Here is a 72,089-nt window from a genome sequence, read left to right as displayed (position 1 = left end):
TAAGTGAGACTGGGATTGAACTCAGATCTGCCTTTTTCCATTTCCCTGTTAACACTGACTTTCCAAGAGTGGGATTCCCCAAGTTCTGAAACTCAGGGTCAAACGGAGAAAGCTGAAAAAAAAAAAAAAAACCCAAAAAACAATGAACACTGGATGTTATACTATATGGTGGTAAATTGAACTCCAATAAAAAAAACTGCAAAAAAATAAAAACAGAAACAAAAATGAAAAAAACCACGACACAATTCGAAGTACCCCCATAGCCCTAATAAATTAGAATCTTGAGGGTAAATTCTTGAGAATTTGTATTTTTAAGACACATTAGGGTATTCATTTATTTGCTAAATTCTGATGTCAACTGTATTTGAGAAATATGGAGATGAGCAGACCTCCTATGCCCTGAAAGATCTGAACCTGCCTCAGGCAGCAAGTGGGTATCTCCCATTAATTCAGTAGTTCTCAGGGTGACCCCCAATGTGGCAGCATCAGCATCACTTAGGAATGTGTCATAAGATGCCCATGCCCGGGCTCCATCCATAACTACCCAGTGAGAATCTCCATTCGTACCTAGAAATCTCTGTTGTAAGAGTCTTCTAGGTGATGTTGATGTTTGCTAGAATTTCAGAAATGCTGTAAAAATGCATGTATTCCAGAGAGGGACAGACTTCAAAGCTATTATCAGTTGCTGGTTGCTTAGGGAAGTGAGGATTTTGAGGGCACACCCTGCCCCCGGGGGTGGGGAGGCGGCCACAGGGAGGGCAAGAGAGAGGTGTGGGAATCTGTGAGGGTAGGAAGGGAGGCGGGTCAAGCAAGAGCCATCTCGAAGACTTCCCAATTTCGCCTCAGGCCAGCCCTGCCTGTGTTAGTTCTTGCCTTTCTTCTAAGAAGTAAATGTCAAAAGTAGTTTTCTTTGAAGGCGACATAGGTATTTAACACCTCAAACAGCTAGAATCCTACCAGACAGTTTTATGATGTGATAATTTACCTCCTACAAGTAAGTACACTTTGCCAGGTAGAGTTTAACTCTGAATTTGGGTTTCAGAAAGGAATTCTGCTGAGGTTATTTCTCTTGCTTTTTTTTTTTTTTTTTTTTTTTTTTTTTTTAATTAACTTTTATTGGTGTTTAATTTACCAACATACAGAAAAACACCCAGTGCTCATCCCGTCAAGTGTCCACCTCAGTGCCCGTCACCCATTCCCCTCCAACACCCGCCCTCCTCCCCTTCCACCACCCCTAGTTCGTTTCCCCGAGTTAGGAGTCTTTATGTTCTGTCTCCCTTCCTGATATTTCCCAACATTTCTTTTCCCTTCCTTTATATTCCCTTTCACTATTATTCATATTCCCCAAATGAATGAGAACATACACTGTTTGTCCTTCTCCGATTGACTTATTTCACTCAGCATAATACCCTCCAGTTCCATCCACGTTGAAGCAAATGGTGGGTATTTGTCGTTTCTAATTGCTGAGTAATATTCCATTGTATACATAAACCACATCTTCTTTATCCATTCATCTTTCGATGGACACCGAGGCTCCTTCCACAGTTTGGCTATTGTGGCCATTGCTGATAGAAACATCGGGGTGCAGGTGTCCCGACGTTTCATTGCATCTGAATCTTTGGGGTAAATCCCCAACAGTGCAATTGCTGGGTCGTAGGGCAGGTCTATTTTTAACTCTTTGAGGAACCTCCACACAGTTTTCCAGAGTGGCTGCACCAGTTCACATTCCCACCAACAGTGTAAGAGGGTTCCCTTTTCTCCGCATCCTCTCCAACATTTGTTGTTTCCTGCCTTGTTAATTTTCCCCATTCTCACTGGTGTGAGGTGGTATCTCATTGTGGTTTTGATTTGTATTTCCCTGATGGCAAGTGATGCAGAGCATTTTCTCATGTGCATGTTGGCCATGTCCATGTCTTCCTCTGTGAGATTTCTCTTCATGTCTTTTGCCCATTTCATGATTGGATTGTTTGTTTCTTTGGTGTTGAGTTTAATAAGTTCTTTATAGATTTTGGAAACTAGCCCTTTATCTGATATGTCATTTGCAAATATCTTCTCCCATTCTGTAGGTTGTCTTTTAGTTTTGTTGACTGTATCCTTTGCTGTGCAAAAGCTTCTTATCTTGATGAAGTCCCAATAGTTCATTTTTGCTTTTGTTTCTTTTGCCTTCGTGGATGTATCTTGCAAGAAGTTACTGTGGCCAAGTTCAAAAAGGGTGTTGCCTGTGTTCTCCTCTAGGATTTTGATGGAATCTTGTCTCACATTTAGATCTCTCATCCATTTTGAGTTTATCTTTGTGTATGGTGAAAGAGAGTGGTCCAGTTTCATTCTTCTGCATGTGGATGTCCAATTTTCCCAGCACCATTTATTGAAGAGACTGTCTTTTTTCCAATGGATAGTCTTTCCTCCTTTATCGAATATTAGATGGCCGTACATTTCAGGGTCCACTTCTGGGTTCTCTATTCTGTTCCATTGATCTATGTGTCTGTTTTTGTGCCAGTACCACACTGTCTTGATGACCACAGCTTTGTAATACAACCTGAAATCTGGCATTGTGATGCCCCCAGCTAAGGTTTTCTTTTTTAAAATTCCCCTGGCTATTCGGGGTCTTTTCTGATTCCACACAAATCTTAAAATAATTTGTTCTAACTCTCTGAAGAAAGTCCATGGTATTTTGATAGGGATTGCATTAAACGTGTAAATTGCCCTGGGTAACATTGACATTTTTACAATATTAATTCTGCCAATCCATGAGCATGGAATATTTTTCCATCTCTTTGTGTCTTCCTCAATTTCTTTCAGAAGTGTTCTATAGTTTTTAGGGTATAGATCTTTTACCTCTTTGGTTAGGTTTATTCCTAGGTATCTTATGCTTTTGGGTGCAATTGTAAATGGGATTGACTCCTTAATTTCTCTTTCTTCAGTCTCATTGTTAGTGTATAGAAATGCCATTGATTTCTGGGCATTGATTTTGTATCCTGCCACGCTACCAAATTGCTGTATGAGTTCTAGCAATCTGGGGGTGGAGGCTTTTGGGTTTTCTATGTAGAGTATCATGTCATCGGCGAAGAGGGAGAGTTTGACTTCTTCTTTGCCAATTTGAATGCCTTTAATGTCTTTTTGTTGTCTGATTGCTGAGGCGAGGACTTCCAGAACTATGTTGAACAGCAGTGGTGAGAGTGGACATCCCTGTCTTGTTCCTGATCTTAGGGGAAAGGCTCCCAGTGCTTCCCCATTGAGAATGATATTTGCTGTGGGCTTTTCGTAGATGGCTTTTAAGATGTCGAGGAAAGTTCCCTCTATCCCAACACTCTGAAGGGTTTTGATCAGGAATGGATGCTGTATTTTGTCAAATGCTTTCTCTGCATCTAATGAGAGTATCATATGGTTCTTGGTTTTTCTCTTGCTGATATGATGAATCACATTGATGGTTTTACGAGTGTTGAACCAGCCTTGTGTCCCAGGGATAAATCCTACTTGGTCATGGTGAATAATTTTCTTAATGTGTTGTTGGATCCTATTGGCTAGTATCTTGTTGAGAATTTTTGCATCCATGTTCATCAGGGATATTGGTCTGTAATTCTCCTTTTTGGTGGGGTCTTTGTCTGGTTTCGGAATTAAGGTGATGCTGGCCTCATAGAACGAATTTGGAAGTACTCCATCTCTTTCTATCTTTCCAAACAGCTTTAGTAGAATAGGTATGATTTCTTCTTTAAACGTTTGATAGAATTCCCCTGGGAAGCCATCTGGCCCTGGACTCTTGTGTCTTGGGAGGTTTTTGATGACTGCTTCAATTTCCTCCCTGGTTATTGGCCTGTTCAGGTTTTCTATTTCTTCCTGCTCCAGTTTTGGTAGTTTGTGGCTTTCCAGGAATGCGTCCATTTCTTCTAGATTTCCTAATTTATTGGCATACAGCTGTTCATAATATGTTTTTAAAATCGTTTGTATTTCCTTGGTGTTGGTAGTGATGTCCCCTTTCTCATTCATGATTTTATTAATTTGAGTCTTCTCTCTCTTCTTTTTAATAAGGTTGGCTAATGGTTTATCTATCTTATTAATTCTTTCAAAGAACCAACTCCTGGTTCTGTTGATCTGTTCCACAGTTCTTTTGGTCTCGATATCATTGAGTTCTGCTCGAATTTTAATTAACTCTCTTCTTCTGCTGGGGGTGGGGTCTATTTGTTGCTTTTTCTCTAGTTCCTTTATGTGTAAGGTGAGCTTTTGAATTTGAGATCTTTCCAGTTTTTGAATGTATGCTTGTATTGCGATGTATTTCCCCCTCAGGACTGCTTTTGCTGCATCCCAAAGATTTTGAACGGTTGTATCTTCATTTTCATTAGTTTCCATGAATCTTTTTAATTCTTCCTTAATTTCCTGGTTGACCTTTTCATCTTTTAGCAGGATGGTCCTTAACCTCCACGTGTTTGTGGTCCTTCCATATTTCTTGTTGTGATTAAGTTCTAATTTCAAGGCATTATGGTCTGAGAATATACAGGGGACTATCCCGATCTTTTGGTATCGGTTCAGACCCGATTTGTGACCCAGTATGTGGTCTATTCTGGAGAAAGTTCCATGTGCACTTGAGAAGAATGTGTATTCAGTTGAGTTTGGATGTAAAGTTCTGTAGATATCTGTGAAATCCATCTGGTCCAGTGTATCATTTAAAGCTCTCGTTTCTTTGGAGATATTGTGCTTAGAAGACCTATCCAGGGTAGAAAGAGCTAGATTGAAGTCACCAAGTATAAGTGTATTATTATCAAGGTATTTCTTGAGTTTGGTTATTAATTGGTTTAAATATTTGGCAGCTCCCACATTCGGGGCATATATATTGAGGATTGTTAAGTCCTCTTGTTGGATAGATCCTTTGAGTATGAGATAGTGTCCCTCTTCATCTCTCACTATAGTCTTCGGGGTAAATTTTAATTTATCTGATATAAGGATGGCAACCCCTGCTTTCTTTTGAGGACCATTTGAATGGTAAATGGTTCTCCAACCTTTTATTTTCAGGTTGTAGGTGTCCTTCTGTCTAAAATGAGTCTCTTGTAGACAGCAAATAGATGGGTCCTGCTTTTTTATCCAGTCTGAAACCCTGCGCCTTTTGATGGGGTCATTAAGCCCGTTCACATTCAGAGTTACTATTGATAGATATGAGTTTAGTGTCATCATATCTATTCAGTCCTTGTTTTTGTGGATTGTTCCACTGAACTTCTTCTTAAACGGGAATTTTAAGAGTCCCCCTTAAAATTTCTTGCAGAGCTGGTTTGGAGGTTACATATTCTTTCAGTTCCTGCCTGTCTTGGAAGCTCTTTATCTCTCCTTCCATTTTGAATGAAAGCCTTGCGGGGTAAAGTATTCTTGGTTGCATGTTCTTTTCATTTAGGACCCTGAATATATCCTGCCAGCCCTTTCTGGCCTGCCAGGTCTCTGTGGAGAGGTCTGCTGTTACCCTAATATTCCTCCCCATAAAAGTCAGGGACTTTTTTTCTCTTGCTGCTTTAAGGATCTTCTCCTTATCTTTGGAATTTGCAAGCTTCACTATTAAATGTCGAGGTGTTGAACGGTTTTTGTTGATTTTAGGGGGGGATCTCTCTATTTCCTGGATCTGAATGCCTGTTTCCCTTCCCAGATTCGGAAAGTTTTCAGCTAGGATTTGTTCAAATACATATTCTGGCCCTCTGTCCCTTTCCGCGCCCTCGGGAACCCCAATTAAACGTAGGTTTTTCTTCCTCAGGCTATCATTTATTTCCCTTAATCTATCCTCATGGTCTTTTAATTGCCTGTCTCTTTTTTCCTCAGTTTCCCTCTTTGCCATCAACTTGTCTTCTATGTCACTCACTCGTTCTTCCACCTCGTCAAGCCTCGTCGTTAGGACTTCTAGCTTGGATTGCATCTCATTTAATTGATTTTTAATTTCTGCCTGATTAGATCTAAATTCTGCAGTCATGAAGTCTCTTGAGTCCTTTATGGTTTTTTCTAGAGCCACCAGTAGCTGTAAAATAGTGCTTCTGAATTGGCTTTCTGACATTGAATTGTAATCCATATTTTGTAACTCTGTGGGAGAGTGGGCTGTTTCTGATTCTTTTTTTTGAGGGGTTTTCCTTCTAGTCATTTTGCTCAGTGCAGAGTGGCCAAAAACAAGTTGTATTGGGAAAAGGAGAAAAAGAGAGAGAAGGAAAGAAAAGAGAAAAAGAAAAAAGAGAAAGAAGAAAAAAATAGGGGAAAAAGAGAAGAAAAAGAAAGAAAAAGAAAGAAAGGAGAAAAAAGAAAAAAGGGGGGGTGGGGGAAGCAATCAGAAATCAAGAAGAAAGAGAGAAAAAAAAGCACAAAACAAAACAACAAAAAAAAAAAAGAAAAAAAAAACAAAAACAAAAACAAAAAAACAAAAAACAAAAAAAAAACCACGGGGGAGTATCTTCCGATTCTGTGTAGTTTAAGTCCCTTGACTTCCCTTGGAACTGGTCCGTCTCGCTGGTCTTCTGGGGGAGGGGCCTGCTGTGCTGATCTCAGGTGTTGGCACTTGGGGGAGCTGCTCTGCCCCTGCCTGGTGCAGGGCTCGGTGGGGGTTGTTGACCCCGTGAGGCCCCGGGAGGAAGCCACAGTGGCGGGGGCAGCTCTGGGACCCTGGATCCAGCCCCCGCAGTAGCTCCGGGGCTCTCCTTCTGCAGGGCCTGGGGGCTCCGGGGCGGGGCCGCTGATCTGCTCAGTTCCAGGCAGGAGCGTCCTTGCTGTCCTGGGCCCTCCCGGCCTCTGCCTGTCCCGGGGGAGGCCGGATCCTGGGCTGTGTCCCGGCGCCCTGTGCTCCGGGGCCTGCGCTGTTGGACTCGCGCTCCCGGCGGTGCAGCCCCCTCCGCGGAGCCGCCGCCCGAGCCTCTCCGAGCTGTTCCCGGAGCCGCGCAGCCCCCTCCGCGCGGAGCTTCTTCCTCTGCGCGAGCCGCCGCCGCTGAGCTGTTCCCGGAGCCGCGCAGCCCCCTCCGCGGAGCCGCCGCCCGAGCCCCTCCGAGCTGTTCCCGGAGCCGCGCAGCCCCCTCCGCGGAGCTTCTTCCTCCGCCCGAGCCCCTCCGAGCTGTTCCCGGAGCCGCGCAGCCCCCTCCGCGGAGCCGCCGCCCGAGCCCCTCCGAGCTGTTCCCGGAGCCGCGCAGCCCCCTCCGCGCGGAGCTTCTTCCTCCGCCCGAGCCGCCGCCGCTGAGCTGTTCCCGGAGCCGCGCAGCCCCCTCCGCGGAGCCGCCGCCCGAGCCCCTCCGAGCTGTTCCCGAGCCCCGCTGCAGCCCCCAGCAGCCCCCTCCGGGGCCCGCAGCTCGGAGCCGCCGCCCGAGCCCCTCCGAGCTGCTCCGGGTCCCGCCGAGCGCTGCAGCCCTTAGGGAGCTCGGCGCATCTCCCGGGGCGCAGTTCCTCTGTTACTGTCCCAGGGAGCCCGAGGGCGTCCCCGCCTTTCTGGGGATCCTGCTCCAATTCCCCGGGAGCCCCTTTCCGCGGGAAGGTCGGTGCAGCTCCTGCTCCTCCGGGACGGGGCTCTCCTGTCCTGGGGACACTCGCCCCGGCCTCAGCCGGCTCCTCGCGGGGCCCCTCCCCCTTGGAGGCCTTTTGTGTCTTTATTTCTTTTTCCCCGTCTTCCTACCTTGATAGAAGCGCGAACTCTTCTCACTGGAGCGTTCCAGATGGTCTCTCTTTACATCTCAGGCCGAATTCGTAGGTTTTCAGGATGATTGGATGGTTTTCTAGGTAATTTGCTGAGGACAGGTGACCTGGAGACCCTACTCCTCCGCCATCTTGCCCCTCCCCTCTCTTGCTTTTTGAAGGCAAATCTGATGGACTTCTTTTTAATTGGAAAATTAAGTTCCTTTGGGCTCATTGCATCATACTCAAAGGATGGGCCAATTATTGGTCGATAAAACAGTGTGAGCAGGGATTCCTGTGGTTTAAAAACATTAAATGAAGCACCCCCCCCCATCTTACTTTTGCACAGTAGAAACTGAACATGTAATTCTTTCTGCTTTTAAAAATATTTAAGCTACAATATTCCTTCATCTAAATTGATTCAAGTAATTGTCTTTGCGAGTGAATCATGTGTTGGCACATGACCTTGGAGATACAGGGACGAACAAGACAAGGTCTTGATGCCCAAGTAGCTTCTAGGCCAGTGAGAAGCTTTAGTCATAATTAACGTGTGTGTACTACACTCTCCGTCAGAGATCTTCCTGCCCAAGCTACGCCTGGATATTAGTATTTTTCAACGTTTGCTCTTTATTACTGACAGGCCCTTCGGCTGTGGGTGGCTCTCTAGAAGTCTCGGTTCTCTTTCTGTCTCAGTGGTGGTTGCCTCACAAGGCCCCATCCTCGTGGTCGGTGGCCTGCACTCTCGAGCTGTCCTTGTGTCTGGTGGGACCCTCTCTCCTTGCTGAGATGACAGCAGACCCACACCTGTTTATGATACCTTCCACTTGCCATTCAACTCTTCAGAAATATCATTAGCTTCTTTTCCGGGCTGCATAGCTGCCTCTTTCTCTGGTGTTTGGAGTGGGGTTGAGGAATACCAACGATGTGACTTCTCTGGGCTCCTTTGACTGGATGATGATGAGCTGTCGCCGGGAGGTGGTGTCTGTGGTTCTGCTGAGGACCGTACAGAGCGAGCATTCCCCATACTGGGAGTAGCATGTAGAGGTACACTGCATTCCTCTGCTAGCATCTCCCCCTTGCCCTCTATTGAACCTAAAGAGAACCAAGAGGTCAAGGGGGTCTTGAAAGCACCATCCCTGTGATATTGAACAGGGGAAAGTGGAGAATGGATCTGAGAACAGATGGTCCAATGGGGACAAACTCAGCTGTCCTCTGACAGAACTTCTCATCACCTGGGTCAGGATAAGAGGGTTTGAGAGAAGGTCAGGATCACATCCTGTTGGGTGTGGGGTAGAGGACATGGAGAGATGGACCCCACAGAGAGCAGCAGAGAGGTGGAGGTCAGAGCAGTGCGGGAGGCATAGTTCATAAAGAGCTATTTCAGGACCAAGATTCTTGGCATCTCTACTAAGTCCCTCTCTCAACACAATTAAAAAAAGACCCAAACTCTTTCCTCTTGCAGCAGAGCTCAAAAATCTGCCTTCTGGACTCAGAGGAAGTTAGTTGAACGGTGACTCCATGTGGGTATCAGTATGCCTGCCCTGATTGGCCCTTTCGGCGCCCAGAGAAGGAATGCTTAGCTCAAAATAACAGATTGCAAGCATCGTGCAAAAATAAACAGATGTCGGCCAACAGGGTCCTACTAGGCTCCTGCCTCTGCCTTTGGAAAGACCCCTGCACAGAGGTTTCATCAGTCACGGTCATACCAGGACCATCGCAAGCTGAGTATAAGGACTTCAACTTTAGGACACTACTTCTTAAGGACCAGTTTTTCTCCCCCATCAATTTATTGTGAACCCATAATTTGTAAAATACAATATATTTTTTAAAGTTTATTAGAGGGGCACCTGGGTGGCTCAGGGGTTGAGCGTCTGCCTTCCGCTCAGGTCATGATCCCGGGGTCCTGGGATCGAGTCCCACTTTGGGCTGCTCACAGAGAGCCTGCTTCTCCCTCTGCCTGTGTCTCTGCCTCTCTCTCTCTCTCTGTGTCTGTCATGAATAAATAAATAAAATCTTTAAAAAAAGTTTGTTAGAGAAAGACTGACAAAGCAGTGGCTCAAATATTTTTATTAGATTCAGCAGGCATAAAATCAGCTCATTCGAGGGCCCTGGAAGTTTCTAAACTCCTCATTTAGTACTTGTTGGAGACAAGCCAAACATTTTCCCGGCAGCTTCTGGCCCACTGTCCACATTTGCTCTGAATATGCCAATTGAGATGGTCCGTGATTGCAGGAGACAGCCCTGGAGAAAGCTTGTTTTTCCCACCCCTGCCTCCTGACCTGTGAGTTTCTGGAAGATACAGCTAAGGTTTAACAAAAAAGTAGGGTCTGTGAATCAGAAAGAACCAGGAGCAGGATGGCTCGGAGGAGGCCCCTTGGCAATCGCTGAGAAGAGTCCTCCCCATTCTGTTTGGCGGGTGTCTACACCTGACTCAGTGGAAGGGGGGGGGGGCATCTCCATTTTTCCCCCAACTACTTCATTTTATGTTCTTTCAAGGCTGACAACTCAGGAAAGGCAGCAGACTTATCTAAAAATGACAGTTATCTTCAGGGAAAGGAAAGTGGCAAATATTAGACAAAAAAAGTATGAAGTAAATTTTTCACCCTGAAGGGCCAAAGAAATCATTAGAGCTATCTGACAGCCTCAGTCTCCAGGCATGTGACCTGCCTGCTGGCTATCTCATTGCTATTTATATGAGCCAGGAAGTCTGTCTTGTAGCCAGGGTTTAATTCAGGTGGGACCTCTAGGAACTCAGATATGGCCCAGAGTGAAAGAAACCAGCAAACCCTGATATCTATCTTTAAATTCTGGATTCCAAATTATTCACCTTTAGTTTATAATTAGTTACCCTTCTATAATTGTATTTTACTCTTCGCCCAACACACACACACACTCACACCCACACACACTGCACATTTTTTAAATTCTTCCCTCCCCCAAAACATCACGTTGAGCAGATGATAACTTGGGGAGTTCATTACCAGGCCTCGTCCACAAGCTATCACTGTACTTACGGAACGGGTATTGAAATGAAGTCGAATAAAAAGAGCTGCTCTTTGCCTAGGGTAAGATAGTGCAGGGAATGATGGAACGGAAAGTTCAGAATCCTTCCCTTGCTTATTCTTGACAGTGACTGAGATCTACCAAATTTCTTGTTAAAAAAAAAAAGTTGCCACCGTTGCAATGGGATTAGGGTCGTATCACTCAAGTTAAATACCTACCGATGGAATATATAGTCAGATGCAATTACATAGAGGATGGAGCGTTTCTTTCTGGTTGAGAAATAGGTTCTCTCTCATGGCCTTTATTAAAGTTTAAAGGAAGTGTTGACTTGGTGGTAGAGAAAGGGGTGGGGAATGAGCTTTCTGGGAGCTGCCCTTTAGCGGCTGTGTGCCTGCAGCAGCGTCATTAAGCAGGACGGGATGCAGTAAGGTGGGAGAAAAAAATGTTAAAAAAAAAACACACCAGAAGCAGAAACCGCCCCCTCCCTCACCCCCAGATTAGCTCCCCCCACCCCGTTCATCTCCTGAGATCGCTCTGTGGTTTGGACATGTCTGTGGGTATAAGGCGCATTTTGAAGGAGAGTTTGATCATTGTTCTACCGGCAGCTAAAATTCTGAGCCATATGTCAGCGCGTTTATCAAAGAGAAGCCTGACTATAGTCTCTTCGTGTTGTTTCGTGGAGCCATAGATTCTAATCACCAGAACTGAAAAAAATCTGTTCCCACCATCTTTTGACAAGTTTAAGTTTCTCCATTTCAGCCTTTAGCGTGATAGGAAAAAAAAAAAAATTCAAAACCTCTGTACCCATTGAAATTCTTGCTACTGCCAAGCATCTGCTTTCTCTCTGAAGATCACATCATCTTCTTTTTTGACTAGGTTGTGCATTTAAGACCTGAAAACTGTGACCCCTGTTGCCTAGCAACTGAGAAACTCAGGCCTCAGCCCTGGTGGGTAAGATGAAAAAAGGTCAATTAATGTGGCAGGCCTGTCCTTATCAATATGCTACCGTGGCAGCTACTTTTATTTCTTTATAGTAATATATCATAATAAGTTTTGTAGGTCTTTATACTATGGTTCTCCCTTTTGAATAAAAGCATAACTAAGACTTGAGGGGATGTCTGATATAACAGAAAATGTAACCATAAAAAAAAAAAAAAAACCCAGAATAGAAATCATCTGACGCTGAGTACCCTGCCGGGCTGCCTGAGGCAGTTACACATTTCCATTGAGTTATTTTATGATCAGGCCAGTATGTTATTGAAATATTATCTCTTTAGCCTTTCTCATTCTGATAAGAAATGACAGGCTCTCAGAACAGTAATACATACAGAGTACAAAATAGGGAGCTGTGGACAAAATTCAGCTGGGGTAAAGAACATTGGCTTTGGAGAATTGCCATTGAAACTGATCATCTGGGGTTGTTTTTTTTTTTTTTTTTTTTTCCTTCAAATCAGGCACCGAGCACATCCTAATGTCCGCTTGAATTGGGATGAGATTCTTGGAGCCTCTGTCGATGATTAAATTTAGACCAATGACTGAACAGCTTTAAAGAAAAAGTCCATGTTGTTTCTAGCAACCTCATTTAAGATGCAATTTCCTTAGGAAGTGATGAAATGCTGTAACTTTTGAGATGCGCAGGTGACAGTGACAATCAGGCTTTGAAGGAGCATTCATGAAAACAGCGTAAGGAGATGTAATGAAAGATTTAAAATTGCAAGTTAAATTCAGGGAGGGGCGGTAGTCTGATTTTGAAAGCTTTGTTAACCTTATTTATAAAGCTTTCCTAAGAGGAAAGGTGATCTTGTCACTGTTTCCTTATTGATTCTTTATTGTTGTTTAACACGAGTCATTTCGTATGTGCAAGATCGATCTGTGCATACTTGTAGGTACGTAATGGTCTCTCGTCCAGGAGTCGGGAGGCCCGGGCTTTATTCCCCACTCTGCATTGATTAGCCCCCCAATGTGATCTCAAACATTCTGGGAACTCCCAGGGTCTCAGCATCCACCACCTATAAAACAAAGTTGAACGACGTAATTTCCAGAATCCTTTCTTATGAGTCTTCCGTCCTCCACCAGCTACATGTTCCCTCTGTTTTCTCTTTCCTCATCTAGATGATACACATAATCACATTTTTGTCCTGCAAAATATGAGACACTTGTGATTTTGCATAATCGCAACTCTGTATAGCTGAAGACTTCGTGAACTTCTGACAAAGGACATTCAGGAGGACATAAATGCCAGCGTTCCCAATTATTAGCATCATTTCTGGGTGGTAGAAATTGATCTTCTACAAATCCTAAGTTAGCATTTTCCTCTGCTCAGGCCGGTCTCCATGAACTTAGGGGATTCATGCCTGTTTTGCTTTTCTCTTCTTTTCTATCTTTCTTTCTTACATTTTTTTTTTTTTAGAGCATTAATGTAGAAGCAGATGTTGTCTCCCTCCTCACAAATGCTACACAGTGAATCATCTTAGCCTCTCTGTAAAATTTTAACTTAATGGAGTCCTGGCATTTCTGATGAGACGAGGAACTTAATTTTATAGAACAACCTATTGAACAAGCTGTTCTTGGACATTCCCATCTCAACTAAATGTTAAAAGTATTAAAATTCACATTAGCACAAGAGGAAATTTTGCATGGGTAATCCTTTAATACAGTGTTTTATGGCTCTATTAGCTGCACAGCAGCTGGTGACATGATGAATTTAATCCATTAAAAAATTCAGTAAGAGGTTTAAAAGTCAGCTTTTTAAAACATTATCTTGCTGCAAGGAAAGAGAACTTCTCCTCAGGGCCAGAACCGGGGTGGCCTCACACTGTGGCAGGTATGGGAAATGCACCTGCATGACAAACTTTCATCTGCTCGTAGATTTGCACCCCGAGAGGGTTGGAATGATGAGCAGGAACCCAGGATGCGGGAATCTGAAGGGGCTGCCGACCATCTTGGAATTATATCTCCCCCTTCCCCTCCCAAAGCCCTGCTTTTTGGAGGTTTTGCATGAATATTTAATGACGATGTTGCCTTTAAATGGGTTGAGTATGTTTGTGTAGGTGTATGTATTTATGTAAGACCAGAAATTCCCTGGGCCTTTAGTGATATAATGATTTCTCCTCTGAGGACATTACTAAGGAAAGATTTCTGACTTCTGTTTTTTTTTTTAATTAATTTTTATTGGTGTTCAATTTACCAACATACAGAAAAACACCCAGTGCTCATCCCGTCAAGTGTCCGCCTCGATTTCTGACTTTTGATATAAATAAGCTTCTGCAAAGTTATGTATGTATACAAGCTTTGGCAGGAGGGATCTAAAGTCTCACCTTGAGGAAATGTTCCTAATTTCCTGTATCTCTGGGGAGCATCAGGAGGGGTTCTGGGGACAGGGCAGGTGAGCCGCATGTTGGGTGACTGGGTAGGTGAGGGTCCCGTCCAGGAACGGCCTGATGGTGTTGTCATGTCTTAGACACCAGCCTTAACATTGTTATTTTTCTTTCCACATTGCGACTTGTTTTCCCAGGATGAAAAATTAGATCTACACTGTCCAACCCCACCAATAGATTCTGTGAGTTATTAGGTGGGATTAATTGTTCTCAAAGTCAAATGTGTAACAAACATGTATTTCTGAGCAGAGATGGTAAGAGGTCACCTTGGATCAAGTTGCCTTGCATCTGTAAACCTGTTTGTTATTATATTCAAACCCGGTGCATTGAAAAATAGGTAGCTGAACTTAGGAGTGGTTTTTGTCTAAACAACTCCTTTCTATAATTCCCACGTTAATGTAAATTCCCTCATTTTATCTCCTCACTTAGCAGAACTTGATGTAGGAGGGAAATTGCTGTTTCTTGTGCTACAGCTGTTATGGATCATAAGAGCAAAACCGAAATCCACTTCGTCTGCTTTGCAGGAGACCTCTAATGGTCCCTACAGTTTAAACAAACCACCAGGTTGAAAACGGAAATAGCTATTGTAGTCTCGAGGATAAAAATTGGTTTATTTTTCTTCCAACATGAAAGGCTTTATGTTTCTCAAAGTGCACTGGTTACTTGGCTATGAAAAGCCCTTCCTTTTGTTCCATGGAAGGAGACGTGAACATTCTAGCATTATTATTTTCCACACTCCCCACCTCCCCACCCCCAAATGCTACCAAGAGTTTGCCTTTTTATTTTTATTTTTTAAGAGTTTACCTTTTAATGGGAAGTTCAACGTATTTAGGCAACAGTTGAACTTGAGAGCTGATTGCTGTTAGCTTGAGTGAAATCTGTTTTGATACTATCTCATCCTGTGTTTGAGGCTGATTAATCTAGATGCATCCCCCCTCCCCTCTTGCCAATGCTTTTACAAAGATGCCTTTCATGGGTGTGCAGTAATGTGTTTCTTTTTCCAATCTATATGGTTCCTGGTGACTGAGCGTGTTGTGGGAAGGGTTATACAGTCTGAGAGCTCAACTAATGATACTGCCTCTTTTTTTTTTTTTTTAAATAAAACACAAACTCCACTAAAATGATTTCCTTATTGAAAAAAAAAATGCATAACCGAAATCCAGCCAATAGTGTCATCATAAAGCAGCCACATTTCCGTGTATATACTATTTTCATAAGCAAGAGAAATTCTGGTTGACATTTCAGATTTTATAGTCAAGCACAAGCAGAATAATCAGATCTTTTCAACCAGCATAGGTATTATGATAGGATTTGGTATGTCACTACCATTTCCAAAGAATTTTGAAATGAGCAATTTGGGTTTCTTAATGCTTTGGTCGAGTCCAGTGATTCTTGAATGGTCGCTGCAGGATAGTACAGGTTGGGCCACATGGGGTTACTCCTGGTGTAACTGGTTAATCGTAGCTGCTAAGAAAAAGTCCCCAGTCCCCTCTATGTTCTCTCTGCCTCCCAGCTAACCATGCTCCTCCCTGATACATGAAGGAGCCATCGATGGCCTCTGAGGATTGTTTCCTGTGATGTTTATTAGTTCACTGTTAGCTCAAAAGTTCACCCATGCCAAGCTCAACGCTTTACGCACCAATTACTTAAAAAAAATTGCAAATGTTTAGCTGAATGAGCAAATGTTTAGCCATTTAGAAACCTGGTGAAGCCTCATCCACTTGCTGTTACCTATTGATAAGATAAGGCTTGTGGTTCCAAGGTTCCGAGCTGCTATGCCCTTCTGAGCTCTCTGTTCCAGAGATTCCCCACCCTGCTGCCGAGCGCCATCCCCTAGACTCATAAGCCCTCTCTTCTTCCAAGAAGTCCCTTGCTGTCCTCCTCTTGCGAGTGGTGAGGGGAGGACCACCACTGTGCCTCCTGTCTTCTTCCTTGATCAGCCCCACATTCCTCAAGCCTCTGACCTCTTCCTCCTCCCCTGCCTCCTCCCTCCTTTCTTTCCTCTTTCCTTTCCTCTTCCTCCTCTTCCTTCTTCACAATGCACAAAGGAATGACTGCTGCTGGCTAAGGGAAGGAGGAACAGGAAGGGGCTGGAGATCTAAAAAAAGGCTGCCAGAGTTTGCACCACCTTGACTATGTGGTGACAAATGACCACTGGTCCCCTTCCACGCTGGCTGCCATAGAAAACTCCCATTTGCACAAGACCCAGGCTTGTCCTCAGGCTCTCTGGGTGGACAGCAGCGTTACACATAAAAGAGAACAGAATGGTGGCTACTCCTCACTGTGTTCCCTTAATTCATAAGCTGGCTTCTTTCTCTGCTCCCTTTTTGTTGTCATTCACTCATTTATTTTGCACAAATAGCTGTATCATTATTTCCTATCCCATATGGGAACCTCTCAGAACCTGGCTGGCTCCTCATCCAAAGGTGGGATCTATGTTTCTTCTCCTCCAATGAAATCAATACCTGTGTGACAGCCTCAAGGAGTAGAGCACAGTAGGAGTGTGGTTTCTGGGATCGAGAGAGGTGGGAGTTTCCATGTGCTGTGTCTCAGGACACTTGCTCTGAGCCTTCAGTCACCACTGAGAAGTCTGGTTACCCTGAGACTGACCTGTGCAGAGACAACTGGAGAAGAACGAGCAGGAGGATGTGGGAGGGAGAGAGGAAGGAGGGTTGCCCATTGTTCCAGCACCCAGCTGTCTGGAGCTCCCCAGCCCTGGCACTGAACATGCATCAAAGGCTTTCAGCATGCCCTGAGTCAGATCTCAGTTCCTGCTATGGAATGATTGCAACTGATGGAAGACCTCAGATGAGGTCGCTGGGCCCCATTACCCCCAGATCTATAAGCAAAACAAATGATTGCTATTGTTTTAAGCCACTACTTTGGAGTGGTTTTATGCAGCAACAGATGTCTGAGAGAGTCCAAGTAATGAGACAGTAATCACACTGAAGACTTGCTTTTTTTATATTCACATAGGGCCAGGGGAACACTTGATACCATCTTTGTTTGAGCTGAGAATAAAACAAAACAAAACAAAACAAAACAAAACAAAACAAAACAAAACAAAACAAAAAACACAAAACCCCTTAGTCTTAGAATTTTCCTAGGAATAGAGTTCTCATTATCTGTAGCTAGTATCCAAAGCTTAGGCACCCTCTTTCCTGGTACCCACCCAAAGAGAAGGGTGTATTCCATAATGCCAGATGACACATCTGATAAACAGCAGACACCCATTAAAATGAATGACTGTCAAAATTTTTTCATGCTTATTTGTTATTAACGACAGAGAATGTGAAGGTGCAATTCAAATAGTTTATTATTGTTATACGTTTGTAGCAATATATTACAGTTTACGCCTTGGCTTGGAAGTTGATTACAAGTTTTATGAGACTGAGTGCCTGTTATTGGCAATCTTGATGTTTTCCTTTTCCCTGTAACATGTCACAGGCAATTGATTTATATGTAGCCAATGATTTTTTTTATATTGTATCATTTCAATGAAAAAATTAAAGATGAAAGTGTGTAGTAGGAAGTAGAAAGAGGATAATGAAGGTTACATCAGTCATATGGAAGGATTTTAAAGTGTATTAATAATATCTGTGTTCTCTGTGGAATCCATTCTAGGAACATTTTACATTCTTTGCGAGAGACAAAACAAGTCATCAGAGACTTTTTATAAACACAGGTGGTGCTTATTAACTGAGAAATAAAAATTTTACACTCCTGATGATTAGCCTAGACAAGTTTTCATGTGCTCCTGCACTTTTGGAAAATGGTTCTTATTTCTTTTCCTAGTTTTCCTCTTGATTCTGATTACTCTCATTCTATATGAACAGCTTGAGTTAGTGGTGCAGTGACACTTTATCTTCTGACAGATTTTGGAGGGAGGGTATTACCAATCTATATAATGATCATTATAATAAAATATGGTGCTACCCAAATTTAGCAGACGTGGCCAGGAAACCTCAATACAATAAACAAAGACCTCGTGCATGAATAGAGAGTGGGATATACATCTACAAATAATTGGCTGAAAGGGGAAAATCCAATTTTGCCTCTTTTATCATTGCCATACATTGCTTATATGCTTTTCCTCAAGACTGCCTGAATTGGCTGGTTATTTTGTTATTGTTTCAATACATATGGAGGACAGACTCAAAAAAGATAAAAAGGCAAAATTAAGAGCATGCTGGAAAGCAATAGGGACAAAACGGACACATGAAAAAGGAGATTGCAGGGACAGTGTTTGAAAGAAGAGGCAGTGGATCTCAGACAACTTGAAAAAGAAAAATCTGTCATGTAAAGGGTTGTGAATTTAAACTTCTAGAGGGCAAGAGAGGTGAGAAGTTGTATGGGCATTTGCAGCAATTAGAAGGAATGTGGTTTGGAGAGTTGTATGACATTAGAAGCCCTGGAGCAGAGGATGAGCAAAGAAATTTGACTTTAATGCATGTTGTAGATAGAGTTGGTTTAGGGGATGACCTGTGGACACAGGAGCCCCCTATCTGTGAAAAAGCTTTACTTATCACAATTCTTCGTACCAATTCAATTTCCTGCTTACAGTGCTGCAGAAACATTGTATATGAGCACAGACTTATGAGTATGAGGTGAACAGGGTAAAAAATATTTCTTTAGTTAAGTAAATAAAAGTCTATCTATCTATTTATCTATCATCTACCTAATCTATCTGTAATTCAACATTTTAAGCAGCCTAAAATGATGGCATTGAAGAAGGTACTCTAAAACTATTAGCTATTATTTGGGAGATGAGCTATTAGCTAGGAAAATGTGAATCATATAAAAAAAGGAAATGTATGCATCACAGCAGAGTGCAAATAATTAAGAGGTCCCGGCTACTGGCCCTGGCTACTGGAGGAGATCTGTCAGGGTGCGGGGCCTCATGGGCAGATGGGAAGAAAGGAGCCTCCACTCACTGCAAAGTCAGCAGTTGACACCAAAGAACAGGTTTCTGGGAAGTGACCACTTCCTGTACCATGGTTGTATATAATAGAGTGGACTCTCCCAGATGATGGGTTCGAAACACAACACAAGTGAGTCCAAGTCAGAGCAGATCTCAGATATCTTTCACCTCTGAATTCCTTGAGGAATATTCCTACTGCCTGCTTATCTACCCAATGGCCCCGGGAAGCTGCTTAGCCTCTCTTGACTGATAGTAAATGAGCCAGGAACTGGGGAAGAAGAAAGGGAGGAACATTTAATGCCTGATGAAGTTCTGAGCCTTTTTTGTTTTTAGTTTGTCAACTATATTTGAGATTTAAGTATTTACTAGGAGAAGAGTTAAGGAAGCTTAATTTGGGTTTTGAGATTTAGACTCAAGGCAAAGCACAATATTTAAATAAGACAATTTTACTTCTTAGCAAAGGAATCTAATGGCTGAAGTTGTGGCTCAAGAAAATACATTTACAAAACATAGTGAGGATGAGATTCCTTCATTCACTTGGGTATTTATTGAGCACATACTACATGTCTAGCCTCTGTTAGTCTTGCTTTGGGAATGAAGAAGAATGCAAGTATTGTTCTGAAGGAGGAAGCAGCAGTAGTTGGTGACATTTGTTATATACTTGAATAGAGGAAATGGAGGAGTAAATATTAGTATAAAGCACCTCAAAATCAACACTTCGGATTTATTTCATTTTATTTTTTGAGAACAAATGTTGGAATGCCTGCTTATTTGAGATATGAGTAAATATGAACTGTGGAATTATAAAGAGGAAAACAAAGAGTAGAATGTGATAAGGAAGAATAGAATTTTAAAAGGTACATCTATTAAACAGATAGATGGATGAGTTTCTTACAGACTTCTAATACTTCCTGCTAGTTAAAAGATGTCCACAGGCAAAATGCAGTTTCAAGCAAAAAGTGAGTACATTATTTTATTCACATACATTACCCAAATTTGAAAGACTTTCATAATTCCCATAAATCCAATTGCATTCTAAATAATTGCAACATTATTAAAAGAAGCATATGCCCTAGAAGGACTGTATTGTGGTCATCTTGGCTAATATTCATGTAAAAAGATACATTTTTCTTTGGGCTATATATTTTCATATTACTTGGGTCTTTGTCTTAAGTTTGCAAAATGCCCACTTTCATTGTGACTAATGAGTTGCATAATATCCCCAATTTATAAAAATTATACACACACAAATGCTAAAAAATGATTAATTGGGTAATGGTAGAGTAGCTCCTATCAGATCAGTCCTTCCATAAATAATGACTATAATCTTGGGTGAGGATATATATATATATTGGAGAGCATTGGAGAGCAAATAAAAGCAGCCAGATACTAGAAACATTAAGAGAGCAAATAAAAGCAGGCAGATACTAGAAACATTAAAAGTCAGGCCAAGGGAATGAAACTAGTGTGTCTCGCATTTTTAGGTTTTAGCTTGGGGCAAGTCCCAGTTGGTGCCCTGTGGGGTTGCTAAAATCAGCTTACTGGTTTAAAGAGCCCTAGGACAGAATTCCAGGTCCACAGCACCTGGAAAATGAGGCAAGAAATCCATCTCTGAAAGGACAGAACCAGAGAAGAGGGGAAGCCCTGAAATGAGAGTAAGAATTCTGTTCAGATCTCTAGATAACCCTTAAACAACATATCTAAAGGGTAGACTTCGAGAAGCCCAGTTAAAGCTATAAGAACCAATCTGAAGTTTCAGAGTTTGGTATTTGAGTTTAATTGAGTAAATTATCTGTTTAAAAAGAAGATACATTTTAGAGAAATGGACAGAATCTATAGTTTCTATAATCTGGCATTCCTAATATTCAAGATATATTCTATAATTTCCAGATACATAAAGAAAAATGAAAATGTGATTTATACTCAACAGAAAGGAATCAAGGGAAAGGGATGTCAAAATGATGCAGATGTTGACATTAGCAGACCACGATTTCGAAACAGCTATTATATTTATACTCAAAGGTATAGAGGGAAATATGGTCAAAATGAATGAAAATATAGGAAATCCCAGCAGAGAAATACAAACCATAAAAACAAGAAGCAAATGGAAATTCTATAACTGAAAAAAACACAATGTCCAAAATTTGAGAATTACCGTATGTGCTTAACAACATACTGAATATGACAGGAAAAAGAGTTTGTGATTTTGAAGATTGATCAACAGGAATTATCCAAATTGTAGAACAAAGAGATAACAATTTAAACAGAAACAAATGGAACCACATGAAACTGTGGAAAATATCAAAATGTCTAATAGACGTGTCATTTGAGTCCCAGAAGGAAAGGAGAGGGAGAATTGGCAGAAAAAGTATGTGCAGTCAGCACAATATAAAATGAAAATATCTAAACCAGCCAAAGAAAAATGACACTTCACATATAAGGGAACAACATTCTGGATAATCACTGATTTTTCATCAGAAACTCTGGAGGCCAGAGGGAATGGAATAACTTCTTTAAAGTGCAGAAAGAAAAGCAAAAACTGTCAACCCCAAATTCTATATTCAGTGAAAATATCTTTTTAAATGAAGGCAAAAGAAAAACATTTTAAAATGAAAAACAATCAAGGGAATTTGTCAGCAGCAGACCTGCACTAGAAATGCTAATGAAGTTCTTCTGACTGAAAGGAAATAATACCAGATGGAAACTCATATTTTCAGGAAGGAATGGAAAGCATTAGAGATGGTGACTATCTGGACAAATATAAATGAATTTTTCCTCTTATTTTCTTTTAAACTATGTAAGTCTATTTAAAGCAATTATTATAACATTTTCTTGTGGGATGTACATTGTATGTAGATATAATATGTATGCCAATGATAGCATAGAAAATGGAAAGAGGTACAATGTCAATTTTAAAAAGATGGTGAAAAATCAAGGATATATATTGTAATCCTTATATATGCACTAAAAAATAATGCAGAGTAGTAAATCTAAAAAGTCAATAGACAAATTAAAATGGAATTAAAAAGAATCCTCCAAGAATCCATAATAAGGCAAGAGGAAATGGAAACTCCAAACCAAAGATGACAAGCAGAAATAAATAATAAAATGGTAGACCTAATTCTAATCATATCAACAAGTACACTAAATATTAATGTACAAAAGACTTTAATTAAAAGGCAGAGATGATCAGCCTGGATCGTAATCAAAATGAAACTATGGACAATCTACAGAAAATGTGCTCTAAATATAAAGACATAGACAGAAATAGACAGAAAAATATATACGTGCAAATAGTAACCAAAAGAAGAGTTGAGTGGAATTAAGGGCAAATAAAACAGAATTCAAGACAAAGATCAATTATTGGTGATAAAAACATTTTATCATGATAATAGTATCTATTTGAAGTGATAAACAGTCATAACTGTGTATAACCTTAATAGCAGAGTTTTAAAATATATTAACTAAAAGTTGATAGAAATAAAGTGAGAGATAGTCAATTCCATACTTGTAGTTTGAAGTTTTAACATGCCTTTGTTAGAAATTGATAGAACAACTAGATGAAAGAAAATCAATACATAAGTATCAGTACAGCACTATCAATCATCTTGACCTATAATTGATATAGAATACTATGCCCAATCAATGCAGAATATATATTATTCTCAAGAGTACATGGTATGTTCACAGATGTAATAGCCTGGTCAGCATATGCTTGCAGTACAGATCTCAATAAACTTAAAAGGATTGAAACAGGACAGACTACATTCTCTGATCACAGAATGAAATTACATTAAAAATATATTTTAATCACATTAAAATAAAAGAAAAGGTAAGGTATCTATGAAAACACTAAATAATCTGGAAATTAATCAACTTGCTTCTAAATAATCCAAAAGTCAAAGAAGAAATTACAAGGGAAATAAGAAAATATTTTGAACTGAGTAATAGTGAAAATGCAACCTATCAAAATTTGTTAGATACAACTAAAGTAGGCTTAGAGGGAAATTTATAGCTTTAAATACTTATGTTGAAATTTCTATGAAAATCAAAGGAATCAAAAGCCAAAATAATGAAAAACAACAACAACAACAACAAATTGGAAGACTTATACCCTCTGACTTTAAGACTTAACATAGGAGCACCTGGGTGGCTCAGTCAGTTAAGCGACTGACTCTTGATTTGACTCAGGTCATGATGTCACAGTCATTGGATTGAGCCCTACAGAGGGCTTTGTGTTCAACAAGGAATCTGCTTGAGTCTCTCTCTCTCTTTCTCTCCCTTTGCTCCCTCACAAGCAGTGTCTCTCTTTTTCTAAAATAAATAAAATCTTTAAAAAAAAGACTTAACATAAAGTTACAATTATCAAGATAGCATGATACTTATAAAAAGGATAGACAAATAAATCAATAAAATAGAATGGAGCCTAGAAATAATATGCCTATGTGTTTGGATGAAGAGAAATAATATACCTATGTGTTTATAGAGAGGTTCTTTGTAGCATTCCTTCAATTTTTTTTCAAGGCTAAAATTGTGTCAAAATAAAAAAATTAAAGATATGAATATAAAAGTATTAAATTATTTGAACAATAACAAACTCGGATACTTATTGAAGGGATGCAAGAAATCTATAGAACGGATACACTAAAAATGTGTTTATTATTCTAAAATTTACAAGTTTCTAAAAATTAATCTTTAATATTTTCTCTCATTTAAAGATCAGAAAACTTTGCATGTTACAACTGAGAATAGTATTTTAATATATAATGAGTCTTTGTATTTACATCTAAAAGTGCATAAACACATTTAAAAAAATTAAGATCCAATAAACCACTTAGGGAAAATATTCCTAAGCAAAAAGGAAAGCAGAGTTGTAAGTACATGGAAACCCAAACATACATTATCTTAAAATAATAGAAAGAAGATCAATACCTCTCAAAAATGTACAGTATGTGACTAATACACCCTGAATAAATTTTGTAGCACTACCAATTTTTATTATTAAGAAGGAAAAAAATATAAGAAGTAATTTATTAAAAATGTTAGAAACTAACAAACATACCTAAAAAAGGTAAGTATAAGAAAGTTATACAGATAAATACACATGAAAAATAAAAGTTAGAAGGCAAATAAAAAATAAAATTAAAAGTAGTTCATTACTCCAAGAGTATGTTCTTTGGAAATGATTGAAACCTAGCAAACGGGGACTCCTGGGTGACTCAGTGGTTGAGTGCCTGCCTTCAGCTTGGGGTGTGATCCCAGGGTCCTGGGTTCAAGTTCCACATCAGGCTCCCCATAGGGAGCCTGCTTCTCCATCTGCCTATGTCTCTGCCTCTCTTTCTCTGTGTCTCTTGTGGGTAAATAAATAAAATCTTTAAAAAACCCCCAACAAATGTCTGGTGATTCTGGTAAACAATAACAACAAAAAAACAGAATTGAGAGAAGACAAAGGAGCAAAATAAGAGATTATTACATCAGAAATTGAGGAAATAAAATGGTGAGAAAGGTGTGCATGTTTTGCTAATAATTTGAAAAAACTTGGCAAAAGGAGTGATTTTTAAGGAACATGATGACCATAATTAAATCACGAAATAGATGGCTGAATATCATCAAGGAAGAAATTGAAAATGCTTTTGAAGAATTACTTTTAAAATGCTCTAGGGCTGGATTATTTTGATATAACTTTTTTAAAACTTTCAAATCATAGTTCATTCCTGCACTACACAAGCCATTTCCAAGCATAGATGAGAAACTTTCAAGTTTATTTTATAAAAATATTGCAAACTTGATGCCAAAACTTGAAAAAGGATAAATAAAAAATGAGAAAAACCACGGAACAATCTTTCTTCTGAGTATGCTTAAGATAATGACAAATATCTACAATCAAAAGGCAATAGTTTAGTAGGCAGTAAAGAGCTAGGGGCATTGCCACTAAAATTAAGAATAAAACATGGATGTAGGCTATTGCCACTATCAATTTATGTTGTCCTGAAACTTATAGCTATTAAAAATAAGACCAAAAAAGTATACAAGAGGCAATATGTTTGTCACTGAGGAAAAGAAAAACCAATTATTTGTAGATGGCGTGGATATCTTTCTAGAAATTGCAAGAGCTCAATTGGAAAACTGTTAACACTAATAAGGTCAGTTAGTTGATTAATTAGATTAATGGCTCTTGTAACAGGGAGACCCCAAACATAATGGATTAAATAAGACAGAAATTTGTTTTCATCTTTTACAATAGCCCAGAGATCAGTGGTCAAGAGAAGCAGAGCTGCTCTGCTCCAGTGGTCCAATAATCAGTCCTCTAGAATAGGAATTGGCAAATATTTTCTATAATTGTCCAGAAAGTAAATAATCTAGGTTTTGAGTGCACATAGAATCTGTCATATTTTTCTCTTAAAATTTTTTTTCTTTCTCTTTCTCTCCTTTTTTCCTTCCTTTTCTTTTCTTCTTTCTTTACTTCTTTTTTTCTTTTTTTGCAACATTTAAAAATTTGCAACCATTCTTAGTTCATGGGCCATGCGAAGATCAGGCTACATTTGGTCCACAGGCCATAGTCTGCTAATTCGTGCTTTATAGTTGTTCACTGCTTTGTGAGTGAAGATGATTTATTTCAAGCCTATGTTCCAGGAGAAAAACACAAATAACTTTTTTGGAGGTGACTGGAAGTTGCACATATAACTTTAATTTACATCCCACTGGCCAAACATAGTCACCTGACTACACACAGTTGTAAGGCGGGGTGGGAAATCCGGGTAACAATGTGGCCAGGAAAAAGGGAAGAATATATGTGAATGGGAACAACTATAAATCTGACTTACTGTTTAAAATAAGAACTTAAAAAAAATCAATTCCTTCCTGGATTTCAGTGATTGCCAATTATAAAATATAATAGAAAATGGGTCGTTTACAACAGCAAAACATCCTTAATATCTGCTTAGAAAATTTGGAACCAGAAATGTTAGGATCTACCTAAAGATAATTAAGACATATATGCTGAAGACAGTAAAATTTGAGAAATTAAAGACAAAATTGCCAACTGGAAAGACTATATGTATGCCAATTTTCTCGAATTAATTGATAGGTTTAGTGTAATACTAACAAAAATTCCAAGAAGATTAGCTCTGTGTGTTTGACAGGATGATTCTGAAATGTATGACGATTCAGAAAAATAGATGGGAGAGAATTCCTGGAAAAAAACATATTTGTAAATAAATGAAATGAGAGGAAATTGACCTCTCAGATATTTAATTGTAGGTGCCATCAGTTGAAGGGAGTTAAGGTTCAGGAGAAATATCCTAGTCAAAACAGTGCCAGCCCATTGCCCCTTCTAAGTGTTTGTAGGTCACAAGATTTGGGGAAATGAAGTGTCCTGCTTCAGTCACTTTCTGTATGACTGTAGGCAAGTGATTTAGTCAATCTGAACATCTATCATAAAATCAATACAATAATAATAATTCTAGGTTTTTTTCTTTAAGGATTAGAATTTGTTCTGTACTACTTTTCTACCCTTCTATGAACTTTTCACTAGAGGATTTCATCTAACTAAAATTATGTTAAATCCAATGTTCCTAGTACACCTAGAATTGCAAGATATGATGCCTTACTGATGATGCTGAGGAAGAAGATTGATAGGTATAACCTTTTCTTGATATGCTACAGCATTTTCCACAGCAGTTTATCTAAGACATAATCATCAGTTTGGGGAAAGAAAGCTGTTCTGAATTTTAGTCCTATTTCTAGTTACATAATACTGGGAATGTTAGTTACCAAATTTCTCTGTGCCTTTATTTTCTTATCAGTGATAATTCAGATAATGATGATTATAATGATAACAATAATAAGCAATTTATTGATCACTCACTCGGTCCCAGGCACAAGGTGTTCGTGAATCCTTAAATCATTTAAAGCTTCACACCGATCTTAAGAGGCAGGTACCATTATGATTATCATTGATGGTTATCATCATTATCATCTTGATTATGGTTATTATCTACATTTTGCACTTGAGAAGCAGAGATAAAGATATTTCTATAACTTGCCAAAAGTCACAGTTGTTTAATGTGGACATCAAGAAAGCATTTGGAAAGCTCTTCACCATCAGGGAACTACAATTTGTATAAGGGTAAGGACTTGGTAATGAATGTCGCATCTGGATTAGAACAGATGAATAGAAATATGGGTGCTGCTATTGCAGAGGCAGTAAATAGAAGTTGGATATTGTGATCTAGCTGCCTGTCTTGTATGACCTTTATTTAAACAAAGGATTGTTTTAGGGCTCAATGCATTCTTGAGGTCAGGGACTGTGCCTTGTTTGCAAAACACTTAGGATAGTTCATGGTAAACATGCAATGAATGAGTCTATCAGTGTGGTCATTCACCCTTGGAACTAAAGGGTCTAGCAGAGCACTTAATTCTTTATCATCCACTCAATAAATATTTACTGATTGAAATCAGTGCTTTAATACAATCTCTGATTTTCCAATGTCTTTGATATTCCTGGGTTTTCCTTGAGTTATGATTTTAAGACAGTGAAAGATAGGCTGCAGTGAAAAGGTTTGTGGTCATAAATCAGTGTTTGTCTATTACGTAATCTTTCCTATCTAAATTTGGTTTGGAACTAATGAGTTTGTAATGGTAACAACCTGAAATAAAGGAAGTGAAAGCCTCATTCACTTTGAATAAACAAACATTGCTTGAATGTTTTGGGGTAGTAACTGATTACTTTCCAGAACTCTGGTTCATGTGTTCTATTACAGATACACAATTATAACCATCACACAATCCAATAAAATTGTAAATTTTGGCAAAAAAGTGATGGATTTCACAACAAACATATATGTTACTTGCAGTACTTCTGACGATTGTTTTCAGTTGTGTATCAAATGTTTGAGTTAAGATGATGAAGATAACAATGCTGCTTTATGAGTTTTGTGGGGGTCACTAATGTTCACTTATTTTAATATTCTCTGGAAATTTTCGCTTGAGACAGCTTTATGATTGTAACGGTTGCTGAGTAGAAATGTCCCAGAAAAGCATTATTTTATTAAGGTAGACTAAATGATTTGCTGGCCAAAAGTGAAGCCACTGAAGACAGCAGATATATTTAAAAATTGTTCTTTAGTATAGAGTCTTGTTTGCTAGTGTAGATGGTGCGCACACTGCAGAAAATTGAAACTGGTTTCCAGTACTTTGTCGTGCCATTTTAGATTTTCTTATATGTGGTTATTTGTAGTTTACTAATCACTTGGAAGGGGGGTGTCCGTGTGTGAGAGAAGCCACCCTACTTTATCAACTCTTGGAGAGATGAACCCTTAAAGGTGAGAGAAGTAATAGTGGGGAGAAAGCAGAGGCTGGAAAAATAATCTGGCACTTTCTATATTAGCTTCCAAATATCATCCCCAAATAGCTCTTTGAGACCTCAATTTATTGAACCTAATGGAGATGAGAGATGGAATGGTGAGACTGATAATGATTATAATGTGCAGCTTCAGGAGGTCATGGGCTTGGTTAATTCCCTTCCAAAGGGACAGAAGGAAGAAGGATAGGAGAAGGGTGAGTGCAGCCATTCAGCCGCTCACTTTTAAGCTAACTGGGAACTGTTTCTAATGAATGTCCCTGCCTCCATCAAGGGCATTTCTTCCATTTAACGAGCACGCGGGAAGCAGACATTGCTCAAGTACAAGGGTTCAGTTTGCAGTGAGCCACAAATCACATTTCATTTATCAGGCCCTACAGATGACAGGATATCATTGAGTCCCTGGAGAGCCATATTCATTAAAAAGAAATCTTAAGTAATTACAACAATTAATTGACTTGAAACAGTTTCTAGTGGATAAGGTTTACATAATTCATTTGCCAGACAAAACAAGCCTGATCAAGTCCGGGAACATGCTATTTTGGAGTGTCCCTCTATCTGACACCGTGCAGTCCCGGAAAGGGGCTTGTCAACTAGGGCCCTCCCTCCCCCACTTTTTTGGGGAAAGGAAATGGAAATTTCTAAAGTGAGAAATGGGAACCTGAGAGGATCTGAGAGACTCTCTTTTGAGTCCATAAGATGGTTCTGTAGCACTTCTTCACTAACTGTTGTTACCAAAACTAATTAATGAAAAATGAAAATGGATTGTATTCATCAAGAACTTTCTGAGTCTATAGTCTTGAGGAGGTTTAGATGGACCCAAGGAAAGACCTTACAAAAATCTAAGCAATCATTTAGGACAAGGTCAAGACCCAGTCCAAGAACTCCATTATGCCCAAAGTTACTTGCATGAACAACTACTCTTGTCAAATTAATGCTTTGTCAATTATTTTCAGTGGTTAGTCATAAGTTCTTTAAGGCTAAGTTTTTAAAATATGGGAGTTAGGGTTACATCTGGAAATGGATATTGCTGGACAACTATAGCAAATCACTTCTTTTAGGTGCTGTGAAATATGATTTTCCAACGCCCTGGTAACACCTTCAAATAATGTAACCATGTTATCAGGATCTGTTATATCAGCACCCAGTTTTGGAGACATGATTTAGAAAACACCACAATTATCTTCTAATACAGTTCCAATGTACCCTGTTGGACTGGTAGGAGAATGGATGATCATAACTCTTATGCAAAGAAGGAGAAAAGCATATGCCATAGAATTTTCGAGATGATATATTTTATTTCATGGTCACAGGGAGACTCACAGAGATAGCCTCATTCAAAGGGCCACAAATTGGGCAGTCTCTTAACCCAAGAGTGGTAGTCTCTGATGTTTGGTTCTCTCAAATCAAGTCACAGACAGGCTGCCTCAATATCATCTGGGAATCTTGTTGAACATGTACATACAGGGCTCAGGGCTGACACACTGGGTCGGAATCTCTGGGGATCAGGCCTGGGCCTCTGTTGTTTTAACAGACATCCCAAAACACAGTGACCATTGGTGAGATTCAGAATCTATGAAAACGTTGTAGAGTGAATTTCAGTTTATTGGTGTTTTTTGAAATAACTTTTTCTTCTATATTGGTCAATATTTTTCTAGAGAAACAGAAGCAATAGGAGATATATATTTATATAGACATAGATATATTTATTTATTATGAAGAATTAGTTTATGTGATTAAGGAGGCTAAGAAGTCCCACTATCTGCCATTTGTAAGCTAGAGACCCAGGGAAACAGGTGGTTGTAATTTAGGCCAAGTCTGAAGGCCTGAGAACCAGGGGAGCCAATGGTGTAAATACTGGTTCAAGAGCAGAAGGAGATGAAAAAAGATGTCCCAGTTCAAGCGGTGATGAAAAAATTGGATGAATTCCTTTCTTCACCCTTTGTTCTGTTGAGGACCTCAAAGGATTGCGTGTTGCCTACCCATGGATTAGGATCAGATACACCCCCAAATAGTGTTTAATCTGGGCACTGATAACCATTCAGGTTGACACATAAAATTAACCATCATCTTCTCCAAGATTTCCCTTATCCTTACTTGTGCCACTTGTTGAAAATTGCATGTTTCTGGACCTGAGAATTCTGGAAAGAAGTTGCAGTGTTATGTGTTTTATCCTTCCAACAAATCTTATTGAATACATGATACTACTTATAAACTATGCCCAGGGATGGAGCTACAAAATAAACAACCTTTCCAAAATTTTTTTCTTTGTATTTTCTTGGATTTCTTCATGGATAGATAGATTTTTATTTAGTTATTCTGTTTTTATATGTATGATTTCCATTTTGTTAAAAAAAATAATATATTTCTTTATTGAGATTCTCATTCAAGTTGTGATTTTCTTGGTATAATACATAATTTTTAAAAAAGATTTTATTTATTTATTCATGGGGGGGGGTAGAGAGAGAGAGAGAGAGAGAAAGAGAGAAGCGGACTCCATGCAAGGAGCCCAATGTGGAACTCGATCCTGGGACTCCAGGATCACGCCCTGAGCCGAAGGCAGACACTTAACCCCAGAGCCACCAGGCATCCCTACCACATAATTTTCTATTGTCTCCTGGACATTCTAGTTGTTATGTTAAGGGATCCAGGGAAATCTTTTACTTTAGCAGGCAGTCATCCAACATAGGTTAGGTCCCAGGTCCTGGCTTGATTTGATGGGCTGTGGTTTTAGTGTCAGTTTGATTTTCTGAGCATTTTTGATGTTCTTTTGTCTGTTTGGTTTATCTTTGCCATGGGGGGAGGGATCTCATTGGTCCTTGCTGGTGCTGCTTGAGGGGGCCTGGAGGGGTTTCCTCAGGGAATCCTCCTCTCCACTGCCCACCTTTGCGGGAGAGGGGTCTTTGCAGGTGTGGAGGAGAGCTTCCCTGTTGTGGGCATGTCTATGGGGGAGAAGATCCTCCAGCCATGCTTAGAAGGTGAACATCTCTCCTGGCAGCTTAAGTTCCTTACAGGTGGTGCCAGTTTGCGTCCTGTTGTTGGAGGGCATTCCTGCTCATTCCAGAGAAGGAATGAACCTACCAAGGCCACCTTTTCTTACTAGATTGGGTTGGGAAATGATGGGCCTTGGTCACCTTCTTCTGTTCTTGGGAGATACGAGGCACCTTGTTCCATGTTTTTTTTTTTTTTTTTTTTTTTTTTTTTTTTTACCTTGTTCCATGTTGTTCCTCCAGGCCTTGGATCTCAAATCAGGAGGTTTTCGTCTCACTCCTCCAAAAGTTCTCCTTACTTGCTGCTGTTTCCAGGATTTATAGCTGTACTTGGCAGGAGGAGCAGAAAGAAATGGGCCTATGTTATGGATAGATTTTGAGAAATAATTTCCAATGGGAAATCCCATCAATAGAGTTTATTTATTTATTTTTCCATCAATAGAGTTTTAAAAATAATTTCAGACCAAAGTCTTTTGTGAAGATCCCAAAGTGATTTTATATAATTTTCTGTGGGTCATTTAAATGAGATAATATATTGATAATTTATGTTTGCCTTGTTATATTTCTATTTGAAATTATACAGCAAAAATACAGGGTTTGAAAAACTATAATCTGGGGAAGGAGGCAAAAAGAAATACTCTGTTTTCAGTTTCAGGATATATATATCAAACAAAATTCATATTTTATTTAGCACTTTTTCCTCCTTTGTTATCTTTGAACATTACTTGAGACAGGCAGTTTCCAGAGTTCAATGCAAAAAGTTTTTCAAAATGTCTAACCCAGTGGTACAATTGAAGCTGGTTGATGAACAGAATTGCCTGGAGAGCTTTAGAAAGTCCCAGCCTCCTGTGCCCTACTTCCTTAAAATTTGGGGCCCCTGGATGTGTATATTTTCCTAAAGTTCTCTAAACAACTATAGGTGATTGGCCATATTTGGTTACTGTATCTAACTGAGAAGTTGGAACATTTCCAAAATGGGATAGAATCTAGAAAAATAGTGCCCTTTATCCAGAGTAACACTTCATGCAGGGAGAGCCAAAGGGAAAATAGAAATATTAATTTTGCAGTGATTTTGGCCAGCACATTTTATTTTTTTTTATTTTTTTAAATTTTATTTATTTATGATAGGCACACAGTGAGAGAGAGAGAAGCAGAGACATAGGCAGAGGGAGAAGCAGGCTCCATGCACCGGGAGCCCGACGTGGGATTCGATCCCGGGTCTCCAGGATCGCGCCCCGGGCCAAAGGCAGGCGCCAAACCGCTGTGCCACCCAGGGATCCCGGCCAGCACATTTTAAAAGGGAGAATGAAAAATCAGAAACCACTGAGAAGCATGACAAGCAGTACATAAGGTGTGAGTTATCTAGTATATGAGAAAAATGACTGAACTAATTGGCCTTATTGACTTGGTGAAGAAGAGCCTTGGAGGATATGATAATAAATTGTCTTCAAATATTTAAAAGTCAGTTTGAAACAGGACATGATACTGTTTTGGACTGGGAACCTGCATCTTTCACATACTTCCCAGGGGATCCTTAGGCAAACATTTTGTGGTGAGAAGGGTGACTGGAGCAATCCTGGTTATAGGAAGGATTCCTCTAGGCTTTTATAAAATGGTTTGGGTGCTTGGGAATAAAGAGCTGATGGGAAGAATTAAAGAGGCCAGCCAAGATGGACAAGGAAGGAAGGGAGGAAGGGAAGGAGGAAAGAAGGGAAGTAAGGAAGGAGCAAGGGAGGAAGGGAGGAGGGGAAGGGGAAGGAATGGAAGGAAGAAAAGATTAAAGGAAGGGAAAAAGAAAGGAAGTTGGAAGGAAGGAAGGAAAGAAGGAAGTAAGTGAAGATGGAAGGAAGGAAGAAGAAAGGCAGAGATGCTTTAGGTTCAGAGGTCCCACTTATTAAATGCTGGCTGTATGAATTTTTGCAATAAAGCCTAGCAATCTAGAAACAAAGCAAAGAAAATAAATTACATTAACTTGAAATTGGAAAAGAGAAAGGCAGATAGATTCAAGAGTTAAGGGGCAGAGGAGATTGTGGCTGTCTATAATTATAGGTTAAAATGCAGGGTCATTGAAGGCAGGTGAACAAAGGAGACCAGCAGACCAGGAAAACCGAGTAAGGCCAGTGGGCTAGAGCTCACTGCATGTGAGGGAAAGGCTCAGGAATGTGAGGAAGTGGAGAGGATTCCAGGTTTGGAGCAGTTGCCACTTTGCATGGCCTGTGAGCTGAGGAGGGATCAGCATCTGCCATTGTAGTTGGCTGTGGAGCAAGTGCTTTCCCTAAGACATGGTTCTCAACAGAAGCTTGTGTCAGAATTGCCTGGAAGGCCTGTGAGAATACAGGGTTCTGGACTCCACCCCCAGAAGCTCAAATTCAGCAGGGCTGAGAGGGGCCCCAGGGCTTATTTCTCTGAGGAGCTCCTGAGAGATGCTAATGCTCTGGTCCTGGAACCACACGTCCAGGAACAGTGACCTAGGAAAAGCCAGGCTTCCATGAAATTGAGGAGGATGAGGACAGAAGAAACTCATCCACTATGGTAGCTCCAGGAGGCAGAGTAAACATGACTGGGGAGTGATTGGGAGCCTGCGTTACAGTAAGTTCCACCAGGGCAAGATTTGGGGCATTCTTATATGGCTGAGAGTGAGCTGGGTGGGTTCCAGGGTGGTTTCAAATAGCTATAAATGTCTGTACAGGTAGTTCAGACTTATCCGTCACTCGGTATTTAAAATTGGGTCCTTTACATGCATGTTTAGCTCTGTCAATGCCAGGGGTAGTTTATGTCACTGTGCCGGAAATGACTTTTGGTTGAGATCCATTATTGAGTATATAATTGGTCCCCCTCACAAAGAAATAGTTTGGCAGCAGAGGGCTTTAGTGAAACCTAATAGCATGAGAACTTTATTTACAGATTTTCTTAAAGCCTTCTGATGACTTCCCATAGCCCTTGGGGTACAATCTAGAATCCAGGATATCAGGAGCAAGGCTTTCCCTGTTGTAGCCTTTTGGCATCTTCTCCATGACATGATCTCTTCTTCCTTTTCTAGACTTTTGTCACAAGGGATGTGTCCTGTTTCTTGCATGTACCCAAGCTTTCTCCAGCATCAAGGCCTTCACATGTGCTCCTAGGTTCTCTTAGAATATTTTTCTCTTGCTTTCTTAGGTAACTTCCACAGATTCTACTAATAGCAACATAAGTGTCTCTTCTGGGAAATACTTTTCTTATCATCAAACTAGAGCACTGTCATCCTCCCTGTTCACAGCATACCGACCAGTTGTAATTTTGTGTTCACTGTCTGTTTTCCATTTTCTACCCATAGCTCTAGAATGGCAGAGGGGTGACCCACCCTTCCAGGTTGCTTTGGGACATAGCTAGTTTTACAAGTCCAAATCCCATGGCTTCAGCACTGGATAAACCAGTACAGTTGGTGACCCCAGCCTTGTTTATAGCGTACCCCCAGATCTAGAACGGTGACTGGCATCCAGGACACCCTCAAAATATTTGCATTAAGCAGAATTGAGTAGTGGTTAATGTGGATAAAGTGGAATCATCCCTCATTCTCAATGTCCTTATGACCTCAACAAACATTACTTGAGAAGGGCAAAAAGATGGCTGAAAATCACTATTCAAAATGATTATTTTGGGGATCTGAATCCAACAATTCACTTTGAAAGTCAGCGGTAGATTTAGGACTATAGACATATGGTAAGATAATGTATAAAGTATGGAGTATTCATTCATTTGTTCATTCATTCATTCGTTCATTCATTCATTTTTTTATGCCTATCCAGCAAATGCCCCCACCTCTTCACGAGGTTCTCTAGTAAATTATATTCACTTTCTTGAAAGTTTTTGGAAATTACCTATTGAAATGCAAATACCCTGGTTGAAGATAAGCTTAAACTCAGTTAACTACAAATCAAAAGGGGGCAGGGATATTAGCATTGAGCTCCAGACAAATTGCTTCAAACACAAGGACTTCTAGGGTGGCTGGGGTTAGGCTGTAATGACTTTGTATTTCTGTTTCCATGTTCCTTCTTCCTCCACAATCCTCAGGACATGAACATCTCTCTAAACAAATGTATGATTTGTGCCCCTGAAGAAATGAAGTGGCTTACAAGGAACAGAATGTCCGCATCGCAGCTTGAGTAAACAAACTCGGTAATTCATCTGTAAAGTCTTTTAGTAATTTTTAACAGACTCACCAGTGCTTTGAAGAATTGAGGAGGATTTATTAACATAGTGCGTTTAAGAGCCAGCATCAAGGATTTCAGTCCTCCAAACAAGAAAATTAGAAAGCATGTCTTGTTCCCACTGAGACAGAGTAAGAGCAAAGGCTATTAGGACAACTCATCTCCTAGAATATTAAAAACACCCTAATAGGCTTCTCCAGGTCAGAAGAAGAGGGACCACTGGAGCTGGGAGTGAAGAACAGCTCCATGGCGGCGGCTTTCCGACAGGTACGTGGTGAGCTTGTTACTGCTCATGAGGGTAGAGACTAAAATGAGGAAAAATGGAAATGGAAATGCTTCATTTCAGATCCATGATTCGTACTTTACTCTCAAAGCACGTTCCTACTTTAGACTCAGAGGAGAAAGATGGAGAAAAGAAGGTGGAAAGAGAATCTAGAGAAGTCCTGGGGGGAAGATGCTCTAGAGTGCTTTTCACCTGCTGGACACTAATTCCTCTAATAGAATAGATGTGCTATTTCTCTTTTCTCCCCTCATATCAAACAGTGATGATAGAGGAAGCAGTAATCCTCAAAGTGTTCTTGACCCTGACAGCTATCTCAGGGTGATATGTGCTTCTATCACAAGATGCACCTGTGGGAGGAGTGTGCAATCCATCAACCCAAATCCATCAGCATTTGTTCTGGTTTACCTGTTGCTGAGTGATAAATTACCCTAAAACTTAAAACAGCCCCCATTTTCTTATACCTCATCATTTTGTGGGTCAGGAATTTCAGTTCAGTTGGGTGGTGCCTCTGTCCTGCATGGCATCAACAGTGGTCACTTGGTGATGCATTCGGTTGTCAGTGCGCTAGTCTGGAGGATCCAGGACAGCTTCACTCACAGGTCAGGTGCATGGTGGGTGTGGTGGGCTGAATAATGGCCCGCAAAGATATCCAGATCCTAATCCCTGGGATCTGTGAAGGATACCTTGTATGGCAAAGGCACTTTGCAGATGTGATTCAATTAAAAATCTAGACATGGGGAGATTATCCTGAGTTATTCAGACAGGCTCTCCATGTAATCAGAAGTGTCCTGATAAGAGGGACAGAGGTTTGACTACTGAAGAAGTCCATAGACAATCAAAGCAAGCAGCAGCATTGCTGGCTTTGTAGCTGGAGGAAGGGGGCCAAGAATCAAGGAATGCACTGAATGTGGTTCTAGAAGGTGAGAAAGGCAAGGAAACAGATTCTCCTTTAGAGACTCTGGAGGAAGGGAGACCCTGTTGACAGCTTGATTTTGGCTCCAGGAAACTGATTTTGGGCTTTTGACTCCGGAACTATAAAGATAATAAATGTGTGTTGCTTTAAGCTACCAACTTAGGTACAACATCCGTAAGAAACTAACAGCAGAGGTGACTTGAAGACTCTACTGTACTGACACTATTGAACAGAGTGCCTGCTGGGGCCTCTCCAGTCTGAGAGCTGCGCACCGAACTTACATGCCAGATCCAAAGAGTCTTCCAAGACAGAGGAGTGGAAGCTTCCAGTTTCTTAAGTCTTAGGTAAAGCTAAGGCATAGATCCACCTCTGTATGCGAGGAATATCAAAAACTTTGGGGCTGTCATTTTACTTCAGGAAATAATATTTTGAAGACTCATGTCTTGCTGGTTATGAATCAACACCATCATGTTTCTATGCTTATATTCAATCTGGTAACTATCAAAATCCTAGTTCTGTGGTGGATCCAATCATTTATCAGTCCTGACATACAAAACGGAGTGATTCCTTATGGAATCCAAAGTCACATTGACTAGTCATCTTAAAAGAAACCGAGCAGATGAGTGGGATTTTCATATAACATGCCTTCATTCATTCATTTATAATTTTTGCTGCATAATTTGCTAGAAGACAGACATTGTGTCAGCAACTGGGACCAGTAATATAGGAGGCGCTGTGGCAAAACTGACGAATCATCATCGCAAGACTGATTTCCAGAGGGGAGCTTGGATTTCTCTCTTCTTTGGTCTAAGCATATTGACTGGAAAGAACTATGCAGAATGTACCGCAGCTTCTTAGAAAACACTAGCGTCACCTCTACTTCCTACCTAAGCTGTCGTATGGATGGATGTTCAGATGCACCCACACATTATTTTTTTTGAACCTCATAACATCCCATCTTTTAGTTTATTATTTCTAATAATAGGAAACTGAGGCTGAGAAAAGTTACCTAGTTAATTAAATGATCCTGCCAAGATTCTGAGATGGACGTCCTCTTTCTTGCAGCCGAGAGGAAGTTCCTGTGGATATGGATACATGGTATAAGTGCGCAGAGAGGTGGATTCCCTGAACATTTTTTATGCCATTTTTTTCTCAGCATCACGGAAGCATGCTGATTTCACACAACTGGCTAGCTTGACAGGTGTTCAAGTGCTTGAACATCTGGAGCAGAGTCGGGTCTGAGATGGGATCTTTGCATCAGCTTCGCGCAATGCACATAGGCTGATGTGTTGAGATTCCTTAGAAAACACTTTCATATTTATTGCTACGGTAGGGAATAATCCGGTCAGCACAATAGGGACCTGTACATCAGTCATGAGAAATTGGCTACACTTGCCAGCGTTGGAGCTCAGTTGCCTTCCAGCTCGCCAAGGGATGTTTGGGTGTCTTTAGCAGAAAAGTGCTACAATGAGCACCTCTCTTGAGGCTTTTAAGAAATCATAATAACAACAAGAACAGTAATAAAGTTGAATCTCCTCATATAACAACTGAGAACTCTGGGGTAAAGGATTATTTTGCAGTCATAAACTTGTGAGACTGCTTTTCTCCTATGGGAACGATGGCTAGGCATCCAGGACTCTTATCTGAGTCCAAGCTTACTTTGTGGAGGGAAGGGTTCCCAGGGTCCTGGTTGGTTATAATCACCATCCACTTCTCTTCATTAGAGCTGGCTATACACTAGGCACTGTACTTGGCCCTTTTTTTATAGTTTTTCTTTGGGCTTAGAGGGTATATTTCCTCCAATATTCCTTTCAAGGTATATATCTCAAAAATCTCCTGTGTCTAGTGACCCACATTACAGAGGGCTGCTGAGTGAGCATCATAATGACACAACATAATGAGAGAGATTTTATAAAAATGAGGTGGATTTTGAGTTATTATAATAATATTTTGGAATCAATTTTATTACTGTAACTGAAGATTTAGAAACAGCTAAGGCATTGCTAAAGTTCAAACTTCCATGTTATAAACTTTATAAAGAAACCTGGCAAATGGGTTGCAGAGTGGTCTTGCCACCAACCAAGACAATGGGAAAGAAGAAATAAGTTGAAAGCTACTAGATGTCGTAAACACTGCTCCCAGTGTTTATAAACGGAAAAAAACATATGTCAAGAACAGGATTTGATTCAGTTGCATGTGCCAGAAAACCTGAAATAATGGTGTCTTATTCAAGATAGTTGTTTACTTTTTGTTCTCCATAGAAGGAGCCTTTGGAGAGACGCCTGGGTGGCTTAGTGGTTGAGCATCTGCCTTCGGCTCAGAGTGTGATCCTGGTCCGAGGATCTAGTCCCATATTGGGCTGCCTGTGAGGAGCCTACTTCTCCTTCTATCTATGTCTCTGCTTCTCTCTCTGTGTCTCTCATGAATAAATAAATAAATCTTAAAAAAAAAAAAGAAAAAAGAAGGAGCCTTGGGGTAGATGGTACATCCTGGTATGGTAGCTCCTTAATTGCCAGGGATTCAGCTTGCTCACTCTCATTGATCCTTGGTATAATGTTCTCTGATCTAGGAAGCCTCCTGAATTCCAGACAATATAGCTGCATTTCATCTACCAGGAAGGATAAGGGAGAGGTACAAAAGCATCAAAGGACAGGAACTGGCTATATGTTAAGGGGCTTCCTAGAAGCTGTTACTCATACCACCACTTCTATGTCCAGCAAAAGAACTGCAAGGGGGTGAATCCTCAATCTGGGTGAAAATGTGCCTAGCTAAGAAACAAAGGTTTCCACGCCTAAGGAAGACAGGGAAAACCAGTAGTGGATATAATATGGGCAGTTGGGGCACGTATCACATCTGGAAGGAACAATAAAAACATGGGGATCAGAAGAAAGAAGGACCTGGTTTCCAACCATCTCACCTGGTTTCCATCCAATATGATTTCAGTATATGATACAAAAATATTGAAACTAACTAGTCATGCTCCCCCTTTCCAAAGTCACATTACAATAAATTTTGATACATATATTGTGAAACTACTTCTCTTGTCCCTAAAATCTTTTTCTGGTAAATTGGGATGTATCTTATGCTCATTCATGTCTTTCATTCAGACAAAGATGGTAAATGTCTTATTGAATTTACTATTGCAAATCTATGAAGTAGGTAACATTATCCTTGTGATTCAGAAGGGTCATTCAAGTTCAGAGACAGGTCTGGAATCCAGACGTGTCCGGCTTCAAGATTCATGTTCTCGCCATTTCAAGATATCTCATGCTTCCTCAAAATATACAAAAACTTTTGGACTTCAGGAAAGAAGTAGCCTTGATGTGAGGGCCTCTATCCAGTTTCTCCTGTGCTAGAATAGCGCTTGGTGGTGGATAAAAGTAATTTAACAGGGAACAAGTGGTGTTTCTGTAATATAAAGAAAAATTGCTGTCCTGGTTAAAGAATTTGGTGTGACTATAATGGGGCGCTGGAGCCCTTTCTCCAGTGTTGTGTAGCCTTCACAACAGTTACAAAGTACTTCCCAGCTGAATTTGTGTTCCAGCCTGTGGGCAGCCAGTGTAAACAATCCAAACAATTTCCAAGCATCCAAATACTCTAGCAGATTCTTATATGCAGAACAGATGTGAGAAATAAACTTGGACCGTTTGTATCTGTGGCAAATTGAAGGTGGGTTGGGAATCCCCATGTAGAAACAGCTTGGTTTGGTGTTAGAAGAATGTATTTTTTTAAAGATGATACTTGAGGAAATTTGAATAACAGAATGTAATTGGGTGTTGGTTAGGTTGGAATCCAAATGCCTCCAAGAGGGTGTTATCCTTTATCAGCATCCTACTCTAATCAGATATTCATATGGTTGAGTGTTAAATTCAGGGAATGCTGTTTAACAGCCTTTAGCTCCCAGATTTCACCTCAAGAGAAGACTTGAATCTTGTCATGGTAGATATATATCTTTGGTACACTGTTCAGAAGGCCAGAGGTTTTCCCATAGCTCGTTCCCTGTATGGCCAACAATGTGGAAGTAATTTGAATGAAGTACGACTATATGGCTTTGATACAGTTTGATGGGCCATCTGCATTGACACAGCTTGGTCTTCTGGAGCTATCTCTAGGCATCTGAAGAGCTCTCTGACCCACACCCAGCTCTGCTGATACCAGTCTGAACTGAACACAGTAGTGTGGTTTACAATATCAGAGTCTTAAACTTCAGGGTTTGGACACCGGAATTTTCAAAACCAAACACTACCTTCTACCCCAGAGGAAAAGGAAGCTGGTTGGGTCTGGGCATGTTGTTGGAAACTGTTATACTTTCCCATTGGTATCTGAGCACCGAGAGAAATTAACCTTGGAATCCCATAAGGTCCTAAAGAAATCATCTGTCCCAAATCAGTGACTTGTTCTCATAAAAACTTTGGGACTTATCGTCAGGTATAACCTCAAGACATATAAAATACATCTGCTACATGTCATTGAGTTCACCTCTAAAATAGATTCAAATACCAGTTTCTGAACTGCTACTGGTCAAGGGATCATTAAGCCTTTATTGCCACTTCTTTCCTGTGTCTTGAGTTACGATACTGATGATTTATCATTGAGGAGGGGTACTGGATATTTAAGGAGCATTTTTTTCCAACCTTTGCCGAGGTATGATTTGATTGACAAATAAAAATCGTGTACACTTAATGTGTGCAGTGTGACGTTTTGGTAAACTTACACATTGTCAAGTGATTGCCACAATAAAGCTAATTGACACATGCATCGCCTCACATAGTTACCATTTTATTTTATATTACCATTTGTTTTATTTTATTTATTTTATTTATTTATTTTGTGGTGAGAACACTTGAGATCTATTGTCTTAGCAAATTTCAATAATGAATCATTATTAGCTATGGTAACTGTATAAGTTAGGGTTCTCCAGAGAAACAAACCAATAGGATATATATATATATAGAGAGAGATTATATATGATGGGAGATTTATTATAGGAATTGACTTACACATAGTTAAGGAAGCTAAGTCCCACTATCTGTTGTCTGCAAGCTGGAGAACCAGGAAAGCTGGTGGTGTAGTTTAGTCTGGTCTGAAGGCCTCTGCACCAAAGTAGCTTATGGTGCAACTTCCATCTCCATATCAAAGGCCTGGAAGTCAGTGAGCAGCTGGTATAAGTCCCAGAGTCCAAAGGCCCAAGAACTAAAATCTCTGGTGGCCAAGGGCAGGAGAAGATAGATATATCCCATCACAAGAAGAGAGAATGAATTTACCCTTGCTTCACTTTTTTGTTGCATCTGGGCCTCCAAAAGATTGGGTGATGCCTGCCCACATCGCTGAGGGTGGATCTCTTCACTTAGTCTACCGAATCAAATGCTAATCTCTTCCAAAACTCCCAAATGGGCACATCCAGAAATAATGTTGTACCAGCTGTCTGGGCCTCCCTTAGGCCAGTCAAGTGGACACATAAAATTAACCATCATGGTAACCATGCTGTACATTAGGTTTCCAGAATTGATTCACCTTATAACTGAAAGTTTGTGTCCTTTGACCAACATCTCCCCATTTCTCCCACCTTTTCAATCCCTGGTAACCACCATTCTATTCTCTGTTTCTTTGAGTCAGGCTTTTTTAGATGCCACATATAAGTGAGATTGTATAATATTTGTCTTTTTATGTCTTGCTTATTTTACTTAGCATAATATTAGCTAGATTCACCCTTGCCACCTCACAAATGGCAAGATTTCCTTCTTTTTTGATGGTGAACAGTATTCCATATACACCACATTTTTAAAAATTCGTTCATCTGCCAATGAACACTTAGGTTGCTTCCATATCTCTGCAATCTTAAAGAATGCAGCGAAAACCTCCTCCCAAAACAAAGCAAAACAAAACAAAACTAATACATGACAGTGCAGGTGTCTCTTGGGGTAGTGACTTCCTTTCCTTTGGATATAGCCAGAAATAGATTTGCTGGATCATATGCTAGTTCTCTTTTTTTTTTTTAAGATTTTGAGGAAACTCCATACTGTTTTCCATAATGGCTATACCAATTTACATTTTCACCAATAGCATAAAAGAGTTCCTAAGGAGAATTTCTTAACTACAGAGTCAAGGATATAGTTTTTCTTTTCACTTAATTACTGTTGCGTGTGATCTTCATGACAAACTTCCCTAGGGAAAGGTCTTGCTGGATTTATAGAAGTTTGGTAGTACCGAGGCTCTTCATTAAAAGAATGTCAGCTTCATTTATTCCTTATTTTGTGTTTTTTTTTTTTTTTTGTTTTTGATTTCTTTTTGCACTCAGCACCTTTTGGAGTGCTTTCTATGGGAAGTACCATGCGGGTCATTAGAATCCAAGGAGAGAGAAAAGTCATAAACACTCTGCTGCTTATAGGGCAAGGGGTGCTTAGTATTTGCCATGAATCAAAGGATCAAAGAAAGCACTGTGAGTTGGCTTCAGAAGAGTTGTTCAAGGTGACACAGGGGTTGACAATGGGGTGTGTGACTGATGGTGGGTGGCATAGGTTTCCCCGAGGAACATAGTATGAGTGGAGAGCTGAAGGAAGAGTGGGGAAGAGGGAGAAGAAAGGGAGAGGAAAGAGTATGTTGAGGAGATAGGCCATGTGATGGGAAGAGGTCCTAAGTATTCTAGGAATGAAAGAAGAGTGGTGTGGGTAGAGCGGAGATGGGGAGGGATGTATGGAGGGACTGTTTCTTCCCCTTCCCATTTCCCGCAACCAGGCCATCCTCAAGGTCATAGGTAAATCCAGATGCAGAGTAGGAAGCTGGAGCCTACTCACCCAACAGAATTTTTTTCTTAGTTTTGGTTACATTTTTGCTCTTGTGCATATTGTTTCATTGAATTTATGAAGACTAAAAAGTTTATAATTAATTCCAGTAGTCATCATGGAATTATCCTTATCCTGCCCTTAACTTTTACCTACCTGACTCCCATATTTCCCATTCTTGAGCAATTAACCACACTCTTTGCTGTTTCTGTGGGTCTCATTCCACATTTCTAAATGCTCTTTATTGTTATTTATTCATCTACCAGTTTTAAACCCATCCACTTCTGTCTTGATTATGTACATGAAGACTTAGCTTCCTCCCGCTGCTTTCCCACCTCACTCTCCCTATCTTCCCAACATGGTTATAATCACCATTTGTTACATCACTCAGGATCATGAACTTTGTGAATATCACTCATACTGTGTACTGTACACTGTGGTTATTTTTTTCTTGCTTGAATTAATACTTTGCCTCATTTCTTTTTTGGCTTCACTGTATCCTTATCATTTTCCATCCAATCTGAAAAGCAAAAACCCAGCAACAACAAAATTCCTGCATTGGGAGCACATACAGGCATGGCCACCAGCATTTTGGAGCAGAGTGAGGCAAGGGGGTCAAGGGACCCATTACTGACTCCATAAGCTTTCCATTATCTTTCTGCTTTTAGGATGATATCACTCACTCTCCACCATGAACAGCATCTGGAGCCTTTCTAGGTGAATCTATTCAGAGACTAAATCTGTGATCTCTCGTTCTGTTGTGGGGAAGCATTGCAGGTGTTCTAGTTGCAGAGCAGTTTCTTTTATTTTGCTAAGTCAGTTACCAGCCTTCCACTCTCTTTCCAGCTTCCAAAAAATTGGCCAAAAATGTTCATCATCCTGTTTTCTTTGTCTCTATGGGTTTGTGCCTATTCTATTCCCTTTATCCTATTCTAATGGCCTTTCAAGAGGGAGCAGGGATAAAACATGGGGCCAGGCCACCATATTACCCAGACGTTCCTGTGGTTTCATGACCGAGTGTTCTCTGCGCCCAGTGATCATGCCCCCATTCAGACCTGAGACCAGTGGGAATCTCACTAGGGAAGGAGGGGATGGCTTTCATGCTGAACATGAGTTCCCTGGGACTTCCTGCCCACCTTTCTGCTGTGCCTTATCGTGCCACACATCAAAGTCTGGAGATGGATCAAGAAGGACCACATAGAAGATTCTTACCCACATGAGGTTTCATGGTGGTTATATGCTCTGTGGCTCAGAAACAGGAATGAGACCAAAAGAGAAGAATGCTTTTTTATTGCCTCTTTAAACAAAACTTTAATAATAGAAGCCTCCCTCTATCCCTGATTCTTTCTCTCCGTGTATAACTTCATTGAGTCTGGGCATCTGGATTTGTAGATGTTTATTGAAAAACTCAAAATAACGGGTCAGTCCTCCTGCCTCCTGGGCAGGTCCACCCATTATTCCTATGGTGCCTATCTCCGTCTTCTATTATCCCAAACCCTCATTGCCTTGTGGAGGAAGACCTGCCAAGGGTGGGGAAGGCTCCTGTGAAACGCAAATGCTTTTGCAATCCAAGCTGGATGGAAACAAAGAGAGAATATTTTGGAAATGTCTATCTAGGAAAGGTCAGTGAGGGAAGAATCAAAATAAAGTATAATTGGGGATAGGCCTGGCTTCTTCGGCAGGTGAGAGCAAGCCTCATGGACAAGGGGGCATTCACGTTCCTCTGGGTTACTCAGCAACAGAGACTATGAATAATAAAACGGAATGACATCCATCTTTTCAGAGGCTGTGTTCCTGGGTTAGGGTCTGCTCTGCCACGGAGCAGCTGGGAGGGAATCTCTGCGACTGCAAAGAGGGATTTGTAATGGAAATGCTGACAGACCCTTAACCATGGCAGTGCTAGCAAGAGCTGTGATAATACAGTAAATAAGGTGAATGGGCTCAGCTTATCTCATTTCACAGCTGAGCTGTGTATTGCCAGATAAATCAAATCAGGGTAAACGGCTTCATCTAATAAACTGGGTCAACATATAATGTATTTGTTCAGGTTCGCACTTTCATTGATTCTCATTTGATTTAAGAAGAGATATTTCAGCTCATGTTTGAATGTTTTTAGTATTCATCCCTCCTTCTGTAAGGAGAGGCCGAGAGGCAGGGACACACAGCTGGGATTTTTTTTTTTCCTGTTAAATAAATTAAGTTTTCTGATTCTTGGAAATTCTTTTGCTTTCCATCTTTATGCATCAAAGCGGGGGAAGGGCTTTGGGAGGACCGCTTGGGGAGAAAGCCAAGAAGAAGCAGGCACAAGAACTCCATCCCTTCATCTGCATTTCCCAATAATGTTTTAGTGATGTTTGCTAATGTATCATTCATTAACCATCAGCCACTATGAAAAACATAATCTATCTCGCAAAGTGGACATTATTATCGCATTAAATCATTTCACAATATACCTGAACGGTTCCACATGAGAGGTCTGGCCTGGCCAAGCTCAGATGCCTCCGGGGCAACTCTTCAGCAGTAATGAGATACGAGGTCTGTCTGTGATGAATACGATATTACTCGTGTCAGTGGTTGCGGACGGCACCCAGAATATTTCTTCTTACAGGTTTTTTTTTTTCCCTTCCATAGCAAAGGAACTCAGGCAAAGCACTATTAACCCAGTAAATGAAGCTCTAAAGATCACAGAGTGTGTCCATTAGGAGACAAGACGGTGACTAATCCAATTTTTCTTGCAGGGAGAGATCCTGATGCTTTGGCAACATCTGGGGATGGCGGGCCCTGCATCACAGATGAGGCTCTGCCATCCCTCCTCTCTGCTAGGCTTCCTTCCCTGCCTTTGTGTAAGAATGATCATCGCATTGTCCCTTCCTCTCCCTCAAACTCCTCTTGCCAAACACCTCTTCGAAGGTGATTCAAATGGTGTCCATGGCTGGTGGAAGAATTGGAAAGGGTGATGGAAAGGGGAAGGGAGAGAGAGAGCCAAAGGCTAAATCTTCCCAGTTTGCATTCATAGGACCTGAGGCCTCAGGTCTGTGTGGTATAGACAGGCTGGAATCTGCAAAAGGGTGAGGCCAGGGCTACCAGGGGCCATTTACTCTCTGCTCCTGTTAAAAGCACATTAAACAGTCTTGCTTCTAGGGAAATAATCCACATTTTTTTTTTGATAATCCACATTTTTAACTCCCATAAGGGCATTCACTTGTTTCCTTTATTCTTTGAAACACTGTTTGCAGGCATCTGTTTAAAATGTTGATGGATACACATAAGATTCCCCTTGCCCCTTAGCCGGGCCCGCCATCGGATAGCTATGGGATGAGTATCTTGAAGAGCTCAATAAAAAATACAAAGTGGTGATTCTTTCCCTGACCTTATTCTAAATCTTCCTCTCTTTCCTTTTCTCCAACAATATTTGTTACATGGCCACTTTACGCCATGCCTTGTGCAGGATACTCACGGTTCATGTCCTTGTCACTCCAGCTAACAAATACAAAACAAATACAAACACGCACACCCACCTTTAGAATATCCATAAAGGGACTGTACCGATGCCCCAATTAAAATTGGGTTACAGTCTGGCAACTGTCATAAGTAACTAAATGTGATGTTTGATTTTTTAAGTGACAACCTTGCATCACTGCTTCCCAAGAGAATATCAAAAATACGTTCCCCTGAAGAGTAGCCTAGAAAGTCAGAAAATATATCGTCCCCCCACCCCTCCCCCTGCTGTGCGTCTCTTTTCTGCAGTTAATCAATTCAGAAGGATTGGCTTATTTTTCCACACTGGAAAATACAGGTTGAAACACCCTCTTTGAAAATCAAATTTATAATAGTTCATATTACCGGTATATCAGCTCAGGTGATGTGGAAAATGTAATTTTGAAAACATTTTGGCTTACTTGTGGTCTTTAGAAAGGACAGCAGAGTATGAGTCATGATTTTGTATCTAAATGGATGTACTCTCATCTCAACTTCCCTTCTCATGCTGAAATGACTTTATAGATTTTATGAGTTTCAGTGAAATTTATTTACATTGATTGAATGAATCAATCTCTCCCTACAAACCCCACTCCCCTTCTCCCTTGCCCCTCTTCTTTCTCTTATTATTTTTGTTTCCCTCATTTGACTAGAAACCAGTTGATGGGTGTTTTACTGACAAGGTCCATATTATTCAAACTATGATAAGAATATTTGTTGGTACTTTTTCTCAGAAAGTATATCTAGGTTCTTTGTGTTTATTTCACTTTTCTTCAGTTTACAAGGCTTTCTGTGAACATATTCCCAATGTTGTACAACCACCACCACCAGGGTCTCCGGAACTTTTTTATCTTCCCGGACTGAAACTCTATTCCCATGAAATAGTATCTCCCCTTTCCTCCCTCCACCCAACCTATAATAACACCATTACACTTTCTGTCTATGAATTTGAAGAATAATACGGTGTCTGACCTTTTGTGACTGGCTTATTTCATTTAGCACCGTGTCTTCCAAGGTTCATTCGTGTTGTAGTTCGTACCTGTTTTTAACAATATGTTTATTTTCAGATGTGATCACTAACTAGAGACCAATATCTGTTGGACAGCATTCTACTGGAATTGCTTACTGAATTTAATTAAATGGAGTTAAATAACTTTAAAATTACTGGCCTGAATGTTTCCTAAAATACATTATTTCCCTTATTTTTTTTTTCATTATTTCCCTTATTAGAAGAGTAGTAGTTTTGTTGGTCTCTGAATCTTTTGGTATATGTTTCATTTATCATAATTACCCACACAATACATACAAAATCATTTTGAAAATGATCTGTTGATGTCTTTCAGCATTATTTAAAGTCATGTGTGCGTCCTGGAGTCTTGTGTCTGCTGTTTGATTTCAGTTTCCTTGCATTTCTCTGGCATGGTCTGGCTTTGCTGCTCCCGTTTGCTCAGGGCCTTGAGACTTTCATTTTTAAAATGGAGATAGTCCTGGGCAAACGGGGATGAGCTGGTCATGCTGCTGGCCTGTGTGCACCAAGGTCTTCGGATGGTGCCTCTGTAACACAGGGAGAGAGGTCCTGTGAGGGCACCTCAGAGATGCTGTGGGCTCCCAGACCGCTGCCAGGAAGTGAGTATTGCAATAAAGTAAGTCAGATGAATTTTTTCTTTCCCAGTGCATATAAAAGTCTTATTTGTACTATACTGGAGTCTATGAAGCACCCAATAGCATTGTGTCTAAAAAATGTAAAATGTAAAAAAATGCCTTATTGCCAACAAAATGCTAATCATCTTGAGCTCTAAGCTTTCAGGCAGTCGTTGATCACTGACCACAGATCAAGTGGTCAAGTGATAATAATAATGAAAAAATCTGAAATATTGTGTTACAGGATTTCTATTTCCTTAGTGTCCACGGTTCTTGGTTGTGCTGCTTTGAAGATTGAAGAGGTAGGCCAGATGAAGAGTGATGGGCTGCAAGGCAAAGTTTATTCAGTGATAGCACAAAGCTCCCGGAGAGGAAGGGGAGCTGAGATGCTGTTTGGCATTCAGATATAACTCTTTTTAAAAAAGATTTTATTTATTTATTTGAGAGAGAGAGAGAGAGAACACGAGTGGGGGGAAGAGCAGAGGGAGAGGGAGGAGCAGACCCCCTGCTTAGTGGGGAGCCCGACGTGGAGCTCAATCCCAGGACTGAGATCATGACCTGAGTCCAAGGCAGATGCTTTACCTATGAGGCCACCCAGGCACCCCCAAATCTAACTCTTCTGCAGAGCTATATTAGGCAACCAGGGTGTGCAGAGCTGTGCCAATCAGGGCCTTGATCATGCACCTGTCTACCTATCAGGTTAATGTTTACTTGCCGATGGTCTTCTTGGGCTGACATCTGGAGACTTATGACCTAACTTGTGACAGTGACAAAATTTTGTCTTAAGATCTTTTGCAAAAGTCACTTCTGCAGAAGCCATTCGGCAGGATGCTATTGTGGTCTTTTCTAAGCTGCAAAACAGGATGCTAGTGCAGTTTTGTCTTAGCTGTCCCAGATCCCTGTTTTCTTGTTGCGGACACCGGTCCTGACTACCTAACTGTGCAACTATCTCCTAACAATTGAAAGAATTACCCAAATGTGACATAGAGACACAGAGTGAGTAAAAGCTGTTGGAATAATGGTGACTAAGACTTGTGTGAGGTAGGGCTGCCACAAACCTTCAATTTGTAAAAAAAAAAAAAAAAAAAAAAGGCAAAAAAAAAAAAGCAATATGTGTGAAGTGCAATAAAATGAGGTAAGTCTGTAGTCTAGGGCAGCTCAGCAGTTTAGCGCTGCCTTCAGCCCAGGGTATGATCCTGCAGTCCCAGGATCAAGTCCCACGTCCGGCTCCCTGAGTGAAGCCTGCTTCTCCCTCTGCCTGTGTCTCTGACTCTCTCTCTCTCTCTCTGTGTCTCTCATGAATAAATAAATAAAATCTTAAAAAAGCAGTCTGTAGTCTCGACTGGCCCAGGTGATCATTTATGAAGTTGGTATGAAATTATTTAATTTGCCATTGGACTTATTTTGTTTTTAAAAAATATTTATTTATTTATTTATTTATTTATTTATTTATTTATTATTTAAGAGGTTGTGGGGGAGGAGCAGAGGGAGAAGGAGAGAGATCATCAAGTGGATGCCCTGCCAAGTGCAGAGCCTGAGATGGGGCTTGACCCCAGGACCCTGAAATCATGACCTGAGCTGAAATTAACAGTCGGACGCTTAACCTACTGAGCCACCCATGTACCTCATTTCTTTTTATTAAGATTTTATTTATTTGTTCATGAGAGACACAGGAAGAGAGACTGAGACACAGGCAGAGGGAGAAGCAGGCTCCCTCTAGGGAAGCTGGTGCGGGGCTTGATCCCAGGACCCCTGGATTACCTGAGCCAAAGGCAGACACATAACCTCTAAGCTACCCAGGCGCCCCAAGGTGCCCCATTTTAAAAAAAGATTTATGTATTTTAGAGAGAGAGAGAGAGAGAGAGAGAGAGCAAGGGGGCAGGTGTACAGGAAGAGGGAGGCCATTTGGTTTATTCCAAACTGAGTATCATGTCCATCTTTATCTTTATAATACCAAAAGTTCCATTTGTGTGAATCCAAGAGAAAAGAACTTTGGCTATTAAATCTCATTTTCACAGGCTAGTTTGAACATTCAGAAAAGGATAATACAATTTCTGCTTCCTCTTCTTTTTTGAACTTACATTAGGGGCTTATTACAAAATGTAAAATATTAGGTTACTCATGGTCAGTGATTCAAGAAAACAAGGCCACGGGGCATTGGGTGCAGCGGGGGCCAGGACAGGGAGCCCACTGTCGCCCTGCTCCACCCCCTCAGGCAGGGCGCTCCCCAGGGCTGCCTGGACACTGCGTACTCCCACGTGGGTCCATCTAAAATGCCGAAGGAGGGAGCACAGAAGCTGACCTCGCTGGACAGGCCAGAAAGGTGGCCACGCTGCAGTGCAGGATGGTGGGAGTGAAGGCCATGGCCATTGTGCCCGGACCAGCTCTGCTTGATTCAGTTCCTCTAGTGACAGTAGATGCTCGGAGTCACGGGTGGGATGAAGCCCACCAGAGGTGTCACCAGGGGATGTCCCATGCTGGGAGAGCTGCTCATCTGTCCTCTTCAATCACATCCTGGGCTGCTCCCCTGAGTGCGGGTGGGAGGGTGAGGGCTATTGTCCCCAAGGCCGCTTCCCCACATCACCCAGGGGGTCTGCTCGAATTTCTTCCACTTTCTTAAAAACAAACAATTAGCTAAATATTTATCTTTCCCGAGACATGATGGGTGTGCTTATTATTCCTGTCTTTTTGTTTGTTTCAGTGAGAACTGGCAGTCAACTTTTTCCTTTTTTGTTTTTTCTTCTTTGCTTGGAGAATGTACCATAAGAAAGGAGTTTTGTGGGTTGCATTTAACATGGTGACTGTGCCTTTATACCAGGGGAACTTGCGTACTTGACACTGTCTCAAATAGCCAATGCAGCTGATTTTCACTCTAGAGGGTCTCCTAGGATTTAGCAAGAGCAGTAAGAGCCCTTTGGAGAATGCTAATACCCTAACCCAGAGGTTAGATGGTCTTTTCTTGCTGTCCTTGTTATCTTAACAGTGACTTCTACTATCATTGAAACCACAGCAGTCTGCTCTGGAGGAAGTATATGAAATTACATTGTAGAAAATAACTAGGATATAGCAGGAACATTGAGAACTACCTCCTCAAGGCCTTTCCAACTTTCTTTTTTTTTTTTTTTTCTTCCATTTGGTTTACATGTTCACTGCTCCCATCCTGTGACTTAGCTCCTAACCAATCTGAGGCAATGAGTGGTCCCATTTCTCATGCCATCTGTTGGCTTAGGGATGGATGTGGGACCCAGCTCAGGCCAGTGAAATGTGTGAGTGTGCATCTGGAAAAGGATTCTTTTTAGAAGAAGCAAAGGAGGGGATCCCTGGGTGGCGCAGCGGTTTGGCGCCTGCCTTTGGCCCAGGGCGCGATCCTGGAGACCCGGGATCGAATCCCACATCAGGCTCCCGGTGCAAGGAGCCTGCTTCTCCCTCCGCCTGTGTCTCTGCCTCTCTCTCTCTCTGTGACTATCATAAATAAAAAAAAAAAAATTAAAAAAAAAAAGAAAGTAAAAAAAAAAAAAAAGAAGAAGCAAAGGAGAAACATGACTTCCTTGCGATTTCTGGATGTGAGATGTGATATCTGGCACTGTGCAGCCATCTGGCATCTATGAGGGGAGCCAACTCAGGTCAGCAGGTCACACATGGCAGAGTTGAAAGATGGAAGAAATTTAGCTTCTTGAAGACTTCGTGGAACTATAGAATATACCAATCTTGAAGCTCTTTTAACTCTCATTTCTAATTTCCTAAAGTAGAAACTTGTGGATTCCTGTAATGCCAGCCAACTATTTGCATTTATTTTGAAGAATTTCTCTGAGTGGCCCATGAAAACCCCATATCAGGATCTCTTGGAATATTTGTTAAAAAGCAGATTCCTCTACAAATGTATATTATGTGTTCTGTGGATGGGGCCTAAGAAATGCCTTTTTCTTTTTAACCAATTTTACTGTTTACTCAGGATTTAGAATCTATATTTTCAGGGGGGAAAAAGACATCTACTGGAAAGGGCTCAGTCTTTAGAGTACAACCTTGCAATGCATTGTATTTTCTTATGTTGACCACAAATTCTTGTACGGTATCTCAAAATCTGAAAAAAATCACCCCCACAAGACCTGAGTCCGCAGTCCAGGAATAGGAAGCAGTTCTGAAGTGACGTAAAGATCAAGAACATTTACAAGGGCAATTAGAAGAAGAAATGCTGTAATCCAAGAGGATGAAAATAATTCAGTGAGCAAATGGGTTTCCTCAAACATATATTCAGTGGGCAGATGGTAAAGTGGAAAGTTGGCCCATTAAGAAATAATTATAGTAGGTGATTGGGGACTGGGGAAAAGGAAGGAAGAGATTTATTAAATAGCTTCTATTCATTTATGCAGAAAAGTGGCTAATATTCGGATTATATGTGCATGCGCATATGTATCACTGAGAGCCAGCCAGGCTTGGGGAAAGTCAGCGGAGTTTAAAGCGTGCCCAAGGAGTGTGACTATGCATCAGATGGTCCTATTATGATCCGAAAGAGTAAGCCCTCACTCAGCATCTCACAGGCCATCAAAGGAATTTAACTCCTATGTTCTTAAATGGCAGTTGTAAAAATGATGGCTCTGTAACGTCTGATAATTAAAATACTTCTTTCTTTTGCCAGTAAAGGCTAGATTTATTTGTTGAAATACACACATGGGTGCACACCACCCCCGACCCCCTACTTCAACCACTTAAACACCTTTATCTAGTTCTCACAAGCCCTTGATAACTTCCAATTACTGAAGCCATAAATGCCCTATTTTACAAAATAATACTCTTGAGGCCAGCACATTTGCTTCACTTACTACCTTGGAAAAGACTAAATCTCTAGTCAGAATAGTAATTTAGATTATATTTAGTTTGGAGCTTCATTCCCATGGCCCTACAGAGCAGATATTGGTGTTTTCATCTACCTCATGGGTGGTTTTTTCTTAAATATTGAAGGCTGGAGAGCCTATCTATAATACATTATTATGCAAAGAATCCTTGTAATTCCACATGGGAATGTTTCACCATCTTCCCATTCTCAAACATGGGAATCTACCTGCATTTTTATTGGTCGCATTCTCCTTATCGACATCACCCACTAGGGTGGCACATTTGTTATAAGCAATGAATTTATAATGACATATCATAATCCCAAAGCTCATAGCTTATTCTTTTGAAGATTTATTTATTTACCAGAGAGAGAGAGAGAGAGAGAGAGAGGTAGTGCACATGAGTGGGAGGGGAGAGGGAGAGAGAGAATTTCAAGCAGACTCTGCCCTGAGCATGAAGCCTGACACAAGGCTGGATCTCATGAGCCTGAGGTCATTACCTGAGCTGAAACCAAGAGTCGGATGCTTAACCAAGTGAGCTACCCAGGTGCCCCTCAAAGCCTATAGTTTAAATTTGGGTTCACTCTTGTGTTGCACATTGCATGTGTTTTGGCAAACGTATAATAACATGGATATATCGTTATAGTATCATACAGAACAGTCTCATTACCATAAAAATCTTTTCCCAGTTTATCCGTCCATCCCTCCCCATTAACTGAGGCAACCATTAGTCCTTTTACTGTCTTCACAATTTCACCTTTTTCAGATCTTCATACGGTTAGAATCAGATAATAGGTAGCCTTTTCAGATTGGCTTCTTTAATTAGTAATATGCATTTTAAGTTTCTTCCATGTCTGTTCACGGCCTGGTAGATCATTTCTTTTTAGTACCAAAAAATATTTCATTGTCTGCATGAACCACAGTTTATTTATCCATCCGCCCACCTATTTAGGGGCGTCTTGGTTGCCAAGCTTTGGCAATTATGAATAAAGTTGCTCTAAACATTCATGTGGAGGTTTTGTGTAGACAGAAGTTTTCAGCAACTCTGAGTAAATAGCAAGGAGCATGATTTGCTGGATCGTATGGCAAGAGTCTGTTTAATTTTGTAAGAAATTGCCAGATTGCCTTTCAAAGTGGCTGTGCCATTTTTTATTCCCAGTAGTGATGAAAGAGGATTCCTGTTGTTCGGCATCCTCATCAGTGTTTGGGATTTTGGCCATTCTAATAGATGGTAGTGGTATCTCTTTTTTATTTTTTTATTTTTTAAGTTTTTTTTTTTAAATTTTTATTTATTTATGATAGTCACACACACACACAGAGAGAGAGAGAGAGAGAGAGAGAGAGAGGCAGAGACATAGGCAGAGCGAGAAGCAGGCTCCATGCACCGGGAGACCGACGTGGGATTCGATCCCGGGTCTCCAGGATCACGCCCTGGGCCAAAGGCAGGCGCTAAACCGCTGCACCACCCAGGGATCCCTGGTAGTGGTATCTCATTGTTAATTTAAAATTCCCTACTGATATATAATGTTGAGCATCTTTTCATATGCTATTTGCCATCTGTATATCTTCTTTGGTGAGCTATTAGGATCTTTGGCCTGCTTTTAATTGATTGCTTTCTTATTGGTGAGGACTTTTTTTTTTTTTGTGCTTTATTTGTTTTACAATTTTAATTCCAGTATAGTTAACATACAGTGTTCTATTAGTTTCAGGTATACCATATAATAATTCAATAATTCTGTGCATTACTCAGTGCTCATGATGATAACTGCAGTCTTTAATCCCCATCACCTATTTCACCCCACCCCCTCTAACCTCCCCTCTGGTGACCATCAGTTTGTTTTCTGTAGTTGATTCTATTTTTTGGTTTGTTTCTTTCTTTCTTCATTTATTTAAAAAAAAATCCACATATGAGTGAAATAATATGGTATTTATCTTTCTCTGTCTGACTTATTTCACTTAGCATTGTACTCTCTAGCTCTATACATGTCATTGCAAAAGGCAGGATTTCATGCTTTTTATGGCTGAGTAATATTCTGTTATATACAGATATAGAAGATACCACATCTTCATCCATTTATCTATTGATGGAAACTTGGACTGCTTCCATAATTTGACCATTATAAATGATGCTGCAATAAACATAGAGGTGCGAATATCTTTTTTCAAATCAGTGTTTACGTATTTTTTGGGGGTAAATACCCAGTAGTGGAATTACTGGATCATAGGGTAGTTCTATTTTTAATTTTTTGAAGATCTCTGTACTGTTTTCCACAGTGGCTGTGCTAGTTTGCATTTTCACCAACAACACATGGGGGTTCCCTTTACTCCAGATCCTTACGAACACTTGTTTCTTGCGTTTTTTATCTCAGTCATTTTGACAAGTGTGAATGATACCTCATTGTAGTTTTGATTTGGATTTCTATGATGATGAGTGATGTCGAGCATGTCTTCATATGCCTGTTCACCATCTGTATGTCTTCTTTGGAGAAATATTCATTTATGTCTTCTGCCCATTTTTAACTAGATTATTTGTTTTCTTTTTTTTTTAGTGTTGCGTTTTATAAGTTCTTTATATATTTTGGATACTAAGCTTTTCTTAGGTATATCTATATATTTATTTGCAAATATAGTCTCCTATTCCACAGATTGTCTTTTAGTTTTGTTGATTGTTTTCTCTGCTGTGCAGAAGCTTTTATTTTGATGAAGTCCCAATAGATTATTTTTGCTTCTGTTTTCTTTGCCTCAAGAGATAGATCTAGGAAAATGTCATGGCCAATGTCATTGAAACTACTGCCTGTGCTCTCTTCTAGGAATTTTATGGTTTTAGGTTTCCATTAGATCCCTAATCCATTTTGAGTTTATTTTTGTATATGGTGTAAGAAAGTGGCCTGGTTTTATTATTCTGCATGTAGCTGTCCAGTTTTCCCAGCACCATTTGTTGTCTCTGAAAAGAGAATGTCTTTTTCTCAATGCATATTCTTGCCTCCTTTGACAAAGATTAATTGACCATATAATTGTGGGTTTATTTCCAGGGTCTGTGCTTTGTTCCATTGATCTATGTGTCTGTTTTTATGACAGTACCATGCTATTTTGATCACTACAGCTTTGCAGTATATCTTGAAATCTAGGATTGTGATACCTCCAGTTTCATTCTTTTTTGAGATTGCTTCGTCTATTTGGGATCTTTTGTGGTTCTGTACAAATTTTAAAATTGCTTGTTCTAGTTCTCTGAAAAATGCTCTTGATATTTTGATAGGGGTTGTGTGAAATCCATAGACTGCTTTGGGAGGTATGGACATCTTTAACAATATTTGTTCTTCCAATCCACGAGCATGGAATATGTTTCCATTTGTATAGTCTTCAATTTTTTCATCATTGTTTTATAGTTTTCAGAGGACCAGCCTATCACTTCCTTGATTAAGTTTATTCCTAGGTAATTTTAAAAAATATTTTATTTATTTATTTACGAGAAGCACACAGAGAGAGAGAGAGAGAGAGAGAGAGAGAGAGAGGGAGAGGGAGAGACATAGGTAGAGGAAGAAGCAGGCTCCATGCAGGGAGCCCGATATGGGACTCGATCCTGGGACCACGGGATCATGCCCTGAGTCAAAGGTGGATGCTCAACAGCTGAGCCACCCAGGCGTGACTATTCCTAGGTATTTTATTATTTTTGGTACAACTGTAAATGGGATTGTTTTCTAATTACTCTTTCTGCTACTTCATTATTAATGTATAGAAATTCAATAGATTTTTGAATACTGATTTTGTATCCTGAAACCTTTCTGAATTCATTTATTAGTTATGGTAGTTTTTTGGTGGAATCTTTAGGGTTTTTATATACAATATCATATCATCTGCAAATAGTGAAAATTTTACTTCTTCCCTACCAAACTGGATGACTTTTATTCCTTTTTATTGTCTGATTGCTGTAGCTAGAACTTCTAGTACTATGTTGAATAAAAGTGGTGAGAATGGGCATCCTTGCCTTGTTTCTAATATTATGGGTTAGCCTCTCAGTTTATTCTTAGTAAGTGTAATTCAGCTGTGGGTTTTTCATAGGTGGCCTTTGTTATGTTGATGTATGTTCCCTGTAAACCTACTTTGTTGAGAGTTCTTATCATAAATGGATATTATAAATTCTCAAATGCTTTTTTTCTGCATCTATTGAAATGATCATATGGTTTTTGTCCTTTCTCTTGATGTGGTGTATCATACTGATTGATTTGTGAACATTGAATCAGTTTTGCAACCCAGGTATAAATTCCACTTGATGTGGTTAATGACTTTTATAAATGTATCTTTGGGTGTGGTTTCCTAATATTTTGTTGAGGATTTTTGCATCTATGTTCATCAGCGATATTGGCCTGTAGCTCTCCTTTTTGTGATGTATTTATCTGGTTTTGGTATCAGGATAATGCTGGCCTCATAGAATGAATTTGAAAGTTTTCCTTGCTCTTCTATTTTTTGGAATAGTTTGGGAAGAATAGGCATTAATTCTTCTTTAAATGGTTGGTAGACTTTACCTGTGAAGACGTCTTGTCCTATACTTTTGTGTTTTTCAGTTACTGATTCAATTTCATTGCTGGTAATTGGTCTCTTCAAATTTTCTGTTTCTCCCTGATTCACTTTTGGGAGGTTATGTTTCTAGTAATTTATCCATTTCTTCTAGGTTGTCCTGTTTTTTGACATATAATTTTTCATCTCATTCATAAAATTTCATTCATATATTCTTTTATAAACTTTTGTATTTTTGTGGTGTTGGTTGAGATTTATCCTCTTTCATTTATGATTTTGAGCCCTCTCTCTCTCTCTCTCTCTCTTTCCTTCTTTCTCTTCTGTTGAGTCTGGCTAAAGGTTCATCAATTTTGTGGAACTTTTCAAAGAGCTGGCCTCTGATTTCATTGATCTGTTCTGTTGTTTTTTTAAGTTTCTATTTCATTTATTTCTCCACTAATGTTTATTATTTCCTTTTTTCTATTGGCTTTGGGTTTTATCAGTTCTTCTTTTTTTTCTAGCTCCTTATGGTTAGGGGGTTTATTTGAGATTTTTCTTGTTTCTTGAGATAAACCTATATTGCTATAAACTTCCCTCTTAGAACAGCTTTTGCTGCATTACAAGGATTTTGGCTCCTTGTATTTCACACAAGGGAGGCTATGAATTGATAGTTGGTGAGCAAGCCAGGGGGTCAAATATATGAGCTTTGGGAAAGAGGCATCCCAGAGTGAAATCCCAACTTGGCTATGACTTTTATGTTGAGAAGGGTGGCTCTTATGTCAGATGCTTGTGGACCACTTAATGAGTACTGGGTGGACAGCCATCCTGGAGATACTGGTTGCTTTAATGGGTTTGTTTGAGAACTGTGCACATAATCTCCGGAAAGTGATGAGAGCAAGGAGAAGGATGATATGGTGATTGACAGTGAAACAGATGAAATACCCCATGCTCACAACCTCTGATACAAAGAAAAGCAAAATCACAACAACAGCAATCCCAGCCAGTAAGGCAGCCTCCAGGTGAGGAAACATTCATGGTGAGAAAATATACTCCCACTGAATTTATTGATATAGCTGCCAAGTTCCAACAAAAGACTAAGGAGAGTATCCAGGCTTGGTTAGTGTGGCTGTGGGATTCAGGAGGTGATGGCTTGTCTCTTACCAGTAGGCAAAGATGATGCACAACATCACCACACACCCTGCCTCTGGCACCACCTGCATAGCACTTGAGAGGTTCAAGGTACTCACCCTCTCATACATTGGATTATTCTATCTTGCATGGAGTCTTGGCACAATGAAGGGGACATCCCTGAGCATGTGGGTCCCTGGAAATCTATAGAGCAAATGCAACAAATTCTTAGAGAGTTGGGAATGAGAAAATTCAAGGCCCAATCACTACAGTAAGGTTTCAGACATTGTCTAGTGGGGTAAGATGCTCACTGTCCCAGATGCTATGTTTGATAAGGTGCTAGCCAATCCAACCCCTAAGAATGGAAAGTGATGTGAGGCTTTATAGGGATTTGGGGGTTTGGGAGACCTTTTATTCCCCACTTGACACAGTGTCTCAGTCCCATGTGTGCTTCGTCTTTATCAGGGCATGTGTGGGACTCGCAACTAGAGCAGCAAGCTCCCTTTGAGAAGGCAAAAATACTAATGAAACAGATTAAAGGCCTGGACATCTAAGTAGGGCTGCTATTTTACTTGGATGTGCCTGTAACTCAGGAAGGTGTAGGTCAGGCACTGTGGCAGAGAAACAGAAGGAGAGTGCCTTCAGGATTTTGGCCCCAGCTCTGGAAGGGAATCCCAGTCATTTCTGCAGTGTACCCAACACTTCTCCATCTGCAGCCTGGAGAAGAAAGAAACTGTAGCAGCCAGTGGGCTTAACTCAAGTGGAATTCAGTTGGCTGGTGATCACTCATGAGGCCTGGCCATTAACCCTTTGCACTGAAAGTTGAGCTGTTCTAAAGAGATGAACTCTATGTCTCTGATGATGGCAAGCCAAGGGGTACATGGTCATCAATAAGCCCTTGATGAGTCCTTGACGTATCAGGATATATGGAAAGACATTTGGGTCTACTTCTAAGAACCTGAGGTAGTCATTGTTTTCCTATCCAGGCTTATAAAACACTGACAACCCCTGGTATTCCAGAAGCTGATGCCCTAGTTCAGATATGAACCTTAGGAACTGATCCTTCAGTAGAGACAGCAGAGGTGCACAGAAAGTATAGCCACGATAAGCCCACATGAGATAGAGGGTTGCCAAGGATGCCAGATTGCTTTTGAAGGACAGTGACTTGGTTGAACAATAATAGCATGTCCTGTGTGTTCTGAATAACACCCAAGGTAACTGCCAAAGGAGTCTGGGGTCATCCACTAGAGTTCCCAACCAGTGAGCAATTGGCAAATTGATTGTATTGGCCCCTATAGGTGAGAGCTCTAAATATGCCTTGGTTTGTGTAGACAATGGGTCTGGCCTAACTTGTTTTCCTCTGTCATTGTGCAAACCAGGCTGCCACCACTAGGGGATTAGAGAAGCTGTGTACCTTGTATAGGTATCCTCATAGATTACACAGTGATGGGGAGAGACACAATTCAAAGGTCATCATGTGTGAAATTAGGCAAAAGAACTTGACATTGAATAAAGGTTTTATCTCCCCAATAACCTGCCAGTAGCAGGGTTGGTAGAAAGAAAAAGTGGAATATTAAAGCAGCAAGTAAATTACTAACAGTAAAACCACTTTGGCTGGGTGAACTACTATAATGCCCCAGGCTTTAATACCTTTGACTGGTCAATATGTTGACCAGTAGGGCTTGTAGCCTTATATACCAGACTGGGGACCCTTGTTGAGGCCCCTAATACTGCAAAGGTATGGAAGTCTTAGGAAAACAGCCATTGTTCCAGCTCTTACTATGGATCAGTGTACTTTGCTACTGAGAACACCAAGCCGATCATCGACTGGGAAGGGAGTCATCTATTGGAATTTGCAGTGGGACATCCTGCCTGGATGGGTGAGTTACTTCACACCCCTGGGTGAGGGGGAGCTCTTCAGTCTCCACTGGAATCTTGTCCTCCTGCAAGCTGGACCTGTTGAAACATCCTATATCTGGAATGAAACACAAACCATTGGAAAAAGGGGAGAAAGTGAGGTCCTGGTCTGACATACCTTGCCTCCACAGTGCTGCCTCTTCCAGACAACATGTCTGGTATATACAATCAGGTTAATTCCAAAAATAGCCAACCTCCCTCTCTGTAAGGCCAGGTAGGCATGTTCTGTCGTCCACTGGTAAGGCCATTTAGGTGCTGTCTCTTCCTTCCGTTGGCCTGGAGGATATTATAACTCACATATAAGCCCTTACTACTCACCCAATAAGCCTTGAATGATAGCCAACAATGCCTATCCATGCTGAGCACTAAAATGTTTCAATGAGCAAAGCTTTCCTCCAAGATAGAATGCTCTGGACATTACCACTGTCTAGCAAGGAGGCATCTATGCCGTCTTTTGAACTGAATGTTATGTGTTTCTTTCCCATGAGCCTGCTAATGTATTATTTTTATTAATTCACACGAGGACACAAGTGAACACTCCGAGTGATCCTGATCTGTTGCCCAGGGGACTTCATAAATCAACAGTTTGGATTATGGGGCTTTTGGTGGAAACAGTTGTCACTGATTTTGAGAATCATTGTCTTAGTCCCTGTTTTTTCTCACATGTGTCTGTACTGTTGCTGTGGCACCTGCTTCCACTGCAGCCAGATACCAACCAAGGAGCCACTTTTATGCTAATTAAACCCCTTGCTGATTGCTCAGGGCACATTGTGGAAGAGGAGGGGCACGTGAGATTGTAAGACCAGGTCATGAGAGGAGGAGGGCTGGGAGGTCATTGAGAGAAGTGACTGTTGGTTGGCCTGCGAACTGGACCCCTTATCTCTCTCCCTATTTTTGGTCCACAGTTTTAACCAATATCCTTGAAAGAAGGGTCAGTGGGGAGGTGAAACTTGATGATCATACCGTGTGTTCAGTAGTGCTTCTAAAGCTTCCACTAGATCGAATAGTCATGGAAGTTATATTTATTTTGTTCTCACGTCTCTGTAGAGATTGTACTCACTAAACTATCAACAGCTTGTTCTTGGTCAAATTTTTTGGCCTCTTTGTTCTTATTTTCTGAGATTTATTTAAATGGCCAAAGTATAGTCTCTCCTTGTTTACCTTTCTCTTCCCTTTCCTCACTTCTGTGTGCAGATTGTTGCCTGTTTGAAACATTTCTTGTTTCTTTGTTGGTTTGTCCTCTTCTCTCTTCAATAATTCAAGTAGGAATTCAGAGCAGCTAGGTTTTCTCTGTCTAAATATAACCTACAGAATTTCGGTAGCACCACATTTCATACTGAAATCAACTACCACTTGACATTCACATCATTGAAAATTGATTTCCTGTGTGGATCTCTCATTCTTTGCAGCGTATTTTTTGTACTTTGCATGGACTTAACTTTATTTTGGTCTACATGTAAATACTCATATAGTAAATATATAAATATAATTAATATAATATAATATAATATAATATAATATAATATAATATAATTAAATCTGTGCCTATGTGAATTTATTGTTCCTTTCCAACATTTCTTCATGCTCCCCTGATTCTTAGTCCTCAAGCTTGGTGCCAGTCTGTTCTTTTTGTCCTTCTGTTTTTTTCTGTCTGTTCTGACCTGGCTAGCAGGCCAGGCTGCACTTTCACCGACTGGGAACACAGTAAATACCATTGCTAACACCCTTGTTCTGAACCCTCTATCCCAATATTTTTGTCTTATATCTTGTGACTTTTTTCAGGTCTTAGGCTCTGGACCTCTGGTCCTAGATTTTTTTTTTTTTTTTTAAATAGCTTTAGGGATCTCTGGGTGGCGCAGTGGTTTGGCGCCTGCCTTTGGCCCAGGGCGCGATCCTGGAGACCCAGGATCGAATCCCACATCAGGCTCCCGGTGCATGGAGCCTGCTTCTCCCTCTGCCTATGTCTCTGCCTCTCTCTCTCTCTGTGACTATCATAATTAAATAAAAATTTAAAAAAAATAGCTTTATTGAGATATAGTGGACACAAGAAAATTTGATGAATTTTGACATACATACATCTACACCCATGAAACCAATACAACAATCAATAGAGTGGACATATCCATCAGCTCCAAAAGTTTCCTCATACCACTTTGTAATTCCTCCTCACTCCTCCCCATAACCCTGATCTACTTTCTGTTCTTATGAATTAGGTTGAATTTTTCAGAGATTTATATAAATGGAGTCATACAGAATGTCTTTTGTTTTGTCTGGTTCTTGGCATAATTATTTGTGATCCATTCATACTGGTGCTTTTACCAAGAGTGCATTTCTTTTTATTGCTGAGTGATGTTGTATTGTATGAGCACACAGCAATTTCTTTGATCACTTCCCCTGTTGATGGAAGTTTGGATTGTTTTCAGTTTTTGGCTCTTAGAAACAATGTTTTATGAATATCCTTACATAAATCTTTGTGTAGATGTATGTTTCATTTTCTCTTGGGATCATACCTAGGACTGGAATGGCTGGATCATATGGTAAGTCTAACTTTTTAAGAAACTGCCAAACTGTTTTCTAAAGTGGTTGTGTCATTTTATGGATAAGAGCTCCAGTAGTGGGTAAGAGCAGTGCTCCACTACTGGTGCTCTTGTTTTTTAGTCTCATGCTTCTTTATTAAGCTTGACACTTGGGACTTATCCTAGATGACCATTTATATTCACAGACTGGACCATGCTGGTTGCAGATGCCCTGGCTAATACTCTGCCAAGTAGAGTTTAGCCATAGGACCAAATTTTGTGATGCTGATTAGTACCAGCTTTTGCCTTGTGTGGCTTCACCTCTGTGCACAGGAACTCCTGAGAGCTCCCCCCTCATTTTTTTTTAGCTTAACTGATTCATTTCTTTGCTATCTACACCTCTGGATCGACCTCTTCATTCTTCAACTACTCACCTCACATCTCTGGATTAATTAGCATGGCAGGTAGCTTTCAGAACTTCCTCATTTTAATTTATTTCATATACAGTTCACTTAGAGCCATCTCTACCTTTACTCCCAGATTTTCATCTCAAGTATCAACCTAGTTCATTTAATTCACTCAACCAACATTCATTGGGCTTTAACAATGTACCATGCAAAGTGCAGCAAGCACAGCTGGTCATAGCCTTGCTCTCATGGAGCTTATAGTCTAGTAGCAGAAATAGGCTAGTGGTACAGTGACATGGGTTCTAAAATGGTAGAAATTATAGGAACTTCCATCCATTGAGTCTCCTTTTTTCAATAGTCCTCACCTTCAATTACATTTGGGGTATTTATTCTGAAGAAGTGCATCTATTCACAGTTTTTCTCTTTGCTCAACCATCCAGTGAATGAAAATTCAGATGGCACACTTCAGATGAACAATATAACATTTGCACTAATAAAATCTTTCCAAGAGGTGATTTTTTTTTTTTAACCCGAAAACCAGCCATCTGATTGTGGCTGTGAGCAAGTAGCCTAACCACTGAATTGCAACTTGTATAATTCCAGTAGGGATTCTTTTGTTTCTGCCTTTGAGTCCTGTTTTAATGGGTTGCATATAAAAAAGTACACCTATCTTAGCACCGTAAGACTCAAACTCAAGTCTTCACTTTGGCGTTTGCTGTGTGACCCATAATTATTCTCTGTCTCAGTTTTTTATTATATAAAATTGAGAGTTTGGAGTTCTTTGATTGATTCTCAAATGCTAGGATGCTTCACTTTCAAAATTACTTGACCATCACTTCATTATGCAACATAGCAAGATCATCTCCCCTCTGTCTTTGGCCACTCTTGTAACCCAGTAGTTAGCTAGTTTCTATAATAAACATAATAACATATATGTATAATTAACATAATATATAAGATAAACATAACATATATAATAATATATAGCCATGTGCCTATGTACAAATATTTCCATTTCAGATATTTGATCATCTAAGTGCATGAAAATATTGCTTTATATTTTCCCTAAGATTTTAAGTATATGAAATCTGTAGTCTTTTTTTTTTTTTAATTTGGATTATCTCTGTAACCTTGGCATGTGGTACACGCCAAGCATTAATCAAGTGACTTTATACTAATGGCTTCATGTACTAAATATAAGACTTCCTCGGTAGTCATTTCTGGTAAGCAAGGTACAATTGTGGCCCTCTTAATTGTGGTCTTTTATTAGATATAAAATTGTATAAGGATTGAGAGCGTGGTCTTTCTGATTGAACAAGTTCTCCTTTTTCGCTTTTGTTTGTGTGGAAACAGCCTCACCTCTGAGCTCCTACTTGGCTGATTCCAGTGAAGTCCCACTGGGAGCATGGCAGGAAGAAGGGAGTGAGGCAGACAGACTGGAGAGCTTTAATGCTGCTGGTGACTGCGCCATTACCCAGAAAATGCAGGTTAATGTGGGGAAAGGAAGGAACTGCAGGAGGCAGCAAAGCAAACCCAACAATACCTATTAGAAGGAACAGTCATGCAGCGTATTGGTCAGGAAAAAGTGGAAAGGGTCAGAAAGTCAGGGGAGCTCCCCCCACCCCCCTAATCAAAGAGAGCAGGCTAGAGACATGGATTAAAGAAATGACAGTAGAATAAAGGCTGAACTGATTCACATGGGCTTAGCCTTCACAGTTCACACTGTGCCTAGGTCCAGAGTTGCCTGTGAGTTTCTTAAGTCCCTATAGGACAGACACCCCACATTGATGGGAAGGACGTGCCCATGTCACAGGATACAGATGGGTTGTCACTGTTCTTAGTAAGTTTTGTTCCTAGTAAGCTTCATGTGAACGTCAACTTGACATACACAAATAACTTTATTATAAAGCAGAATATTAAGTGAAAAACAGAGTATGTGATAATTCAGAGCAGGAAAAATTCAATTTCTATTCAAGTTTTCATGAAGACATTGGATTTCAGATAAGCCTTGTAGAACTGGAAAGAGTTCATGAAGCTGGTATTGTGGGGGCAAGGCAGATGTAACAAAAGAAAATGAAAGAGGAGTTAGGAAATAAGAGGATGCCTGGAGAATACTAATAGTCCATTTTGGTTAAAAGATGAGAAAGGATATGGTGGTAGGAAGAAATGAGGTTGTAGTGGTAGGTTGCATGCAATCTGTGAAGACTCTAGATGCCACCCTCGGCTTTGTTTCTCCATTTATCTACACTTTCTCAAAATTATTCCACTGCTGGCCTCCAGCTGGGGTCTCAGGTCAGAGCCAACCTGGTGTGAATATGTGGAAGCTTTCCTCATCCATTTGGGTTTGGATGTACATCATGTTCCTTGTAGTTAGAATCCAGAAGCCCAGCCTCACAGGCAGGCTCTAAAATGCCCTTGGCTTCTGTTCTTCAGCTGTTCTCTACTCCATATAGAGAGCCCAGGGCCCAGAGGTCTAGAGCCTGTCTCACCACTGGCGCCCAACCAGCTCCCACATCACGGGACTCCTTGCTTTATCCAGCCTCATACCAAACTGAGCTTCTACTTGCTCCCTCTTCCATAATCGGCCCGGTCGCCGTGCTTGGTATCACATTTGCCCCCTCGAAATGAATCATTGCACATTGAGGCTGGGCCCTGGGATCCTGTATGGTTCTTAACAATCTCTGCCTCTGGGGTTCTCACCTCATTCCCCACAAGCTGGGCCTTGTGACCTGTGGATTAATTGCTCCCACACCTGTGTAGCTTCTTGGCTGGATTTGCACCTGCTTTGTGTTAAATTGCTAATTCGATGTCTTGGTATTGATCCACTATAGAATTAGGAATAAAACTATATATCAGACCCCATTGGACCTCCACATGCTAGTGGTCTCTTCAGTTTATCAATGCTCTTGTCCACCTCCTGCTTGAAAATGCTGATCTCTGTGCAGCCTGGGCTTTTTATCTTCCCCACCTGCCCATCATGATTAGTGCCAAAGCCTACCTGAGATGCTTCACCAGCTGAAGGAGTTTGGACTTCATTTGGTCACAGTGAGTGGTTTCCCATTGTCTACCAGCCTATTGTGCAAGGTTTACTCAGACAGGGTTTAGGCTTCCAGGAGAATCTGTCTCCATCTTCCACCATTTATAAACAGGAAAAATCAACTTCAAGGATCAACATGGTATACAATACTATATCATGGAGGGTGTTTAGGGGCCACCAACCAAAACTTGATCCTGGGGAATTTAAGCAAAGATCCTACATTGGAAAGATGTCTGGAGGTCATGACAGTAGTGGGAGAGCTGAAGAAATAGGATTGACAAGGGAAGGGCAAGGGCGACTCCAGAGAGTTGACCAGCAGAGCTGGGCTTATAGCAGGAACCTGAGCTTCCATTATTTTTGCCTTGTGTCACTGTCTACTGATTTAACATCACAAAAAGAGTATTTGCTGCCTAACCATTCCCAGTATGAAGTGTTTGAGAGGAAGGATTTGCCCTACCAATAGTGAGAGGTATGCACCTGAATTTATTATCACACAGAGACACCACACAACGGGGAAGAAGGAATTTCTCAAAAAAGAAATGAAGATGCTACTGGGAAGTGGCAATGAATATTGTGTTGATAAAAACTTGCAAATATCCAGAAATATTACATTCTCCGGTTTGTTCTGGTACCAATCCAGACCCACGCATTTTGAAGCTTGAAAAGGCATTTTGCAGATTGGGTGACCTTCTCTGCAGAAGTCCCCAATGACCAAGCTCCTCCATGATGACTCTGGGAGTGCCTCAGTGGGGTCTCCTGTGTGCTCTGAGAGCTGATTTCCCATCACAGGGACTTCTTTGGATTTGCAAAGAAAATTTGAGTTTCCTTTTCCCCATATTTTAAAACTCTGTGCTAATATCTTGAGATGATACTGGTCCCAAAAGTGTAAGTTCTACTGTCAATGTGGCCTTAATTTTTAATACATGACCTTAATCCCTGCTGCCTCCATAGTCCTAGTGCTCTGACTGTGACTGTCATCCCTGTGGTCACCAATGGTGCCTGTGGTGCCCATGCCCAGTGACACCTAGACATGTGGAGCTATGATACTTTTGGCTTTTAACACCTTTTCGATTGTTTCCATGCTTCACTTATCCTAGATATGATTGCATGGGCTGGTCAGTGGAAAATCTGAGTGGATGTGTCTCTCAGAATCCCTCTTATCCCTCTGAAGATGAGCCAGTGCTCTGTCTTTGAACCACATTTCTGGACCTCATCAACTTTTTCCTAATGGTGGGTTATTAACTAATAGGCTCTCAGAAATCTGCACCATCCACCTTGGTTGACATCATCTTGGGTCCAAGGTAAGACCCTGCTACCTGTACCTTGTGCAGTTACCAGCTATGAAATTCCTAATTTGTGTCCTTTGTCTTCCTCTTCTATTTTCCTAGAATGTCATTCCAAACTGTTATTCACCTGCAAAATTCTGACTTATCCTCCAATCTCACCTGACCCAGCTCTGGAATTAATGACAACAGATCTACACTCTACCGCAGCACTCAGGACATTATATTGAAATTATCCACTGTTTCTCTCTCTCCAGTACAACTATGAGCTCCATGAGGGCAGAGCCTTTGTGTCCGCCCCTTCCTCTTCTCTCTTTCTCTCTTTTGAACACATAGCTTGCTTGTTGGCACAGAAGACCCTGGATACACTGATTCCATCATTCAGTGATGAAATTTAAGTTTATTTATTTTTATTTTTTAAAAGATGTATTTATTTTATTTTTATTTTCCTATTTTTTAAATTTTAATTTTTTAAACTTTTTGGTCTATCAGCCAACAACATAGAGTACATAATTAGTTTCCGATGAAGTGTTCAGTAATTCATCTGTTGCATATAACACCCAGTGCTCATCACATCACATGCCTTCCTTAATGTCCATCACCCAGTTACTCCATCTCCCCATCCATCTCTCCTCTAGCAACCCTCAGTTTGTTTCCTAGAGTTAAGAGTCTCTCATGGTTTTTCTCCCTCTCTGATGACTTCCCATTCAGTTTTTCCTCCCTTACCCTATGATCCTCTGCACTATTTCTTTTATTCCACATTGAAATTTAAGTTTAAAAGACTTCCCATTTAGACTCTTAAACCACTCAGTTCAAGAGGAGTATCTGTAATAGGAAATGATAGATACCATAAGCTTTCAACCAGGTAGTTTAAAAGTCATTAATTTAGAAAAGTCTCATAAAAATAAAAAAGTTCTATTAAATATTAGTGTTTTAGTAGAGCTCATGTTGCAGGATACCACGTAAATAAATTCTACAGTCCACCTTTGTATATTTTTCCTCCTGGTTATTCTTATAGCTCAGAAGCATCATTTCTATTTTTTTCTATATTACTCTGGTTTATTGGCTATTTCATGAAAAAAACCCATGTTTTTTTTAAAATCATTTTTTCCCTTTAATGGTAGCAGATAGAGTAATGAGACTGATGTCAAAACTGAGGTAGGAATTATGGTTTTGTTCCCTCACTAAGATAGTTTTCAGGCATTACGTTTGGTGGGAAACAGAAGAAACTTAATTAAAAGTTGAGTTTCGTGGAAAGTCTGAAGTAGAGAAAGAACAAATTGTAGATAAATTGGTTCCAGAGAAACCAGGGGAAGGAACTTCACACAAACAAATGCAACCTATGAATACCAAGTGCTTTGTTCATAATATGGGCTTAACGTAAAGATGGTGACAGGAATGGAGGTGCCAGGTATTGTTATCTGTTTTCGAGATTTTTTTTTGTTGTTGTTATCAGAAAATACTCTCAAGTTACAACTTGGGCAAGTCCATATCCCATCCCCGATTCTCTTCTTTTGTACGAAGTAGGCACTCAGAATCTTCATTATCTGGTTCCAGAGATGCTTTATTCTGTGTGAAATTGGGCTGTAAGGCATTTCAACTCATGCTTTGCAATCTTTGGTTCAGGAAACCCTGCATAGTCTTTAAAAATTACGCCCCTGGGGTGCTGGGTAGCTGTTGGTTGGGCATCTGCCTTTGGCTCAGGTCATGATCCCGGGGTCTTGGTATTGAGCCCCAAGTCGAGCTCTCTGCTCAGCGGGGAATCTGCTTCTCCCTCTCCCTGTGCTCCTCCCCACGGCTTGTGCTCTCTCTCTCTCTCTCTCACTCGCTCTCTCTTTCTCACTCTCTCAAGTGAATAAAATTTTTAAAAAATGATCCCCCAAATGATCTGTCCGATACATAAAGTCCTTCTATCATGTTCTCTAAAAGTGAACACAGAGCCTGTCCTCAATAGTCTCTGCTCAGACAGGTCATTCCAAGTAGTCAACTCACCTCAGGGTGGGAACAAGAGAGATCTCAGGGTTTCAAACATTTTCCTAATGTTGAATTAAAATATTCCTCCATTTATTCTCCATCTTTTATTTCCAGCGAGGCCCTCTGGAATCATTCCGGGGGGACATAGGCCCTCTTGTTGACGACAGCTCTGTGAGTATTTAAAGAGTACTGTTGTGCTTCACGGAGCATCCTTATTTTTAGGATAAAATTCTTGAGTTTTCTTAATAGTACTTCATCTGCACAGAAGAAGCAGACCTCTGAAGTAGTAGCCTCAGCTCTTTTATTTGCTAGTTGTCTGACAGTGGACACATCTTCTTACTTTGAGAATCCATTTATCATAAAATTAAAAGAAATCATTCCTTGGGGATATTTTTAGAATTAATTTATTCAATACATATTTATTGAATGTTCACTAGGCAGAGAATACAATAATGAACAAGACAGATTTAACCCCTATACCCTCTTGGAGCTTAGAGTCTATGGGGGATGAAGGACAGGAAATAAACTATAAAGAATGTTGGTTGGCAACAGTATTATGAACGAAGCAAAGCAGAAAGTGGAGATGGGGATTGCCAGGTTGGGGGTTTGCAATTTTGAACCTTTTTCTTTTTAAGATTTTATTTATTTATTCATGAGAGACACAGAGAGAAGGCAGAGACATAGGCAGAGGGAGAAGCAGACTCCTTGCAGGGGCCCCGATGTGGGACTTGATGTGGGACTCGACCCGGATCTCTAGGATCATGCCCTAAGCCACAGGCAGACGCTCAACCACTGAGCCACCCAGGCGTCCCAAGGGGTTTGCAATTTTGAAAGGGAGTAAATGACATAGTGTAGACGACTATGCTTGACTTGGTAAACTGTAGAAAGCTATACAGTTGGAAGGCTTTTCTATTGCATGGTGTTCTAACTCCTTGGCACTGGTCACTTCTCTGGCCATACTAATTTTTCTCATTTCTCCCTTAATGTCTGGTGTCCAGAACTGAGCCTAGCATTGCAGGTGTGATTTGGTCAGCTTACTGTATTACATTGATTTTGCTGTATCTCCTTCCAAAATGATTTTACGTGACTTGTAATCAACTATGACTCTAATTTCCTACACAAGCTCTTACACAGCACTTTCCCTTGCTGCTGACCCAGTGACTGGAAAGTAGTATCATGTTTAGAAACATGATGAAAAGCTTCCCAAACAGTCTGATTTCAATGGCACAAGGCGTCCCTACCCTGACCCTCATCCCTACTCTGACCCCCAAACTTGAAATTTTTGAAAGAGAGGAGCAAAGGTTTCATTCCATAAGATATTGGGCCCCTTAAAAGCAAATAGACAAATGTCTCCTACAGAATAATTAAAAATAATTATATTTATATGATTATTCTCTCCTCAAGGAGGTGGAATATAACAACCCACCCCTTAGGTGTGAGCCTCACATGGTGACTTCCTTCTAAAGAATTCAGAATGGAAAGGGGAAAACAAAGAGTAATTTTGCAGCAGACAGGAGGAACCTGACAAACACCACCTCAATCAGGTGATCAAGGTCAGCATGAACAGTCATAAATCATGTTCATAGCATCTACCCTTGATATAATGTGAGAAAAGTATCAATTTACCTCTGTGATCTTCCTTCCAAAAACTTTTCAATTCTATTTTAATCATGAGAAAACATAAAATTCCAGCAGAGAGGTGTCTTAACACTGTATCTGATCAGTATTCCTCAAAACTGTCAAGATCATCAAAAATAAGGCAGGTCTAAGAAGCTGTCAAGCCGAAGAAGATATGATCACTAAATGTGATGTGATATCTTGGATGGAATCTTGGAACAGAGAAAGGACATTGTATAAGAGGTTTTATTGGAATAAAGTATGGATTGAAATATGGTTAATAATAATGTACCAATATTGGTTTATCAATTATAATAAATATACATTACTAATCCAAG

The sequence above is a fragment of the Vulpes lagopus genome, chromosome 10 (assembly GCF_018345385.1).
Source record: "Vulpes lagopus strain Blue_001 chromosome 10, ASM1834538v1, whole genome shotgun sequence".
In the NCBI taxonomy this organism is placed as follows: Eukaryota; Metazoa; Chordata; class Mammalia; order Carnivora; family Canidae; genus Vulpes; species Vulpes lagopus.
This window is presented reverse-complemented; position numbering follows the sequence as displayed.